The 60,948-nt window shown below is 40.4% G+C and overlaps 2 protein-coding genes across 2 annotated transcripts; both read right to left on the bottom strand.

The window, feature by feature from the left end:
• Positions 1-633: 633 nt before the first annotated feature.
• Positions 634-27,427, bottom strand: CIP2A (cellular inhibitor of PP2A). Its single transcript, XM_075104048.1, has 21 exons — positions 27,241-27,427; positions 25,578-25,725; positions 24,149-24,261; positions 22,490-22,584; positions 21,783-21,879; positions 20,692-20,814; positions 20,410-20,555; positions 19,648-19,723; positions 18,373-18,600; positions 17,730-17,889; positions 16,746-16,887; positions 15,886-15,985; positions 15,241-15,359; positions 11,068-11,260; positions 8,768-8,842; positions 8,574-8,684; positions 7,621-7,817; positions 5,850-5,963; positions 3,943-4,025; positions 3,286-3,425; positions 634-2,212 (listed from the first exon to the last, which is right to left on the bottom strand). The coding sequence occupies exons 1-21, from the start codon at positions 27,340-27,342 to the stop codon at positions 2,042-2,044; spliced, it is 2,733 nt and encodes a 910-aa protein (XP_074960149.1). The 5' UTR covers positions 27,343-27,427; the 3' UTR covers positions 634-2,041.
• Positions 27,428-28,866: 1,439 nt separating this feature from the next.
• On the bottom strand, positions 28,867-41,607 carry SH2D1B (SH2 domain containing 1B). Its single transcript, XM_075081961.1, has 4 exons — positions 41,263-41,607; positions 35,996-36,059; positions 32,577-32,745; positions 28,867-30,121 (listed from the first exon to the last, which is right to left on the bottom strand). Exons 1-4 carry the CDS (start codon positions 41,394-41,396, stop codon positions 30,084-30,086), a joined length of 405 nt encoding a protein of 134 aa, XP_074938062.1. The 5' UTR covers positions 41,397-41,607; the 3' UTR covers positions 28,867-30,083.
• Between the last annotated feature and the right edge of the window lie 19,341 nt (positions 41,608-60,948).

The following is a 60,948-nucleotide window of genomic DNA, read 5'->3' as shown; positions in this document are numbered from 1 at the left end:
TTGATGTGTCCATGCATTTATTTGCTATGCAACCTAGAGTTCAGCAACACTTGGCTTCGAACAGCATACTGAAGCAGCATATTCTTCCAGGGAAAGACGACAATCACTATTTATACACCACGCTTATTACTGTGGATTCTTATCATGTAAGCTCCAAATATTTGTTTACCATTTTCTGGGGACTCGAACCTTATTACTGTGCAATCGTACTCTGGTGAGCAGCTTGACATTTTTACCCTCCCATTCCACCATTTGAAAATGAAGTCAGACCAGCATTTATCAGCTTAATTAGGAACATGCTTGACATTTCCTACTTTAATTTCTTTACATGAGCAGTTTGTGGCAGAAAGGGAGGAAAAAAAACATTTACTTACCCTTTCCCCATGACTAAGAAACTTAAATAGAAATGAACCCATGTCTGCAAATTTACTTTGACACTCAAATTTCTTAACCCATTACAGTGAAGTAAAAATTTATGGTTAATGAACCTTTCTTTCCCAGATGAGTTTGCAAAACTCTAACAAAACCCCTCACCTCCGCAATTCTGATAACACTTTTGACCTTCCTAAGCAATAACTGCATTTTATGCAAAAAGACAACCAAACTGCATGTATTGTGCACAAAGTTGGCAGCCATCCCTATAATTTACCTCAAGGGAATATATAAACACAGAACATAGAGCATTTTTATTTTTTTTTTTTATTCCCCTGGTCTTCACAGAGAACAATGTCTATAACTCTTACCTGTAGTTAAGTTATAAATAAAAATGTATTTCAGGAACAGGTTAAAAAAGACACAACTCATCTGTTGTTGTATAATTGCAACAGAAAGTACAAGGCTGTACTTAGACATCAGTTGATGGGATTCAGTAAGACACATCTATTAAAACAACTGAAAAAACAAAGAATCTCAGTATTTTAAAAATCTAGCCATTACAAATTTGATACAAGTAAAGGCAGTATTGCTACATTAAAAGATATATATTAGATCACCCCAAACTCTAGTAGTTCTATGAAAATACAGATACTAATGAAATAATTCTGCCAACTGCTAAAAGAGAGAGAGTTTACATGTGACATGAGTAACAAGGACAATGTTCTGCCGCTCAAAAACGTGCATCAAATTCTAGTACTAATCTTTCACAGGAAAGTACATTTTTTTAAAAAAAAACAGAATTGCCTAAATAGTTATGCTATGAACAATATAAGAAATCGTGTTGGTGTACAGCAGAAAGTGACAATGCTGATGATAGCTAGCATGCACCAGATAAAACTGTCAGAAAAGTGCAGATCTTTTTTAAAGAATGAAAGTGTTGTAGGATTAGGAAAGTGTTATCTAGTATTGAAGAAATATTTGTACATTCCTGTGTTATCATTTTAGCATCAATTAGGGAAAGAATGCTATTTGCTGAAAAGTCAGGTGTGCTTGCTCAAATTCGTATCTCCTCATAATTAGAAACGCCTCCACATATTTACTACATGAAGCACTTGCACCAATATGCTGATAAATACAGCTTTCAATGTAACATGTTCTAATTGATATAATCCATTTTATTTTTATGTTTGTACCTTAGACATCGGGGAGCAACACTGCACAGATAATTTTGACCCTTCTGAATACTGTTAACAAGATTAAACTATAAAAGTGCTTAACCTATGAAGCACGCTGCTTGCCAGACAGGCAACAGCAGACTGTGCAGACAAAAAGGTTGACGGTGATGCCTGTTTTGCATTATGTTTCCCTATATGTATATATATATTTAGGAATGTTAGTCACATACAAAAGTTGCATTCAGCTCCCAATACAGATGATAATAGCTCTACCAATACCATCAGAAGACCTATTTGCTATACAGTAGCTCAGGTTTCTTTAGATCAAAGCTTCCACAATTACTACTTTTTCTTCTGAATTGATAGTTAAGCTACTTTATTTTTAGATTTTCTTCTTTTTAAGCCAGATAGTATGCTAGCTTCCGGTTTTAAAATCTTTACATATATTTTTATATATATGTATAAAATACTAAAACCTTAACAACAGAGCCCTATAAAGTGAGGTTCACTGTTTCGGCACTTAACTTGCCACCACTTAGACTGTGAATCATTGCAATCATATTGGAGTGTTTGTTCAATTCTTCCTTCTGTAGTTTTATAAGCGCTTCTTTTTCTTCCAAACGTCCTTCCAACTGGGATTTTTGAACTTCCAGAGAAGATGCCTGCAGAAACAAACAGAATTTCCTCCATTATCAACTGAAAAACATGCACAATACAATGAAAACTGAATGGCCTGGTGGTGAATTTAAGCAAGTAATTAAAGAGCACAGTTTTAGATATTTCTGAAACAAGCTTGTAATTTTTTTCTCAGCTATACATTTGGTGCACATGAATGATTACAGCTATTGCTGCACTTCAAAACGTTATATAGCACGGGAAAGCGCCAACACCCATGTTATTATTGTCCTGTTTAAGCAGAAGTGTTCACAGTTAAGCCATCCACACTTCATTTCAAACCCAACACAGTAAATATTTACCAAGAACAAGAGAAATATTTGCTATACACCGGATAATCTCTCCAGGCAATATTAGGTTCTGCTTCCAGGGAATGGAAATACAGCAAATGCTTTGCCAGACTGCACACTTCGTGACTGCTGATCAGTTTGCATGTAAAATGAGTCGCTGCTTTGTGAGTTTATAGGCAAGGAGATATAGGCTGCACTGAAGTTTTGGGATTTTGTTTTGTTTTTTAAACATTACCTGATTAACTTGGTATAGCCAAACTAGTCTCTGTTTTGAAAAAAGACACTATTTTTCTTAAAGATAAAAAGAGATATTTTACTAGAATTTCAAAGACCAGAAAGAAAATCAGATGCATTTTGATGCTTACATATGTAGCACATGTACCTTAACTCAGGACATGAGAAAGGGGAGAAAGTAAGGCAATCCACATTTTACAGTAGTCAAAATTACTGAAGAAGTGTGCTACATTCTCTTATTTAATATTGCACTACAGGTGCTTTTTCCCTTTTCAAATGTTATATACTCACACACCATGCCTCATGTAGCCTCGTTAGAACCTGACACTAAATTCTTTTCTCTTAAATTCAAGCTTAGCTACTCCAAACTCAAAAGGTATACAATTAAAGCTGAGATAATTTATTTTTGTCCACTACACAGACTGCTTTAGTTTCTTTAGCCACTTTACCACTGAAATATTGATTTACCAACTCTGTCAGTTATATAGGTACCTAAAATTCCGGTCTCTAGAATGCAGCTGCAAATAATTCCTTACCTTGATACTCAGTTCTTTCCTTGCTTGTTCCGTTTTACTTAATTCCTTTCTAAGAACATCTATAGTTTCTTCCATATCTGTTTTTTCTTTCTGCTGAGCTTTCAGTTTTTCTTCCAGAACTTTTATTTTCTGTTGCAAGGCTTAGGAAAAAAAACACATTAAAAGATGGGTTGCCAAACTTAAGAAGAGATACTGCATTGCCTGGGAAACAAGTTTGGGTTTTTTTTTTTTTTTTTTGGACTCAATATGGCTGCTAACAATTGAATTACTGAGTAGTGCCACCTACTGCTAAATTTTAGTGGTTGCTTCCAGTCATTTGCAGAAGACTTAAATTAAGCTCTTGCAATTTGCAGTTCCTACAGAAAATAGTTTTAACGGACATTCTGTAAAAAGATCCTGAAGGGACATATGACGCCTTGCAGAGATTCAATAAAGTCCATAAAGTCCATATAGTCTGGGAAATCATGTTTATGTATCCTTTTAAAAAAATAAAAATCTATATTTGTTTCATTCAACTGTTAAATTATGTATCCCTGGCTAACTAAGATTTACAAGTTACTTAGTAAGAAACAGCTGCTTATCTAGAGCACTTAGTAACAACATCTAGTTAGTCCACTTAGTTCTCTAGGTTCAGTGACATTTAGGTAAGTTACTTACTCGCTATTTTACCATCTCTCTCCTGTAACTGTTGCTGTAATTCTTTTCTGTGATCTTCAGCTTCTTCCAACTGTGCAGCTGTCCTAAAATGGCAGAGAAATAAATTTTAATGGTCAAACGAGATACACGAACAACTCTGTCTTAAGAAACCAGAATGACTTTTGTATCCAATTGTTATCAGGAGCTTCAAATCAACAAATCTATGAATTTGCAGCAGGGTGTGAGTACAGAGAGATTTTATTCCCCCCCCCCAAATGAAAGAGTAATTTCCCTTCTCTCATCACAGACATATGTTAGAAACTACTGAAAATGTTCATACCTGGAACTGAAACACCAGAAACTGTTGCCTTTGATTACAGCCACAAAGCATTCAAAATACTATGATAGAATTGAGATTGTATTCACTGCCATTAGTGATTGAGTATGCTGGGTTTTTAGCTCTTGGCATGCTCTTGAATCACCACCGCCATCAGTAAAACGTGTTTCAGATATTATTCATGCAAGCACATCTATGCATAAAGATTCTCCATTACCATTCTGAACATATTCCAAATTGCTGAGTGTTGTGTGACAAAATCAACCGTTTCATAAGATATTGCCTTAGCCCATATATAGATCTGCTGCAGTCCTCACTAGTTCGGGTAATGTTTAGTCTCCTCGATCGTTTAATATATAGGTACTGTCATTTACCAGCATTATAGCTGTAACCTGAGCACTTTATACTCTGGGAAGCTAATCTACTTTTTTCATTACTAGCTAGCCTAATTTCTAAGGCATACTCTAACTGCCCTGCCTAGACGGATCTGCTGTCACTCTTGTTTACTGGTTTATCCACTTCCTATCTACCAGTTTCTAAGCTGCAGCCTCTAGCAAGCGGGGCAGGGGGGAGTGTACTTCGATGGTCTCCATTTTATTTGTGGCAGTTCAAGAACGTCTACACCATAGCTGCTCCTTCAACCTGCCTTTAAAAAGGAGCAGCTTTCATCAGAGTATCTCCCCAGTTACACTGAGCTGCATATTGCACCAGTGAAAGTAAGTGTCCAAATTTATTCAGTAGCAAACTAATGTATCAGCATGAAAATTTATCCATTTGAATTGCAACTCAAGGCAGTGATTTGGACTGCTCCGACTACTGACAAGGCAAGAACCTGGAAGGACGAAGTGAACTTTGCAAGTAAAACCAAGAATAGCATTTTATTTCTAAACTGAATACAAAGCCTGCCTATGAACATATTTTAAAGATATATCTTCTGTAAAATTAAGTATTAAATAAAATTTCTCAAATAGGAACCCTATTCCCTTAGTTACATTGGTGAAAGGTACATCAGACCTCTATTTGAGCCATCAAAAAGGAAAAAATTATAATTAGTCCTCAAGAATATATAAGTAATGCTAGTTTTATGGTTGAGGGGTGATGTTTGTACCACAGACAGAATACTAACCATCACTATTTCTAATACATTTTTAAAATGTTTAGTACGGGTGGGGTTTTTTTTTTCTGATCTGATAACATTGCAGAGAAACCTTGCATGCTAAAAGGGCATATGTGAAAATCTTTGGGTTATAGCACTATTTAAGAATTCAACCACCACCAAAAAGACACCTCCCCACCCCACCCTCCAAATGCATCCAAGAATGGGTTGTCTTCATTGCTCTTTTTTATTCCTACTGTTGCTGAAGTCTGCAGGTATTCCTCCCCACCCCCAATCAATAGAGGAGCAAACAGAATAAACCAAAGTCAGATTTTCATCTAACATACACATAAAGCAACACTGAAGCACCTTTTGCTTCCTCCAACTCCATTTCTCTGATGTTACTTAAAGCACAATTGAATAATTGAGACTAAAGTGCTATTTAGTTTTACTGTTTATCTTTATTTTGCTTTAAAAAGACTGAATCGAACTTACCTGTCATTCTGCTGCTTCAGTGATTCACTTAGTTTCTTCATTGCTTCCACTTGTTTATTTAGTGAACTGCATGTAATCTGTAGATCTTTATACTGTCTTTCTGTTGTTTCATACCTATAATTAAATTAGGGTGTTAGGGTTGAAAAGTATAAGTTCTTTTGAAGAGCTTTTACTTTAGTAGTTTGTCAAAAATACTTTACCTCACCTGTGCAATCGTCCCACTCAAGCTAAAAGCAAGGTGTTTGGGGGCAGGAGGTGTGTCAGCTTAGGATTTTTTGGGTGGTAGTTTGTTTGTTGGGGTTTTTTTTTTTGTTTCATTTTTAAAATGAACATACTTGGAGGAAGGGGAAAAAACCCAACGAAGCCAAGCTTCTGTGGATCCTTTACATATCTTCAACTACTAACAATCAGGAAGCAACCTTCCTCCAGTAGAAAACTCTTAGGAACTGACAAAACACACAGATGCCTTTAGAAATTTGACATACACAAACTGTTGTAAGTTAGCTATTTGCAGTCGCCTTTTAAGAAACCCTTTGAGTCAGTCTATGACTTCCAGTTGTCTGGTGATACTAAAAACTGAACATAATGAAGACAAAGCAATGTGCATTTGACACAAGTTTATGAGGCAGATTTCATACTCTGAGCAAATGTTTTCCTACCTTCCTATGAGAAGGAAAATTCTCTCCCTGATGTCAGTTATCTGATTGTTTTTAAGGAACAGTATATTTCAAGTGTGCAGATTGATTAGAAAACAAGTTTTGCTTTATAAACACTTTGTAAGGATCAGAAAGCTCTTTTATTCCTACTTTAGATAATTTACAACTGTTCGATACTAGGTTGAAGCTGGTTTATTTCACATGAATTAGTCAAATATATGTTCAGAGTGTATGGCTGCATACAGTTCAAGCAGAAAAGGAGGCATTTCCACAGTGACCATATTAGATACTCATTCAAGAAACTCCATAATGTACAAGAGTTTTATACATTTTTCCTCCCTCAATGACTCCCTTATTGGCAGCAATGTGCCTTAAAAATTGTCTAATATAATGCGTGCTCCCATTATTAAGTCAGAAACTTGCTCTCAATTTTATCGGCTTCTTTGCCTTGCTGACACCTAGTGACAAGACCAGCTCATATGAGTTGAAAAGCCAAAGCTCTTTTAAGCCTTTATTCTTCCAAAGCACATTCTATTTTCATAAGTAGTTTCTATCTCTATGTACTTTTTGTCTCACATGTGCTTTTCTAGCTTAAGATCCTAAAAAAAAAAAAAGCAATGCTTATAAATAATTCAGGACACACATGGTGCCTCCTTCCTCCCTGCCTCACTTTTACCTAGTTTCAGCCAAATTCGCTACAGAAGTGATCAAAGATGCAAGCTCCTACCTTTTGCAGACATACTGTATTGGCTGCTTCTCCATACTATTGTCATCAAAACAGCATATATGATCAAAGAAAGAAGCTAAGAGTATAGTATTAAACTAATAGAATCTAAGCATTGTTAATTCTGTTTCTTAGAGAACAATGCTCCCTTTTATATAAAGTTCATTCAACATCTACAACTTCAGTTCTCACTCCACTTAACATGTTAACCTCTTGAATTACTTAAGTTAACCTAACTGACAACCATATAGAAGAAAGAAAAAATAGTGAGGTTTTTAACTTTAAAACATGAAAAGCGTGCAATGTTGCCCTTCTAATGTGCTTAGCCCAGTAAAGGGCTTCATCACTCTTTGAATACAAAATATTTGCTTAGAGATCTGATGTGCTTTACCTCTGAAGAAGATCGACAGAAGATTTTTTCAGTATTTCATGTTCTTCAGCCACAGTTTGTAATTTCTTGTTGTATTGAAAGAGCTGTTCAATATCAGCCTGTGCTCTTTCAGATTCTACCTGCTGAGCTTTCAGCAAGTCGTTAAGTTCTTCATTTTTTCGCTCTGCATCCTTCAACATTGCAGCAAGAGTTCTTGCCTTTGAGTGGAAAGACACCCCACACCAAAAAAAGCCCCACGATTACAAGCAATTCTGTTTCACAAGTCATTTTGTAATAGGCATATCTGAGGCCAGAGGTTAACACTAAAGTGACCTCAGCTATATTAAGAAAAGGATTTCTTTCATCTGATATTAACTCCAAATTAATTTGTTCCCTAAATTCCTTTAGCTCCCTTTATAGATAGAGTGTGAGGGGAGAGGGAAGAAGTAAAAGATTATACATTTTAGCTATGGATTTAGTAATCTGCAGCCCAATCTTTATTATAAACTTCAAAGAACAGAAGTGATTCTGAGTTTTCAGCACACAACTCAAATACCCCACGGAAGCAAGGTTTATTTCAAAGTCCATCTTTGACAAGCGATTAAAAGGCACAAACAGGAAACAGTTCTTCATACAGTGGCAAATGCTATATAGAATTCTAGTAAGTGGCTTTATTCATTTCCAAGATTACTACCATTAAATTAGCACTAATGGCTAACAAATTATAATCAGTACCGTAGGTAGTTTTGTGGACTTCCTATAAGGGAAAGGACATTAAAGAAAAAACTGTTCCAAAGAACAATCCAGAGGAAAACAGAATGTTTATGACAAAAATTAGGACTGCCCTAACTTGCAAGCATAGTTTACAGCTAAGCAGTATAGAGTTTCCACATATACAATCACAGTTAGAGCTACCCAGACAATTATTACTCACGGCCACCTCAGTGTCCCAGAAGAAAACTCCTGCTACTTACCTCGGACTCAGCCTGGGCCCTCTGACATCGGTACTGAGCCATCAGCCTATCAGCCTGACCCAGAGCTAGTGTCTTTGCTTCCAGAAGGTCTTGCAGCCTAGTCTCTTTAGACTGTAAGTGGGAAGAACAGTTTTCATTAACATTTTCTGAACATACAGGCAGCAGTGTACCCATACACATGAGGTTGTACTCACCGCTAATGCTGACAGCTTCTGCTCATAGACATCCATTATGTCAGATAACCTCATATCAGCGATTGGCTCCTTCATCTGTAGAGATGTTCTCCAATTACTGCTACTGTAAATTTGTATTTATTTAGATAGCTAATGTGTGCCTAAAGAGCTCAGTATTTTTGTGAATGCCACCTGTCCACTAGCTTTTTAAGTTGTTATTTTTAATCCTGAGACTGTCTGCTCAAATGCACCCGCCTGACTCTTGTTTCAAGATTGTGAATAATTGAACTGTTCAGGCTGAACAGGATTCATCTGCAGAATACTATCAGTCTAACACTCTGAAAAGGTAACATCACCTCTCTAAATGGCTCCCCTTGGTCTAATCTTTGCTGGAGAATTAGCAGTCCCCTCATAGGGCACATAAAGTAATTTGCCCTAATTTTAACAGCACAAAATGCACATGGCTAAAAAATCCTTGTTCATACTCCATGGCCTTCTTAACACACAGGTTAGCAGAAAAGGCCCAGGAAAGTTTTTCTGAAAAGATACTATCCAGAACAGAACTTACTATGTTAACCCAACCCATTGACTTACTAGAGGAAATTTATTTACTATATAAGGCACAAGAAGTCCAAAGTGTTTATTAAAATATATGTCCAAGTTAAGCGACAATGCTACTTGGTGATTTCAGGAAATTTTTTTCTTAGGCAGGCAGTGCTACTATAACATGAGTTTTGAGCAGCTATTCATATATGCTGATGCTTGACCAAGTACAAGGTATCCCAGGTTCATACAACGAACACTGACTGAAAAGCTACCATCTCTGCACCATTTTGAACCATTATGTAATAATTTCTTTGCATATTAAAAGTAGCCCCCACATAGCTCCAGTTCTCAGCTCATTTTCCTGTCCCTGAAGTAGGAAGTTTCTTTTGCTGCTTTGCAAACTTGTCATCTCAATGTCCTTTTAGATATTACTACTACAAGAGCTGCTTCTGTAAGTTCCCTTCACCGTCTCTGTCTAGTAATACTATTAAAAGTGTTTTACTGATTTTACTTTTACATACATTTGAGCTTCACACAACATATGGAACGGTCACAGAGATGAAGTACTGGATATTTTAAGTGAATGTGTATATTGATTTTTTAAAGGAAAGTTCAACTAATTAGGAGGGCTAAGAAAAGATTCACTCAACAATTCATCAACAGTTTTCTCTCCTTAAGGATCGAGGGAGATTTACAGTCTGGTCACATTACTGGAAGCTGCTGCAGTTGTGCTGTTGAGGCACCTGTGGCTGCTTTGACTTACATTAATATATATACAGCAGTGCAGCTACCGACTATCACATGCAGTCCTGAAAAGGATGATCAATAGGAGCATCCAGTAGCAGAGTACTAAGCAAGCCAACGAAGACTCACTTGACCTTTTTCACTATTATTCTAGCAGCTGACTGGAACTGGTAGCTTCTCGAGTTTCGTTATTATCAGCTACAACAAACAGAGGAGAGTTGCAAAGCTAAGGCTGGAGGCAATGCCACTAATACAGATATCATATCAAGCCGTTATCGGGCACTTCTTGCTAATTTTCCCAATTTTCATATTGTTCTTTTAAGCCAAAATAGAAGCAATAATCCATCACTCAGTCTAAAGCAGCTACAAAGCAACTAATGTGCTTTGAACAGACGAGAAAGAGGAAACATACCCAGTATCTGACAATAAGGCTCACAAAGAAGCGCACTGTATGTGCTGCCTGTTTGAGTGTCTTATTCACAATGTATGTTGCTACAAAGAGACGCAAAAACTTCCTTCTGAGGTAGTAATAATGCCTTTTTAGGAAGGCCACAAAAATTGAACTGCAAATGATAGAGTCAGCTACAGGCAAGAAAAGGAAAACGTCTGCATGCCTGTTTAGGCATACAGGAGATGCACCATACTCTTACAGAGTAGCATATCACCTCTATCTTGTCACAGGCTGTTTCTTAGGAAGGAGGAGGGGAGGAGGATCCTTTTATGTGTCTCAGCAAGTCTAGGCAGTTGCAACTATCTGATACCTGCCTCCACACCTGACAGCTGGAGGAGTGTGGCCAACCCCACTAAAGAAAGGGATATCAATAAGGTGCACGGCCAGCTTCTGATGTAGCACAAAGAATCATCACTGGATTCTGCTAAGGAGCTTAGTAAAAGGAGCACATCCTAAGTAGGTAGGGATTCAAACTGAACTCAGTTGATACATGCACTATAGCCTGACACTTGGATTTTAATTTCCATCCCCACCAGTAAAACTGTCAAATATTTAACAATGGTATGTAAGTTCTACTAACCTCTAGTCCAGAATGAAGTTTTTGTATTAATTCCTGAATATTTGAAGTTGTGGATTCATCACTTGAAGGACAGGATGAAGAACACCTCACCGAAGTAACACTGGTCACCAGTGACTGTATTTGGATTCTTTTTGATGCGTGCTCCATTTCTTGCTGTCTGTAAGCATTATTTGTCGCAATGCTTTCACCAAGCCTGCATAAACATAAAGGCTATCAATGAAACAACCTGCTACAAATACCGTTGCAAGGACTGTAGATGAGAACAATTTCATAATATAATTAACTTCTCTTTCATTGAAAACAGACTATAGGAAAAGTCACATTTACATTATCTCTCAACATTAAGATGTAGTACCAGAGACATGCCCAAACTGGCCAGAGATACAGAAAGTAGAAAAAAACCCAACCAAACAAACAGAAAGCCTGTGATGGCTAACCTTTAGAAACAAATGCAGTATCTCACCAGAAAGGGCATGGTGTTCAGCTCTTGCACAGAAGAGATCAGATCATCTGTTTCTTGCTAGCTTGAGAAACAGGTTATTTAACATGTCATTTAACTTAACTAGGCCACTGTTTCTAAGTAGGAAGATGGAAAATGTATTTAGTAAGGATTCTCATTAGGCATAAAAATAAGATTGAATCATGAAAAGGCAGAGTGCTACAGAGCTACTAATAAACCTTAGTTTTTCCTTGTCTGCAATGCTATTTTACAATGCTATATTGAGTACAGCACATTTCATGTTCTAAGTTTTAGCCAAAATTTAAGCATGCAGATAAAAGTGCAATCAGTTAAAATATGTACAAGGAAAAGAACCTAAATAAGTAATTACAGTACCTATATTCCAGTGTCTGTATGTAACTTGTGCTTGGCATTTTCAAGGCAGCTACTAATGACATGTTCCAAATCAGAGAGAATGAGAAATCAAAAGAGCTGATTCCTGAGGCACCAGTAAAAAAAAAAATTTTTTTTCTTTAACTTCCTTAACTACCAAGTTATCCCAACCACTTCACTGAAGTGCTGTCTCAGTTGCTTCTTGAGTGAACAGAGCCTATTTTTAACTTGCATTTATAGACATGCTATTTGGCTAGTCCATTGTACAATTCCAGGCACATTGGATTGTACAGACCCTTCATTCTTTCAGCCAGGGTACTTTTTACTGGCCATTACAAAAATGTTTCCTATATCCACAAAATCATATGATCCCAGAATAGTTGTGGTTGAAGGGGGCCTCTAAAGATCATCTAGTTCAACTCTCCTGCTGCAAGCAGGTTGCTCAGGACTATATGTCCAGTCATTTTGACTATCTCAAAGGATGAGGCCTCCACAACTTCTCTGGGCAGCCTTTTCCAGTGTTTTACTCACTTTACAGGAAAAGAGTTCTGTTTCTTATCTTTCAAGTTTTGCCAACTCCTTGTCCTGTCACTGGAAACCACTGAGAAGGCTCTTGCTCCATCTTCTTTGTTCCTTTCCATCAGACATTTATACACAGTGATAAGATCCTTGCCAAGACTTCTCAAAACTAAACAATCCCAGCTCTCAGTCTCACCTTGTATGACACATGCTTGTCTCTCAAACATCTTAATGGCCCTTCACTAGACTCACTCTAGCATGTCTATATCTCTCTGGATATACCACTCCAGGTGTGGTCTCACCAGAGATGAGCACAGGGGAACAATCACTTCCTTCAAACTGCTGGCAATAGTCTTCCTAATGCAGTCCAGGGTGCTATTGATCATGTAAATTCTGTCTTCAAGACTGGCAAACATTTGCTTTCTTCTAGTCCTCAGGAACCTCTCCCATTCACCGTGACTCTTCAAACATAATCTGGGGTGGCCTTGCAATAACATCAGCCAACTCCCTAAGCACTCATGCATCCTGTCATCAGGTCTCATGGACTTCTGTGTATGTCCAGTTGGTTTAAATGTTCCATAACCTGATCCTCTGCCACCCAGGGTAAGTCTTCCTTCCTCTAGACTTTTCCCATTGCTCTCGGGGACCTAGGATTCCCAAAGGCAAACCATCAGTGAAGACCAAGGTGAACAAGGCACTGAGTACATCAACATTTTCCATGTCCTTTGTCATCAGGTCCCCCACCCCATTCAGCAGAAAGGCACACATTTTTCATAGTCTGTCTTTTGCTGCTGATGTACTGGTAGAAGTCTTTCTTGTTGCTCTTCACATCTGCCATCAGGTTCAACTCCAGGTGAGCTCTGGCTTTTCTAACCCACTGTATTCCCGTATACTTGGACACTTTCCCCATATTCCTCCCCAGGTCATGTCTCTCTGCTTCTGTCTCTTGTGTGCTTCCTTTTTATATGTGAATTTTGTCACGAGCTCCTTGCAAGTCTCCTGCCACATACTGTCCTGGATGCAATCTCTTATTTATTTGCATATTGGGGTCACCCATCTTTAGCCCTATTGTGTTGCTTGTAAGGCTCCTCCTGTTTACATAAACCCAAACCCTTTGTTCTCCAACAGAGTCTACCAATTCCTCACTTGATAGTTGGTCATCTTTTCCCCTCCCTTGTTGCTTTTAGTTTAAAGGTCTCCTCATCAGGTTGGCCAGTCCTTGATCCTCAGTCTCAGGGTTACCAGTCCAAAACTGTTTTCAACACTGGTCGCACAACCCATTGTTGACCTACAGAACCTGACCACTCCTCAAGCCCTTCCCCTCTCCCTGGCAGAATTGAGGGGAACATCACCTGTGCCCCATTGGCTTCCAGCCATCGCCATCATAAGAGTCTCTGTTTCCCAAGCCAGTAGGCATAGACTCTGTCTGCCCCTCTTTTTGTACATCTGCAGTCTCAGGCACTTGAAACTGCAGGGTCTTGAAGAAGCATCTGGTCAATCTCTTCACCATCTCTGATACTGACAGGCCGCTGACCTCTTGCAGCTCCTTTACTTGGCACCACAGATCCTCAGCAACTGGACACCTCCTGCAGGCTAGAAGACCACCTCCTACTGCCCCAGCCTTAGTAAGAGGTCCCTGCAGCCCGAGACCTCCAGAGCTGCATACCTCTTCTGAAACTCTACTTGCGTTGGTGCTTCAGCTTTCAAAATTTATTCTGTACCCATTTTGATGGTTTTACAGCCATTCCTCTACTTAAACAACATCCTCCCCCACCACCCCAATATTTCTCTCCTGAAGTCTATAGCTAACTAGATATATTGATATTATTGATATCCAGTACTGCTTGGTAATCATAAAAGCAGCACTGATATTTTCAGGGTGAACACACTTTTAGACTCTTATTACTGTGTTCTTATCACTGGCCTATTTTTGGGTTATGATGGAAAACAGGGTGTTTGGGTTCTTTTTTTTTGGTTTGTTTGTTTTTTTTAAAGTTCCTGCACATGTCACTATCTTCAAAAACTTTCTCAAAAACAACCAAAAAACCACCATGATTTGGTCAGGTCCTCTTCCTTTACTTCCCCACCCCCCCATATAAATAGTAATTCAGTCACTGTTCCAAGACAAGCTAGTTATGTTACAAATCTTTCACTTGAGAAAAGTAGCTCAAATTCCCAAAAGGCATTCAGTCTGAAAGTCCTTTCAAAGAATTCCCATTTTTGTTTTTAAAAAAGCTCTGCTAACAAAAAGGGAAGAAGCTTCAGATTGGTTTTCTAGGTTGCAAAGACCGTGATACAATTTAACATCTAAATTGTAACACTTAAATTTTAACATTTTACCACATCTACAGAAATAAGGAGTTTATCAACATTTTTTTCCCCTGAACTTAAATACAACCTGAGCTGCCTTACCCTAGTCTTTGTTTTCTGGAATTTACTGCAAAAGGGTAAGCAAAGCTTTAGGAACTGAAGAGATGTATGTGTGACAAAGTTCAGCAGAGACAGAAATCTGAGAGTCAGAGTATCAGATGCACTCCAGGTAGTAAGTTTAAAGAACAGAGACTTCAGACAAATGAACCTTGAGGGACAGAAGCCAGTCACTATTATGCTCTGTAGTATCAGATATTAATTGAATACCATCAGCACTTGAACTACTTCCTCTGGCCTCCAAGACCACTACTGTCTCTTAGCTGCAGATAAAGAAGAAACAAAACAGTTCTAAAGTTTCTGTCTCTGATGAAAGTAATATGCCAAGAAACATCAATATCACTAAGCCCATAAAAATGTCAAATCCTACCAGACTACTACAAAAATAAACTTACACTATGGCAGGAAAATCTGGTAAGGGTGCAGCCTCAAACAGTATTCCAAGTCCCACTTGGACTTGCTCTCTATGGTCTGATGTTAAAGCAAGTGTCAGAGGCGTAATCAAACGTTGATCCTAAAAAAGAAACTACTTCAGTCAAAACAAGATATAACTAACCGTCAACAACAAAAAAACCACCAAGACACCACAACATCAAGGCCTATGGGCACAGAAATGTTAAGGTACCATCTGACCAATAGTTACCAGAAGCTGTTTTGACTATGCAAAGTCACAAATTAGATTATTCATTTAATAGTAACCAACCCCACAAATAATTATATGATTGTAACAACTTTTTTCTAGTTTGCTAACCTTTAAATTGCAGTCCTAATGCAGTCCTGAAAGGATCGTTTTTACCAGGCAGCTGAAGTATGATTTCACATGCATTACTGAAGTAAGTGACTGGAGTAAAGTAAACTGCTCTTATTTTACAAGAATTAACAATGAAACAACATTTAAGAATTGTGCCCAGGGGACTATATTTTCCTAGGAGTTTTACCACTTCAGAGATAAGCATGCAAAACATTCAGGACTAAAACTACTGTAATGCAATAACACTTTCCTTCACAGACACGCTTCATAAGACATTTTAAAATCATACCTGTAAAATTTTGTAGAAGCTGACCTCCATACCAGGTACATCCTGCTTCAGTCTGCTCATAAGATCAAGTGTTTTCAAAATAATAACAGCAGCAAGTTTGCTTTTAAACACACAAATAGAAAGGCAAAGTGGGAGGAAAAAAAAATATCAGTGCTGATGCTCTGCCTTAAGTCAGCCAATTTACAAAAAAATGAATAAATGCCTTCACAAAGAAATTAAATTTGTCTAGCAAGGCAACAATGCCTATGCCAAGAGAGATCACTGCGTTGCTTGGACACTGCTGCTGAGCTTCTCCAGCATGCCAAGGATGGCAACAGTGAAGACCAAAAAAACACTTTCAAGTTTAAAGCGAGGAGGATTTAACTGTAGGACCAATTATATTTCACTGGTTTTTGGCCATATAACTCTTAGTTACATTGACATTCAGGTTAATGACACTGAGCTGAGGAATGTATATTCCATTTTCAGTGCAATGATTTCCTCCCCCTCCCAATATGTGATATTTTTGAACTCTGGTTGCAGAAAATCAAAATGAAAAATTAGGTGCCATAAGCAGTTCTGGTAACCTTCAGTTTGAGTAAGCTTGAACTACTGCATGAGGTTTAAAGATCATTGTTCCACATAAGCAGATCTCCAGCTTATGCAAAAAACAATATCTGAATGATTAAGCCAGGTTTTACATATTGACCAGAAACATTACTTTCTATTGCCACAAAAATACAAAGTTTGATTTAAAAATACTATTGATTTACAGGCATTTACATGGCACTTTCAACTACAATATACTTTCCATTGGAACAACATCACAACTGTTGTACAACTGTTGCTAAATTAGCCTTTAGATAAATTTGTGTGCTCACCACATTTTAGAGTCCACTCCTTTTGTGCCAAAACCAGTATCAATCCCGCTATAGGTAAATTGGTGTTCTATTAGAGACATGCATTGGCTGGCAGTCAGTACCTTTGAGGCATGCATTTTCAGTACGCCATCTCTACAGAGCAGTAGACTGAGTTAAGAATAAACTTAATACACCTATGCTTAGATATTGGCACCAAAAGGCAACGTTTTCTAATAATAAGGAACACAAAAGTTAGTGTATCAAAGCACAGGGGCCTCCAAAAAATGCTTTTAAAAACCCAACTACATAAACCACTTAATTCACGCTTAACTTGCAAGCCAAGTAAGCTTCACTTTTCAACACACACACTTGGAAACAGACAGGGAAAGGAAACCACAATAAAATGAGCGGCATAAAGAAAGATGATGAACAAAAGGCAGTGAACAATCAGTCCCTAATACAAGAACTAGCTATCTAGGAGTGAATTAGCAAAGAGCCTTTTTCAGAGAACACAGCTTAGGTGTAGCACTACACCCTGCAGTCAGGTCCTCGTTACTACATGACGCTTTGGACAGCAAGGACTCCAGGAGTGTAAAACTCTAATTCCACATTATTTTAACTTGTTTTACCGATCTAAATTTATATTTGGCTGGGAGCTCCGCTTGACTTAGCTATGTGAAATACTATACTGATCAAGAGGATGGCCAACCGAACTCTGCTTGCAATTTCAACAGAAAACACTCATCATTTTTCAGTTGCAAAGTGCTTCTATACTGTTGATTAGCTACGACATTTTATCCTGCACCACTGTATTACACAATAATTTCAAAACAATTAGAAAGCTACTTAAGGTCTTTCAAGATGACAGTCTTAAGGAAAATTAGGACAGTTATTGTCACTAAAAGCTATTAAAGTGACCCAAGATGGATTTTCTTGTAACATCTTAGAGCAGATCACAGTGGAGGAATAATAAATTAACTGCCAACAGGCACATGAAAAGGATATTTGTCAGGACATTAATAGCCTTGACCATTCTTTCACACTTTTTCTTCACTAATAACTCATCCACAATCTGTTCTGACATCCGGAGATGATCAAGAAGAACAGGCAGCAAAAGATCCACAAAATGTTCAGCTGAGGTGCTGTTCCCAGTATTAATAACATCCTGTAATATAAACAGATTTTATGTCAATATTTAAAACTACAAAACAAGGAAGCCAAGCCTACTCTACCCCCTCCTCCACCAGCCTGCCTTCTAGCTTTCCCAGCCTCTTGCTGGTTTGGGTTTAAGATCCTTGATCAGTATCATACTGCAGGAGGAAGTTTAGCAAAGATCACAGAAACAGCAGAAACTTCCCCACTTCTACAAGTCCTAGAAAGCAATTTTTTGGTAGTTTTTTATCTACCTCATGACTTCGTGAACTGCTCCATCTTCCACTTAACTTTGAATGCAGACATATTTCTAAAATACGCATGCCTTTACAAGAAAAGTTGGTTTACAAAGTATGGAATTCTAGAACAGGAAGAATTTTATTTCAGGCATATTTTTACGGGCTATTTTTCAAGAAAAATGCTAATAGCTTTTTAAAAATCAATTAAAAATACAGCTGCTAAGAAGCTCTTTAAACTCAGTTATCAGTCTTGGTACCTCAAAAATCTCTTTGAATAGTTGTAATGCTAGAACCGAACAGTCTTCAGAGCCTTCCAATGGTTGGTTTGACAAGTGCACCAATGCAACAGATGGTTCAAAAGTCTTTGAGCGAGTCACAAATCTGGTATTTCCAGAGACTGGCAAGCCAGATGGTTCCAGTATTGCCTGCCGCAGGGTATGACGCAGTTCTACCACAGAACAGAAGGCAAGCAGCAGTTCTAAGATCTGTGTGAAGTGAATGAGAGTTCAAATGCTTTTAAATCAAGGATTTATACAGAAATTGCAACTCCCATAGCGCAAGTCTAAGAAGATACGCAAGTTCCATGCAACTCCTTTTAGAACTAAAGTTTTCTGAGGAACAGTTTTCTTTCCTTAAAGCCAAGTCAGCAGAAGAAATAGTTTTAGACTGATGAAGGCTTGTGACAGTATTCAGCATATTGCTTTCCCTTCTTTTTTAAAAAGCATGACTGCTTACTAGTGACCAATAGGAAGTAGAAATGCATACATACTCAAAATGAAGAAAGCTATGGAAAGGAAAATATTCTGAGACATGAATGGATGCACATGTGCATATTCAGAGACAAAGAGGAAAGCAATAAGCAACAAAAAAATCATATATACAGAAACATTAGCATTTATCATCTACTATGATGTGAAATGCATTCATAAAAAAAGCTTAAGATTCATTTCACAGATGTATTTAGCCCAAATATTTTCAAAATATTTCACGTTTTAGCCTTTAGCAACAGCTGGCTAATGTTTCATTTATGTAAGGTGGCAATGAGGCAAAGTTGAATGCCACAATTAACTGCTTAACCGAATGTGGCATCAATTTGTTCAACTAATATGAGAGAAGTTATTTGTAAGTCTTTGAAGTTAGCATCATGGTTCCCTGATCATCCATTCAAAGTGAGTAGTATTAGGTCAAGTTTTAGCCATTGAAGTGGGGTACAAGCTGCATTTCTGCTAGATCCCAAAATTTCTTATTAACCAAAGAACAAGAAGTGTTTATGTTAGCTTTTTCCTTTATGTCTGTTGCCTGAAAGACACACACAATCTGGCAAAAACCCCAACCATTATAAATCCAACCTGACAGCCTTTTGAACAACTAGAAAATATAAGCTTGGTGAATACTTTAGGTCACTTAAGAGTCCGGAAGTCAATGTATTTCATTATGAACCCTTGTACATAAGGAAACTACTTATGATTACAGAAAAGAAACTAGATTAGGAGTTGTACCTTCTTAGGCTTAAACTGAAAAAGTATACATACCTTAGATGATGAATCAGAATCCCTTCCATGAAGAAGATCTAATACTTGACCAAGGCATGAGGTAAAGTGTTCGTATCTACAGCATACATAAAGGAGGAAAAAAAATTTTTAAAATTGGAATTTCACTCAGACATTTATACCGAGTGATGAATGCAAGTGCCCTATTGTCCTCCTTATCCCCAAACACTTCAAGTGTTAGTTTTGATGTTATTTCGACATAACATAGACTAAGCTTTAAATGTATTCTAAGAATGAAAGCAAATTCCTTAAAATAAGCCAAGATATTTCAGCTATTTTTACTGCTAGATTTAGATTCACATTCAGCAACTAAATTCTGCTAGCTGAATTTGCAGAATGACTGGTCCAGCCCTCCACAAAACTACTCCGTAATAATTTTACTGTAGGGCATTAGAACTTCAACCATACTATTCCACTTTAGGATAATATAGGTCTGTAAAAGGCAAGATAGCTGTTCATCAAGTTGTCTGGCCACTGATACTGTCCAAAGAATTACCGAACACAACTATTAAATATTCCTTCAGTGACAATGAAAACACAGATTTTGATTCACACTTCTGTGTGAAACTAGTAACACACAAATCCTTTAGTTTCAGGTACAGCAGTTATAATCAACTGTTACCATTCAAAAAGCATCTAGGGAATTTTTTCCTATATCTGGTTCAGAATGCAAATAGCATACAGCAAAGGAACTGAACAAGAGCTTAGCAAAATATCCTGTACTTTCAGGAAGCAAAGCCATACCTGGTAAGATAATCTGCAACTTTGGGGTTCTTCAGAAGATCCATGAGTAGATCAACAGAGTATTTTCTTGTTAGAGTACCATCTCCATTTACAACAATATTGAATATTAACTGAAATGTCTGATGGATATTTCGAGCGTGAAAGAGCTGAAAGGAAGAAAAAAAGCTATGTATGGGTCTCTTGCTTATTAAAACTAGCTGGCATTAAAATTTTATTTTGCCAGTGTAACTATTAGCTTTACCTACAACTGAAGATTAGAACAGACTTCAAAGGATCACTTACTTTTTCTCCTACTTCTTCATTTAAAGTAAGGCTTGATAATACTGAAAGTGCAAACACAACCATAGTCAAACTACTATGGGCCAGGAAACTTATTAAGGTACGATAGAAACTCTTCACGTTATTCTAAAGCAAAAAGGAGAAACATAGGCATTATACATTTTGTTCTATAAAAAACACTGATTGTACATATTTATAAATAAGCCATACAAATCATGAACAATAATGCAAATACTATATTAGAATGATAACTGTTCTCTACGAAGTCTATTTTAGTGTTCTACTGCACAATACTGGTGTTGATGTCAATGACTAAATTCTCTGCTGAACTTGTATAAGCAAAAAAATGAAAAAGAGAAATCGCATCATTATTTTAAAGACAGACAAGACAGTCATTTTGCTAAAGTCTTTCGTAGAAAACAACCACTGAAAATTGACCCCCATTCCTTCTCTGCTCGGTGATCAGATCTGACAACAGTTCCTCCTTTCCACCCCCACCTTTCTTCCAAGGTAAACAGTACAACATTAATTGCCATGTAGATGCATTTGCATTTCTGAATTGAAAAATAAGTTATGTTTGCACTGGTTTATGAAGAGATGGGAACTTACTGGCTCAGATATGGATGTGTATTTGAGGATTCAAGGGCTCTGACCTTACACCAAGATCAGTGGTATTTTATTGATTTATCTCTTAAAAGAGAGAGCTCGCTCTTGGCCAAAGTTAATGCAGCTCGCCAAAAATCCAGCTACAGTATTTATATGTTAACAACATTCAGTTTTTCTAAGGAATAATGCTTAAATTTGGAATTAATCTTTCATTTGCAGAGAACATTTGCAGAAACTGAATGCATAACACAAGCTTGTGCAACAACACAGAAATCTAGATAAGAGAATACTCAACTTCCTGTTCTACTGGTTATTTTCTCAAATACAGGAGAAAAAACCACTAACTCTGGAGGGAAAAAAAAACAGGTCAGGGTCATTATTGCTGCAAACAAATGCATGAGAAATACTAAGGTAATACCCCAGAGTCAAGTAACTCTTTTGCCCTCAAGCCAGAGAATCATGCCACAAAAAAAAAAAAAAACTCTTACCAAAGATTTTATCTGAGTTTGAATAGTTAAGTTGTGACGACAGAGATTTGCCAGGAGTCCTAAACACGGTATCGTTAACTCATCTTCAGTGGACTGACTTAAAAGAAAAGGCCAGAAATTTAAACAAAGATGTTTTTATTAGAGCATCCAGATTTTAGTTGCGAGAATTTGTGGGTTGGGGCAGGGTGGTTGGGGAACTTTTTATTTTGTTTGAGTTTTTTTTTTTTAAAATTAGAAAACATTCTGCCAAACAAAGCAAAATTCAGATTGCAACCCCCATAGTGCGGACAGTTTTTAACCGAGCATATCTGTAAAAAAAAAAGTGTCAGAGATCAGTACTATCAGAGGTCCTTTATTGAAGGTGCTTTTAATAGTAATTAGCTCTCCTACAAGGACACACACACAAAAGTCTGTTCCTAACGACAAGCATGAATTTTCTCCTGGCTTTTTTCTTTGTTAGCTCCCTGCTCCTTGGGGTGTGGGGGTAGGCTAAGAGGCCAATTAATATTAAATCACCCAAAGCCCTATAATCACTGCATTTGACAATCTGTAACAACATGGTTTTCAAAGAAAAATCTCTACCTCAGAGCAAAAATGCCACAGCTCGCTCTGGAGACTAGGTTAGTGCAATATGCTAATGGCCTTCAGGAAGTTTAGAAACTTAGCTAGGTTTTCCCGTAAGGAAAAACAACTGAGTGCACACTTACACATGATGCATTAGAAATGAAATTAATTCATCGATGTTGGCACCAGCACAAAAGACTGGAACATTGTAGGTTAGCCTCTGCAGCAACTGAATACTCTGAGGAAATAAAAAAAAAAATATCTATTCACATGTCTTTCCTACAGCATCTCACTGAAGAATGTTACAAGTTACAGAAGTTGAAACTGAAAGGACAAATAACAAGACACCACAACTGAATTAATTTTCAAACTCTAACGTTAACATAACAATTAAATCAGCTGCTGCAAGCGCATTGAGCAATGTCCTACCACAGTGATGTATTTATTAAAAGCCCAAATAGATGAATAAGGTTTTATTCTGACAGAGGAGTTACCTTTTTAGCCGACCCAACTCTTCGCTTCACCTTGTCAGCAAGTTCTCCATCTGTCAGTGAGAAAGGGGCTTTGTGCTACTAAAGGTCTAGAAGTTTCACCAAAATCCCAAAAGCGCTCTGCAACCTCTTGTGGAAAGTATGGTTATAGGAAAACAGGTTTGCTGTAAAGACTGCCAACAGATCTAATGGTAGTATAGTCCTTCACACAGCATTCTTCTGGCACGTAACATAACTGAGTTAATATGAAATTAATATACTCATACATGACAAAAACCACAGCATAAATAGCAGCTGAAACGAAATCTGACCATATAACTACCTAAGAACTTAAAGGTCTTATAATTGGACCTACTTGGTGACTACAAAATCTCTCCCACTGACTGGGAAGCCACCTGGATCCCCTAGACCTTCTGGTACTCCTAGTCCTTTGAGACATAAACTGAAAGAAAAGTCTTCTTTACTGGATGCCTGACTCATTTTCCACAGATCATCAGGGCAACAGAACTGCTAGCAAATTCATTTTCTGTTTTCCATCTCCAGAAAAAGAGATGTGACCACAGGTATCCAGCAAGTACCTACTGAAAGCTCAGAGGCACATATGTGAAAACCTGTGCATATTTAAAAAAAAAATAAAAGAACATTTTGCCCAACTTTATCGTTCAGTGCACAGAAAGGACAGTTTAGAATTGTTGAAGTCAGAATGTGAGATATCACATACTCACAAAAAACCCCTGAAACAATAACGTCTGCACTTGGCTCCTAAAAGTAAGCTTCCATTAGCACAGTCCCCTTCCATGCACTGGCAGATAGCACTGACCAGAGAGAAGGAGGCATACATGCCCTGCAAACTTTCAGTAGGAACTGGCAGCCACAGCTTTCCTTTCATTCCTTCACAATTACCTGTCGAAGTATTGATTAGGCGAAACAATCTCCAGGCTTTTGTTATGAACATTAGGAGAAATAACTAAATGCTTCAACTGGAAAATAACATTCCAAGCTCTCAAGCTCAAGCAGTGATTTCTTGAAATAACTTCAAAACCCGTGTTGTTGTTTGGGTTTTTTGTTTGTTTGTTTTAAATTAGACCAGGTGAGAAGCACAAGCAAGATTAAAGAAAGAATACAAAGAACTCTATGCAGTGTTAAAATCCTGTCATACTAGCCTCATACAGCAAATAAAATATATAGCTAAGATCAACTTTCCCTCAACACATTATTTCAGACAGAACTTTTAAAGAGTTATTATATGTATACAGTATAATGATACTATGTAACAGCAGCCAAATATTATTAAGCATTAGTTCCTGTTACCTGTAATAAGACTGGGTCGCTAAGATTAGTAGAACTTCGATGAACCACTCCTGCCAGCACACTGGTCAGATTGTAGGTATCCTGAAGAGCTTCTCTAGTCTCATTGTCTAAAGCTAGAATTTAAGAATTATTAACAAAAAACCCTACCTAATAGTAAAGGCAACTGTTGCATTAGCTACCAATCTAAGCAGAAGCCAAAGTCTTTGACCAGTTTTTCATGTATATTTCACAAATAACTACAAATAAATCACAGTTCCTATGCATTTGCACCTCTACCTTACTTTTGAACTTACAGTTAAGGAAAAGTATTAGTGTTTCAATTAAGATTTACAAAGTTTTAGTTCTGTTCGAGACCTTGAAACCTGCACTTAAAAAGGCTTTAAAGCTTAAAATCAATGACCTCAGTTTCTTGTTTCATGCTATGGTAGACAAGTAGACTAAAACTGATACCTTGATTGGGTAATCTAGCAATATTTAAATTAAAAAATCAGTTCTGCTTAGGCATCCTGGAAAAGATGTTGCAAACAAGAATGACAGGTAAAGCAACCCATCATCAGTTTGAGGATCTGTTGCAGGAGGACTAATTCTTTATATTTTCCAGACCCAACAGGTTGGAAAAGATACTTAAGAACCACAGCAACAAATATAATTTTACAGTAACTGTTCCAAAAACTTAAAAAGAAGCTCAAATAGGCTAAAAAGTCCAAGAATCAGAGAAGATAAACAAGGGGTCATCATAACGGACTCAAATCTTGAGTAATTACTCATACACGATGAAAAGCTAAGCAGTGAAGGGATAATTTTTCCCTGTATATGTAAGCAGCATATGAAGGTTATGGTGAGCACAGAGCTCCCTAGACAATGAAGTCCTACTCCTGTAAAACAGGAAAAAGAAATTGCATCTCAAGTAACAAGTAAGAGGCAGTAGAACCTATTTTGTAATTGGGAAACTTGATACACACAGGCCCAGGCCATTGGAGGGCGCAAACTGCCACCCAGCAAATGCTCCAATAGGGGAGGTAAACTGAGGTGATGACAGTTGATGTAACATGGCTTCTTCCTACCTTTGCAACCCCTAGGCAGGTTTCTTTACTTCATTAAAAAAAGGTGGTCTTTTCAAGCTCCAAATATCAAAGACAAGAGAATAATTCCTCACCCTAGCCATGGAGGAAACAAATTCTGACAAGCACGATCAATGTCACTCCACAGTGATTACTTCAAATCTGTTTCTCATGGTGACTTAACATCTTACCTGGCCTTGTATGTACAGTCAGGTGGCTCAGCTAAGCACTCCACTACAATGAAAAACACTTCATCTTTCATACCTTACACTTTTTCCAGGAAGTACGCCACCCATGCCACAGAACCAGCACCCGTCTTGTCTTCCCTTTCCCAGACCAAAGATAAAGAGTTCAGATGGAAACCTTACCTATCTGCGATAGCAAATTAACCACAGACAAGGTTAGTGATGGATTTATATTAGCGTCCTCGAGGAGTTCTACTAGGCAACTGAGACATTCACTTGGTAGAATCTGGTTTGAAGCAAATAATCGTGTAAGCTTTAGTCCAGAGATAACCTGAAGATGAAGGGAGAAAAACAACCTTAATTACACAACTCCAACAAAGTATTTACCACAGAAGTCAAAGCACTGATTTGTATTAAACAGATTTTGCCCTATTTGACAAACCAGGAATGTAAGTCCACTCTAACAGGACACTGTAGTCAGATTTGTTACCGAAAAAATTTTTTTTTGAAAAAAATTTGATGTTATTCCTGTGGATGTGTTCCCTTTACTCTTGGAAAGTACCAGATTTACACTGTGATAATTTATAACATATCGGGGCTTCTTTTGTTTGCCTGCTGACAGCATTCATAGTAACAGCAGTCTTTTTAGTCTCACAGCTGTAGCAGAGCAACACTTTGTATTTCTTCACACATCAAGCAGAATTAATACCAGGTTACTCTTCCTACATATGTTTTAGCATAGACAAGAGATAGGGTTTATTTTGAAAGAACAATGAAACAGATCGCTCAACACAAACATTTAGTAATCAGCCTTCGCCTCAGCCCAACAGCCTGCATTCTAAAGATGTGGACAGGAACCCGAAGGTGCCACTCTGCAGGATGGATAAGCAGTAACAGCGCTGCATAGGGAACACTCTGTACTCGAGATGAAAAAAACGGAACCCCAGTTCAGGGAAGCCTACATAAGACGATGCTGAAAATTATACACCTGCACATCAACACAGGTAGACACAATGTATACTTGCATAATAGAGCAACACAATGTTGTTTTTGCATATCCCTGTATACCCTTTACAATGGATACAGGGAAGAAAGCCAAGTTGAATACTAACTCTTCTATTAATGTTTTTGCAACTAAGAAAATAAATCTGTATGTGAAAAAGGTACCTCGCAGATCAAACAATTCAGTCAATGTGTCAATCTCTTGCCATACCAAGCATGCCCACCACAAGGATTGTACACAAGGCCCTACCTGGAGGTCAGGAAAACGGACAGGCCTGCCCATTCACAACAAGCACCCTTGAGTACGTGTTGCGTGAAACTGCCAAACTCCAGATACGAGGCTGGTTCATCATTCAAACTCTGTTTTTAACTTGTGAAAATAAGTGATCCTTGTGGGTCAGCATTTAGGGGATATCAAGAAATAGTCCCCCACAAGGCACAGTACATGTTTCACCTATGTGCGTATAAACATACTGCACGCAAACACCATAAAACATTATAATAAAAAGGACAGAAAATAGTCCGGGGATATCGCTAAAATCTGAAACGCGTCTTCTGTCCGACGGCCTCCCCGGGCCGCCGGCTCCCCTGGCGAGTTTCCCCATCCCCGGCCGTGGGGGTGGCTGCGGTCCGGGCCGGGCCAGGCCAGGCCAGCGCCGAGGGACGCCGGCAGGCAGTGGCGGAGCGGGGCGGTCGGGCTCCAGAGGGGTGTCGGCGGAGAGGAACCAGCTGAGACCAGGCCCCGAGCCCGAGGAGGCACCGCTGCCACCCCCGCAGTCCCGGCCACGCCACCCTGCTCCGCTCGCAGCGCGGCCCAGGGGGCCGGGACCGGCGCCGCTCTCACCTCCAGGCTGCGCTGCAGGAGCGCCGCGTTGGGCGGTGTCTTAGCGGCCCGGTACTGCGTAGCTGCCAGGAGCAGGGACTTCATGCAACCCGAGACATCCATGACGCCTCAGCAACCCTCTCAGGCGCGCAAGCGACAAACCACAGTCATATTTCCCGCCGCCGCCATTTTGATGGCAGCATCCACTGAAGGGAGGCGGCAGCCTACACCGTGGGGCATGACGGGAGGCGCCGCCTCTGCCATTTTGCTGTAGGGCGGGGCGGAGGTAGGCTGGAGCGGGCAGCGGTAGCTGCTGTTTTACACTTGAGGGAGAAAGCGGCGAAGAACTAGAAAATGTAGCCGGTTAGGGTGGGTGCCTGCGGATTTAGCGCTTATGTGCGGCCGAGGCAATGCAAAAAGTTCGGGAGCGAGACTTTTCTTAAGAAGAGGTGTGTGTGCTTGTGGCGTGCTGAGTCTGCCAACGCCGCCGCGTCCGGAAGGCGGCCTCAGGACTGGAGTTGCTGCAGGTTTTCCACCTGCACCCACATCCCTGCTTTGCCTCGCTGCTGCCTTTCTTTTCCGCGCTAGCCTTTCCTACCCCTTTGATGTGGCGTTGAGCGCCGCCAGGTCCCCTCTTGCCTGTGGCTCCCTGCCCTCTCCTGGGGGAAGAGGAGGAAAGATGGCAAAAGCAAAGGGACACAAAGGATAGCATGACAAGAGTAATTATTTTTTTCATGGGTATGAGGTGGCCTGTTCCAGTTGGGATGTGACAAATGTGTTCTTATACTTCGTTCTTAGACCTTTTGAACATTCAGGTAGAACATGATTTGACCCCCTTGCTGCTCAACCCCCACACAGACACACACACGTACTGCTTTTTGGGGTGTCAGAAAGTAGATGCTAGTGTGTGAATCCTTTGACCTTGCTTTTTTGAAACTCATGCACAGATAGTTTTCTAATGTATACGGCCTGCAAAGAAGCATAGGAATGTGTATATTGACCTAATTTTCTTACACTATACAATAAATACAACAACAGTGTAGAACAAACATATTCCTGTAAAGCACAGCTGAATATTATAAATTAGTTTCTTTTCATTCTGGGTCCTTGCTTCCTCCTTTAAATCCTTGATCCTTCTCTGTGCTTCAGCTGACTGCCTCAGAGGCAGTGCCTAAGAAGTCATGGGACTGTGGGCTTGGATGCCGCCCTTGGGTCTGGATGAAGTGTCTGGAGCCGCAACCACTGCAGCATTGTAAATCCAAGTCCAAAGCACGGCTGCCTGCAGTGCAGCACGTTAACCAGAGCAACTGCCGGCTAAAAAGCACCACAGCCCAGCCCCTTGTCCCAGTCAGCTGTGAGTAATAGTCTGTTTAGTCATCAGGAATCACACGGTTGGGGTCATGAGGCGTGGCCTGGGGTCCCACGTCACTTGGCCTTTTCCTAGGGTTGAACATCAGTGTGACTGCCTTAGCACATGGGGGCTGCTGAGACTCATTTCAGAAAACCTGAAGTGTTCCATACTCTTAAAGACCAGGCTGCTGGGGTTGGGATGTCGCAGCGCAGCAGCTGCTCAGTCTGATAGACTTGATAACAAAGTCTCAGGCAGGCTGCTGAATTCTGCAAATAAAGAGACGCATCAGTGTATGTGCTTCTACAGAGCAAGGTTTGCTTTTTTTCTCTCCAGTAGTACAATTTTTCATGGACAACTACTTTCTTTTCAGTTCATGATTTTTGGACACATAATATTCTTATTTATCTCGTTCATGCTACAAGTACCATTTGAGCATGGCACGAAAACTGTTAGCACTGTTTAATTCATAATGAAGTCCAAAACACTGAAAAATCTAAAAGTCCTTTAACAAATACTGCTGTGAAAGAAATATAAAAAGAAAGAAATCTAACTAGTATTACCCATAAAAATATAGAAAAAGTTTGTGAAAGATCTTAAACAAACACACAACCAATATAAATGTCTTCCCTTTGGTCAGTTGGGGATCAACTGTCCTGGCTGTGTCCCCTCCCAACTCCTTGTGCACCCGGCAGAGCAAGAGAAGTTGAAAAAGTCCTTGACTAGTGTAAGCACCACTTAGCAAAAACTAAGACATCTCCACATTATTAACACTGTTTTCAGCACAAATCCAAAACACAGCTCCGTGTAGTAGCCCAAACAGTAGCTGCTGCTGCTGCTACTACTACTACTACTACTACTACTACAGGTTGCCCAGAGAGGTTGTGGAGGCCCAATCCCTAGAAACATTCAAGGTCAGGTTGGATGCGGCTCTGAGCAACCTGATCTAGTTAGAGATGTCCCTGCTCAGTGCAGGGCGGTTGGAGTAGATGACCTCTAAAGGTCCCTTCCCACCCAAACCATTCTAAGATTCTATACTATGAAGAAAATTAACTCTATCCCAGCTGAAACCAGGACAATCATGTATCATTTTTATCAACATATATCAGTTCAGCCATAAACTACTGCTTTATGCACATGCATTCATTGTATTTACGTTGCTGTTTTCTAACAGATTATTTATTTTAGCGGTAGACATCTTGGACAGTTTGCTGACTGAAAAACTAAAATACACATACATGCACACAGATACCCATCCCCCTCCTATATATATGTACATGTAGCCATGTATCTTATAAAATTAATTTTTTTTTCTGAACAAAAATATATAGCAACTTGTACTGGATCTACTGGGAGAAAACACAGCTGCTCTGACAGTCTGCTAAAGGAGGAGACTAATTCCAGAGGTACAGATCCACAGTGATGAATGCCCAGCTTGGCAGCTCTCCCCAGCTGATCCATTGTGCTGCGCATAACCTGAAACGGCAGCTTCCCAAATCGTCAGGTTGCAGATCATTCAGGGTAAGATAGCGACGTAATCACTGTCATCAATATCTGTAAAGAAATCAGTAAAAAGAAAGATGCTGTCATTACAAATGGCTCCCCTGGAAGTCCATGGTAAGCAGGATGGCCTGTGGGTGTGTTGCAAGGCAAGTATCAATAACTCAATTTGGTTTCTTGGTATTCTGCTGTTGCAGGGCCAATGTTTAGTCCCTGTGTCCTACGGTCTGGGTCCTCCAGGGGACTGTATGGGGGCAAGGCCTGCATTGTCTTTTCTGAGCCAGCAAGCTCTGTTATTAAACAGTCATATCCACATGAGACCCCTCCTTCCTGAGGAACGGCCAAATGGTGGAAATCATCCATTCTTAGTAAATCAGATCAATAGCTGAGATAGCCATGGCTATAGCATAACACACCCTTTCTTCTCTAAATAAATACCCAACAGAAAAGCTCTCCTCCCTACTAAGGGTGGAAAGCCTGAAAAAAAACTTTCTTAGACCTTGTCAGATTTATTATGTTTTTTGAGAAGATAGCAGAAAAGCAGAATTTGAATGCTTAGGACTCCAACTCCCCTATGGAAACCTACTGTCTCTTCAAGCAGCCACCCTCAGACAAGCTGTTACTGGGCTAGAAAACAAAGGTCAAAACTGTCCAACAAGTAGTATCATGACCCCAGTCCCATGAGTTATTCCACTGGTCGCACTTGAGCACTTGGTCCTGCACGTGCCACAAAGGCAGCTGCTGGTTCAACATGAGGGGCTGGGCCAGAAAAATATGGTGCTTGCTTTAGGAAGCACTGTGGTGTTTTACATGGTACCTGCATTTCAGAGAGATATCCATCATGACATCAACCTGAACTCCACATGTGAGCATGTAACAAAGCAGTCTGAGGGGGAAGTTTGGACTGCTGTATATGTGAAATTTAAATTAAAATTGAACAGCAACAATTCCAGACTGATGTGATTATTTCTAAAAGCTTCCATTTTTATGACAACCACAAACATTTTGAAAGTGAAAGGACAGGTTTTGTTTTCGTCCCTATGAGTCGAGACCAAGACTGTGCACCTTTTAGAAAAGTCGATCTTGCAGGACGAGACAATAAAATATATGTTACAACTGATTTTTCCTACAAATATATCCATGCTGCTGCAGTATTTTACATCTCCCTGGAGCAGCAATGGCAAGATACCATAAAAACCTTTTTTAGAGCAATTGTGACATATCTGCTTTAGTGATACAAGTAATAATGTAATGTTGGGGACACTGAAAATGTCTCTTTGCTACTGGTTCTCTCAACAAAGTTGTTGCTGCACTGGCCCCTAAAAATGAAACTTAGTGCATGAAGTGGTGGGGAGAGAGAGCTCACCCCTTCCTATCCTGTCTGCTTGACACAGGGAGCTGTTGCATTGTTGTTGTGTGCAAAAAAACAGCATCTGTCATACAGACAGGAGATAGGACTGCAGCACAGAGAGGGTGGCCCACGTGACTGCATTTTAGCTAGGGTTACTCATAAGATATAAATCACGCAGAAGATTGGATACTCCAAGAATTTTTCCCTTTACGATATCTGTTCTTAATGAAAAGATTTCCCTTGCTCTTTACACTTAGTCTTCTAGTCAGAGGACTGAGAAGAGTTTCATGGTTATTTTGCAGCCTGTGACCTCATGGATACTGCAGCTGAGCATCGTAACACAGTAATATGAAAAGAGGCTTTCAAAAGTGTGTGAGGGATGCTGGCGAGTTACCAACAGTATCTCTATTCAATATCCAACCAAGGACATAAAGATGACGAGACTATAAAACGTAGTTTACCACTTTGTGAAAACCTCCATCTTCATTGTATCCATTTGCATAATAGTTCTGTCAGGTGGAAGTGTATCCTTATACCTGGGACTTGAGAGCATAAGTTAGCAGAAGATCAACCAGAGACTGAACTCTGGTTCCAGAGCTGTGATCCTGAGCAGAAGGCTATATGCTTCTTATTTTCGCCATACTAACTTTAAAAATCCATTGTTTTAATCACGACAAACAATAAGCTGACTGGCTTTTTTTTTTCCCCTAGCATCTCAAAAATAACTGAGTTAGATTTTGATCTAAAAATAGCTTTCAACCCGGCCAACAAAGATAAAGGACAGCCTCAACTCCTAGTGAAGTGCAAGGGCCTGGCCGCTTGGCAGAACCACATTGAGTAAAACTGGTCCTCAGCCTTCCCTAGCCTAGAAGCACCAACACCCATGAAGGAGTGAGCTGTGGGCAACATCATGCTTCGCTTTCTGTATCTCTTGCAATTTGAACTTGTTAATTTGTAGTGGATGAGGGTATGTAACCTGTGAGCTGGGAATAACTGTTTTCTGGTCAACCTAAGAGAGAAGGAAGGATGCTGAACTTCTGCCCATGCAAGCTGGTCTCAGAAAACATATAGCAACTGTTCGCCACAGACCTGTCAATGCAGTCATCTTAAAAAAAAAAAACAACAAAAAAACCACAAAGATAGAGCTAAATTTCTCACCATTATAAATGTCATCCTTTCCTGACATGAACCTCTGGGTTCTTCGCGAATTCTCTTGTTTCTTCACTGGGTAGCGGAGGTTTGTTATTAGTCCTTGATTTGGCTTTTCATAAGTGTATATTAGGTCCTTTAATGTTCTGAAGGTCCTCTCTGGAACGCCTTCAGAAGTCTGCAAGGAAAGGAAAATAACCTGTTTGGCAACATGATTACAGCACTAAGCGTAACCCCTCTCACCATATTTTTTTTTTGAAAAAAGAACATCAGTTTAAAATATTGGCTCAGATGTGCACTGCAGCAATCCACTACAGCAGAGTGTCAAACAGTGACAGCATTACAGACTTCTCTCTGGTGTTAGAACACAAGTTTAGGGGCAACATATTTAGTTCTCACTTAAACTGTTGGATTTAAACAACTGTGTGGCAAGCAGAAGCCAAACATTTTACAACATATCAGCATCATCAAGCAAAGGACATCTGCAGAGGCAGTGGATGTGTCTGAGGATCCATATGAAAGTCCCTGGCACCAGCTTTCCCTTTTAGGCAGGATTTTATTATTTATCTTAGATTGCGACTTGCACTGGGGACTCCTGAGGGCAAGCATGGGGAATGGCACTCCTGAGTGGGGGAAGAGCTTTCTCACAAACTGCTTTTTAACATGCAGGTTCATACAGCTGGACTGAACTGCTTCCATGGCACACCCCCCAGTGATCAGTACAGAGTCTTTGCAATGACGGTGACTTCAGGACAGTGACAGACAGTAAGCACATTAATCAGCTCTAATCACAGCAAGGGTTCTACTACCACTCATTAAAAGTGAATTGGGCTTTGGTTTCGCTTCATTTGCTATCTAACAAAAATGCATATTTTTATTTTCTTTGTTTTTCTGCATCCTTTATCTTCCCTTCAGTCCTGTATAGACTGGGTGCCACTGCCTCTGTGTACTGGGTCTGGCTGGGATGGAGTTAACTTTCTTTGTAGCAGCCAGTGTAGTGCTGTATTTTGAATTTGTGACTAAAGCAGTGTTGATAACGGATCTGTGTTTTGGCTGTTGCTGAACAGTGCCTGCACAGCCTTGAGATTATCGCTTTTTCCTGCTCTGGTTCCCCGTGAGTAGGCTGGGTGTGCACAAGATGCTGGGAGGGAACATGGACAGGAAAGCAGACCTGAACTGACCAAAGGGATATCCCATGCCATAGGACATTGTGCTCAGGAATAGAAGCTGAGGAAAGTGGGGACACTCATGGTTGTGGCATTTGTATTCCCAAGTAACCATTACGTGTGCTGAGGCCCTGCTTTCAGGAGATGGCTAAACATCTGCCTCCTGATGGAAAGTAGTAGTGACTAAACTCCTCCTTTGCTTTGCATGCATGCACAACTTTGCTTCACCTATTAAACTGTCTTTTATCTTGATCCAGGGGTTTCCTCATTTTTGCTCTCATGTTCTCTTCTTCCCACCCTGTCCCACTAAGGCAGGGAGGGAGCAAGCAGCTGTGAGCTGTGTGGGTGCTTAGCTGCTGGCTGGGGTCAACCTACTGCAGTCTAGAAAGTTTGTGGATTAATCTGGCCCTTAAAAAAACCCAAACAATTTCCCCTCCACCATCAATATATTATTTCAGTATATTATTGTAGTAAGCCAAACAATCTGACTTAAAAATTTGAAGAACAGAAATCTTCTTTCACATTCTTGGCAAAACCTTGTGAGGAAAATTGGGTTTGAAGATAATAAAAGTGTTGAGTTATTATCTGCTGATAGGCATGGCAGGAAAACCCAGAATAGTAGCTATAGTCCAAAACAGATTGTTTTTTGTCAACAAACCATTCAGTTCTTCGTAGGAAATTGTGCCTTTTGTACTCAGTTTAAACCACTAATAAGCAAGAAATTACCAGCATATGAGAGCTTGGTGTGTCCTTTATGGAGTGAGTTCCTCATTCCATTTAATTGCTACTTAATTGCCAGCAGTCCTGTTGGCTGTCCTACTACAAGCAGAGGAGTCAGCCAGCTTTTTGAGTGTCCTCTCACCTTGCCTAGGTGTTTGATCAATACAGTCTGCTCTTAAGCTTAATTCAAGCAATGGGCAACATTATCTGGGGTCACCACTTCAGGTGCCCCAGAATCACACAAAATTATAGATAGGTCTCTTTAAATCATGAAATCGTAGAATCATTAAGGTTGGAAAAGACCTTAAGATCATCAAGTCCAACCATCAACCCACCACTACCATGTCTCCTAAACCATGCCCAGAAGTGCCACGTCTACACATCTTCTAAATACCTCCAGGGACGGTGACTCCACCACCTCTCTGGGCAGCCTGTTCCAGTGCCTGACCACTCTTTCAGTAGAGAAATTTTTCCTAATATCCAATCTAAACCTCCCCTGATGCAGCTTGAAGCCAATTCCTCTCATTCTATCGCTGGTGACCTGAGAGAAGAGACCAACCCCCACCTCGCTACAACCTCCTTTCAGGTAGTTGTAGAGAGCGATAAGGTCTCCCCTCAGCCTCCTTTTCTCCAGGCTAAACAACCCCAGTTCCCTCAACCTCTCCTCATAAGACCTGCTCTCCAGACCCTTCACCAGCTTCGTTGCCCTTCTTTGGACACGCTCCAGCACCTCAGTGTCCTCCTTGCACTGAGGGGCCCAAAACTGAACACAGTACTCAAGATGCGGCCTCACCAGTGCCGAGTACAGGGGCACAATCACTTCTCTGCTCCTGCTGGCCACACTATTCCTGATACAATCCAGGATGCTGTTGGCCTTCTTGGCCACCTGAACACACCGCTGGCTCGTGTCCAGGCAGCTGTCAGCCAGCACTCCCTGGTCCTTCTCTGCCAGGCAGCTCTCCAGCCACTCCTCCCCAAGCCTGTAGCGCTGCATGGGGTTGTTGTGACCCAAGTGCAGGACCCGGCACTTGGCCCTGTTAAACTTCATACAATTGGCCTCAGCCCATCAATCCAGCCTGTCCAGGTCCCTTTCCAGAGCCTTCCTACCCTCAAGCAGATTGACATTCCTGCCCAACTTGGTGTCATCTGCAAACTTAATAAAGGTCATTCCAGTGTTCAAAACCCCTACAAGATGCTGGTTGCAATGGCAGAACTTTAAAATTTAAAAAAAAAAGCTAATTAGGAACAGGAGTAAGTAATGAAAGTGACAGATTTTTCTTCAGTGCTACGAAAAAGAAATGGCCAAATCAGAAAGCAGCTTGTCAACAAATAACAGATCCACTTAAGTTATGAGGGATTTCTACAAAGATATCTACTTCTGAGCTCATATGTAATAATAAGTATAACATTAAAAAGTCAAGAATTGAGAGAAAAGCAAAATTGGAAATACTTTCTAGGTAATGTGCTCATCTATATATATTTTTTTTAATCAGGACAGTGGACTTTAGTGCAGTCTTTTCAGATGAAATGAGAGTTACTCACCTGTATTTTAAAATATCCTTGGCGTTCCCTGAAGATACGGTAAGTGTAGATGAGTTCGTCAAAGCTGTGAAAAACATTCTCATATAGGTTATGCTTTTCGTAAACTGTCAGACCACTGCAACTTGCTTAGACTGCTATAGCTGATCTTGACACCCAGGTTTTGGTTTTGTTTATTTGCTTGTATCTTAAAGTAAACTGCAATACAGTGAAATACTGCAAACAAAGAAACAAATCTAAAAGAACGCCTGATGCTAAATAATATCAATTATGTATAAATAAATATGCATTTCTATTTGATTCATATATTGGAGCCTTCAAAATACTTGAGTTTCTCTAAGTTATATGTTTAATCTTCTTTTAGTCAAAATGAGTCATCCATGTTGTTTTCTTAAGCCTCAGAAACCCAAATATTACTTTATCATACCTTGCTAATACAGGTCTAAAACCCTATGTAGATCAGTTTGATTTTGGACTAAATTTATGGTGCTCTTTTTCACTCTACAGAATTAGGCCAGGTACAGTAAATGTAGCTAAGAATGCTCTATTCAATCTGGAGTAAGCGCACCTTGCTTAGCATAGATCTTGACAAAGCATGTCCACCTAGCTTACCTCCACATCACCTAATTGCCTGAGCTTTCCACCAGCTTCTTAGGTGTATTTCCTATGCTGAGTTTTGTACTGCTACAGCTCCAATAAAATAGATCTGGTAAGTCAAAGCAATGAAAATTCTTTAAGTTTATACATCCAGAAAAGGCTGGATATCACTGAGAATTTGTATTACTTGTTGTGAGGCAGTAAAACACAAAATAGAACCTGTAACTCCACTGCAGGTGCCATGTAAGAGAAGAGCCCTTGCTTCCATAGGATGCCTGAGTCCTTGCTCCCCGCCAGCAAAATTGCTTCATGGCACTAGAAACCACTTAGCGCAAATGTCAATGTGTGAATAAGCTGCAGGCAAAGGGCTGGCATAGGCATCATTGAGAATTGCAGTATCTCCATCAGCAGTGAAGAGAAGAGGAGCCGCGGCCTGGTTGACTCAGACTTTCCACTGGGTTGGACTAATCATCAGACAACCTTTTCACAATGAAAAGACAGTGCTAACATGTACTCCTCCTTCAAAAATGGAGCTATAAGGAAGACCTAAATAGCTACAAAGACAAAAGTGGGGTGCCCATCTTTTCCTGAAGTCATACTCTAGAGGAAAATGGGCTGGCTTCCAACTAATTACTACACCCATAAGAGAAGCAGTCACCTTTCAAAAGGCTGACCTACAGGTGAGAACAAGGATGTGAGATTCACTTGGGATATGACACAAGACTGCAATGCTGTATTGAAGCAAGCACATTGGCATGCAGTGATGCTCTGAAAGATTGTCTTTGCGAATGTCTTCTGTCATATTGGTAGAAGTTGGGTACTAGGCTACTTCAGCATCGAATATGTTTGATTTGACTGGAGTATAGGCAGAGATGCATGTGATACTGGACATATAATCAAAAGCATGTCAGCCTTGAGAAAAGGAGGCTCAGAGGGGATCTCATCACCATGTACCAGTACTTAAAGGGTAGTTACAAAGAAGATGGAGACTCCCTTTTTACACGGAGTCACATGGAGAGGACAAGGGGGAATGGGCACATATTGCTCTTGGGGAGATTCCGATTGGACACCAGAGGGAAATTTTTCACAGTGAGGACCGTCAACCATTGGAATAATCTCCCCAGGGAAGTGGTTGGCTCAGCCACGTTGGACACCTTCAAAAGTCGTCTGGACAGGGTGCTGGGCCATCTTGTCTAGGCTGTGCTCTTCCTAGAAAGACTGGACTAGATGATCCCTGAGGTCCCTTCCAACCTGGGATTCTGTGATTCTGTAATTCTGTGATTCTGTGATTCTGTGATATTAGGGACTTAACAGTGGGCTGAGTCTCTGAGCCCCACTGCTGAAAGTGGACACTGTGGTGGAAGGAAGAGACATTTTTAGCAAACCACGAGCCTGAAAATATCTGTGAACAGGAGGTAGTATTAAAGACGGAAGAGGTTGTGCAGTAAAATTGAATGAGACAGTGATAGAAAAGCAAAACAGAAGGGAGCCTAGAGTTTCCAAAATGAGAGAACGTTTCATGTCTTGAAGTATAAGATTCCTCTAACGAGCGATTTCAAAGAACTTATGAACTAAACTTAACACAGGCCTTTTATATAAGAGTAATTTGATTCCACAGACATCCCATCCTCTCATTTATCTTCTTATCCTCCTCACATGTGATACTTCCCTAAACTTCATTTTGCAGTTGTATCACAAGAAGGCTGTTGAATTCTTGAAGAGATGTTAGTAGAAAATGGCCTCCCATCACCAGCTCCCAGAAAATGACCGCGCAAGTCCTACTTTTAAGAAGATTTGCATTTCCCAGGGTTTAAATTATTATTATTATTGTTAATAATATGCAGGTGTGTGAACACTCAGGCTACCGATGTCTTTGGATATATTTTGCAAATGGAAATAAAAGCTTTATGAAATACCACAATGGCAGCTATTCAGCTGATAAAGTGGAGATCATGACCACAATCAAAAAAGGCAGTAAAGTTGCAAAGACACATAATTGACAAATAACGGGGGGTGGGGGAGGGGAAGCAGTATTTGAAAACAAGGTCTTTTAACTGATACACATGTTCATCAGAAGGATTCCAGCTCTAGCTACCTGAATTGAGCTGTCATGAAAGGCAGAATCTTAGGGTGAAAACCTAGCTCAGGAGACTTGAGCATAAACGAATAGTTACTCTGGAAATAAAATACTTTGTTCTATAAAAAAAGTTACTAGGGACTGCAGTCAGGATAAGACTTCCAGTTAGAATAGATTTACTTTGATTCAAAGAGTTGCATCACAGGGATGCATCTTCTGTTTTTTACCTCCTTGAGATACCCATGGAAATTCACATGTCCCTGGCTTAAGAGTATTTTATAAATGTGGGTGTCCATTCTTTAAACGTAGACATAAAAGTGAGAAAAAAAACCACTGAAAATGATCATTTTTGAACTTGTTCTTTACCTATCATCCAAATTTTGAAAGGTTACTCCCTGGATATTATTTGGCTACTGTAATTTTTACTGAATAAACATGAAACTACCATTAAAATGGAAACTTCTCTTTCCACATTAACTACTAAATTCCACATTAACTACTACCAACAGCTGCATATGGTACAAATTAATAAAGTACCTGGTCTGGGCAAAGGGGAGATCGAGTGGCGGAAAAGCAGGGTGAGAGGAGCTTTTTTTGGTAGAGTGACATGTTAAGCCATAAGGAGAACAGTAGCAAGAGCAGTAGGCCTGGACTGAGGCACTGTCAGAGACCTGGGACAGCTTTGGATGAAAGCGGCAGTGTGCTGTGGAGGAAAATGTGTCAGCAGAGCTGTGCACTGTGCCCAGAGATGCTTTTGAACAATCCCATCATTCTGACTCCCAGATCCTCCATGGGAGCGCCCTCTCCCCACCCCTCAGTTAGTAGAGGACAAAAAAAGTTGTTTTCTGTAGCAGTATCTCTTGCCCATGGATCAGCTAATTTGAAAGGTGTACGTCAGTTCGTGCATCAACCATGTTAGGTGCTAAGCAACGCTTTAAGATGCAATTCTAATCCAAAAATTGTCTTGAAATGGAACTGAGAGTTTCAGTGTTGATTATCTCCAGTTTTAGGACAGCTTTCCTCTGCGTAGTCAACCACTGACAGATAGTCCAGTCTCTGAGGCAATTCTGCGCCAATACTCTATTACCATGCATGCCATTTGCTATCCGAAGACAAACCTTGCTTTCTCCTCTGCAAACCATCATCTATTACACCATTGCTGCAGCGTAACTATTAAATTTGTTAATGCACAAGTTACTAAACACTGAAGCTTTTAACAGTTTTTAAGATAAAACCCAAGTTATCACAAAATAGATCTGCTTTGCCCTTAATAAAAAAAAAGGGAAGCAACTGTGTTAGCGTGGCATCAAACTTAACCTTTACATCAGCTCACACATGCCCACATGTACTCTGTCGATGTGCCCTCTGTTATTTACACCAGTCATTCAAACTCACTGCACACGCCAAAGCAGCCCTTCACTTTTGCATCTACCTCTACTGCATGAGATCTCCACAACCATCTTCCTGTGTCAGGGACTAATACTGTAATTCTTCCTCTGTGCCAGAATCTCTATTTGTCCCGTCTGACAGGGTATGCAGGCCCTTTCCCTCCCACGCTATCTGCCCTCCCCATACCCCTTATGTTGTCTCCTTCCACACCACACTGAAGACAGGTTCCCACAGCTCCCTCCCTGAGGGCTCTGTTGTCCCCAACTTGCCATTTCTGTTCTCCTTACTCTGTCATTTCATAGACCCACTTTCTTCTGCCCACCAACCCCATAGTACTCTATTTCCCTCTCTCTTTTTCTCCTTCTCCTTTGATTCATTTAAAAAGAAATGCATTTTTGATTATTGATAAAAACATTTTCTGATTTTTTAAATTAATTAGATGTAGTATTAAAAAATTTTCACGTCACACTCAAACACATCCTCAAGGAGAGTGTAAAACCTCATAGGGTCAAACAAAGAAAGACTCAGACTTACTAATTTATAAATTTGAATGCATTAGGAACAGATCAGTTATCTTCTTAGAAGGGAAATGAAAGTGCTATTTCCTACAGGAAAATAAAATAATAAAATTTTAATTGTAGTAATTAAAGTTAAGGATTAGAAGTAGCAATTTTCTATGCCCATCTTGTTCAAGCGCCCCTACATGAATTCGGTCATTATAGCTTCCTGTCTGAGCTTATGTACTTAGATAAAATTCCTTTGAAGCACAAAGCTAGGCTTTCATCAGATAGAAAGCCTATAAAGAAGGAACTGTTTTGTAACCTACCATGTGACTTTTCAGTGTCTCAACAGTGCTAAAATGCTATTTACTCATCATTACAGAGGCAGTAACTTTGAGTAAGATTCCTACCATATTTTCGCAGGCTCAGCTATTTTCTCTGGGCTCCCCTTATTGTCTGCAGAGAGAGTCTGGCATCAGCAGACTACAGTTCATCTGTCCTCTCTTGTATAAAATGTCTTCTGCAAATGCCACCCTTTCACCACTCACTATGAAGATAGCCTAAGGCAAACAGCATTACTTGAATACCTATACACACCCCCTTGGAGTCTGTTAATATTAAGGAAGAAATACTAATGTTAGAGAAGATAAATGCTTGTCTTGTATCTATTTGGAAACTCATAAAAAATTTAGTATTAGAGCACTTACAAAACACAGAGACACAAGGCTCCTTCCACGCTTTCACTCTCTCGTATTAAATAGCTACCATTCCTTTTGTTCTTGCTCAGCAGTTCTTCACAGGTTCTTCTTGTTATCTTTCCATGAAAAAATGGGAACTCCATGGATGAAAGAAAACAAGGTCTCTCGCCTTTCAAGCCAATTCCAGAAAAGGTCAGAAGCCTGGCATTAAAGGAAGACTTATTCCAAATGTAGCTGCCTGCAGACAACTGAAATTGGAGGTGCTAAGTACATACACGAGTTCATCTGTGTTGTTATCACTGACCTGTCTGTGGTGAAGTTGGCTGTCAGCCTGTGCTTACAGCTCATGAATGCAGTGAAAGCAGGAAATGGGAAATGGTTTGTCTACACTGGTCACACTCTACAGAAGGGAAGAGTCTTTTGTCACATATTAGCAAACATTTGAGTTGTACATCACAATTCGAAGTTATGCAACAGTTGTTGACACCTAAGTATAGTTGTATTTTTAAGTTAACTTTTATGTTTAAAGTTGCTCAAAGCCAAGCAAATAGCGTTCTTGCTCATAGTTTTGAAAAATGCTGCTTGGTTTGATTCCTTTCCTTGCCAGACTTCCCTTCTAACACAGTTGTTTGGTGGTTGTTGTGTTTTGGTTGTTTTTTCTTTTTTTCTTTTTTTCTTTTCCTTTTCCTTTTCCTTTTCCTTTTCCTTTTCCTTTTCCTTTTCCTTTTCCTTTTCCTTTTCCTTTTCCTTTTTCTTTTTCTCTTTTTCTTTTTCTTTTTCTTTTTCTTTTTCTTTTTCTTTTTCTTTTTCTTTTTCTTTTTCTTTTTGATTTTTACTGGATTTTTCAAGTTTCAGTGAAAGTGGGTCAGCAATATTTGAGAATGAGATTTTTCAACACAGACCATTCTCCCCCCTGTCCCCTTCTTAATTTTAAAGTATAGCTATTCTATCAAGAAATTCTGCTGTCTCTGTGCCATGATTTAGGAAACAGGGCAGGAAGGAGAAGGGGGTTTGTCAGTCAGTGCCTTTTGCCACCTCTGGGAAGCTGCTGTCAATTCAACAAGGACAGGGTACACCCATATGCAGAACTGCTGCTCCCCGATGGATGAAATTCCACAGGAGATGCTCTACCAGCCATTTTGTGCTTTCCCTGCTTGAAGCCCAGAACCAGGGGAAGAGCACAGAGGCCTGGAGAAGCAGAACGTAAGAACCAGGCTGGGCAGTGTTTGTGAAGGAGAGCAAATTGAGGGAGGACCTAAAGATGCAGGGGAAGCAGTGATTCAGATGGTGAGAATGGCAGGAGAGACAGAGTCCTCAAGAGCGGGGAGAAGGAGGTGTGTCCCCTGCAATAAATAAAGTCCACTCAAGGTCAAAATGGAGTCCAGATACAAGAGTGTTGGCACTGGCAAGGGTCTTCCTGATTTCAAAACATGCTGTTTGCACGTTCACCTCCCAGCTCTGACATGAGGGCCAACCCTTTCTGAACTATGAAGTCCTCATGATGTGTCATGATTTCCCAGTTGCCAAGCCATGCCAGTGACCCTTCGCCCCAAGGCAGTGAGCCCCTGCAATTTCAGTTCAAGACAGTAACATCAGCACTACTATTGCCACTTACCCGTTAGTACTGGTGACATCGGACCTGTATGGTGCAATTCCAGGACCCACCTTGCTGATGATCCACGCAGAAGACAAGGGAATGCCAAAACATGACATTTGGATATTTCCCCCTTCTTTTTCACAAAACCTCCCCCATTTCACAAAACTCAAAAAAATTTGTTATGGCAAGTATTCCACAGTTAGGATATGCCAGAGTTACAGCGTGCTGCTGGCAAAATTTCAGTTCTTCTCCCTCTGTGCAAATGAAGTATGATAAAGGATGAGGTGTGATGGTGGGGATGGTCAATAATATGACTTTGCTGTTTTTCTGTGTGTTGTGTCCTCACTAAAGCCATAGACTGGGCTGTGTGACAGGAATAAGTCAAGACTGTATAGGGGAGGAGGAAATTATCTGTATCAACTCTTGTCTTTTTTGTTCAAAATCAATAGATGAATTTGAGGAAAGAGAATGAGTGTCTGTGATGTCCTGATAAGCCTCAATTATGAAGTAATGGAAAGCTCCAGAAAAGACTTGGCAATTCTCTGTTCATGCAGATTTACACAGAGTTCATTAACACAAGCTGTACAACTACACAAGGATTTTAATAGAGAAACAAAGTGTGAAATACAATCATCACTGGCATCTTGACCATAGAGTGGGGAAAAAAACCTGCGGAAAAAAAAGGGTAAAAACTGCCTGAACACTAGTAAGCAAGGACAGCTATGTTGCATAGCATCTGTTTCTTTCACGTTTCTTACTCTGACAACTTTATAAACACAAAAATCTTATATTAACATTAGTGTGCTTAACTGCACATTAATCATGCATGACACTAAGAGCATTTCAGGATAGCATCTTAGTTACTCCAGGGATAGACCAAAAAGGTACAGCTTTGTGTCAAAGAAATTTAGGGAGTTAGAAAAAAAGTTTTCCCTAAGAGAGAAACCTAGAGATGGCAAGTCCAAGGTGAAACTAAAGCTGAGGTCTGTACTGCAGTGACCACTGACTACCAATAAAACAAGTCCCCATTCCCAAGCAGATAGTGAGAGTGGGGGGGAAAAATACCCCCCGCCACACACCTTGCAAGTGTTTTCAAGAGCATGTCGCAAAAGTTCTTCTTGCTATCAAATACACCTGTATCTTCCTATGAATAAAAACTGTGGCTTTTGTCTACACATTTTATAAATATTTCCATGAGATATTGCTAGGCAAATGGCTCTTCCAGAAGCCCAGCTCTGAAAAGGGGGAGCAGCAGCTGCTCGGCACTGCTCTGCTTCAGGCAGCTTCTCTCTTCTCTGCATTGAAAGGAAAACAGATAGGAAACAACTCCCAATCCCTCTTTCAGGAAGGTAATGACTACATTCTTCACGATTTTCCCTAAAGACCTTATTAGCTAGGTGCAGAAACAGAAGCCAGTAATTTTAGTCGATCTGGCAGATCTGAATCTAGAAGTTACTTAACAGAAATGGCAGCCACACGTTACCCACTAACTGCTTAGCAGAGTGCTTCTCTGACAACAACAACAAAAAACCATAAGAAAGTGCTTTAGGAGAAAGGGGGGCTGGGGGCTCCTTTCAGCAGCAGACGCTGTCCACAGCCTGGACCACCTTCCTCCTCAGGCAACACCAGGAGCAGCAAGTCCATTCTTGCTCAGTCTTTTCCTTTTCCTGCCAGTGGCAGATGGGAAGTTGGCACACATCTGTTTCATCGACCCTCTTCAGAAGCCTTGAACTAGCTCTGGGAAAGCTATGGCGAGGTTTGAGATGACACTGAGGCCCAAGCAAATGGCATTGGGAAAGGGGAAGCAGAGAACAGAGTGGGTGGAGAAAACATGCCAGTAGCAGGAAGACAAAAGGTGGAGAGGGGATTCTGTGTGGAGCAGCAGCAGCAGCAACTGGGGGGACTGGGAGAAATGGAACAATGAGCAAGACAACAGGGTGACAGGAAAGAGACTGAAAAACCATTGACAGAGAAGAAGCAATGGATCTAAAAAAAGTGAAAAAAATGCTTAAGAGGATTTGAGACATAAAGGAGAGTTTAAATCAAGGGACTTGAATGATAGTCAATTTATCAGAGGCCTTGCAACACTTTCAAAAGGCATGGGCTGAGAAGTTTTGGAATAGCAATCAGGAGCTGCAGTTGAGGGAAGGGCTAATATTGTAGTGGCATAACAGCTAAGGATTGTCGGAAAATTAATGAAAAAATACCCACTTGTGTAATGTTTGTAGGACTAAAAAAAAGAAGGGGACAAGTGGACAGGATCCTGAGAATACTGAGAAAGAAGATTTGAGAAGGAAAAACTCAGGTTAAAGGGAGAAAGGAGTTAGCCTGTGATAAAATAATTCAGTACTCCAAATAGAAAAAGCTTTTAAAGAAAATGAAACAAGGACAGCAAAAGGGTTATGTCGTGGTTTAGCTCCAGCCAGCAAGTAAGCACCACACAGCCACTCGCTTACACCATGCCTGGTGGGATGCGGGAGAGAATCAGAAGAGTAAAAGTGAGGAAACTCGGGTTGAGACAAAGACAGTTTAATAGGGGCAGCAAAAGCTGCGCACACAAGCAAAGCAAACCAAGGAATTCATTCCCTACTTCCCACTAGCAGGCAGGTGTTCAGCCACCTCCAGGAAAGCAGGGCTCCATCACGTGTAGCGGTTACTTGGGAAGGCAGATGTCATCACTCTGAATGTCCCCCCCCTTCCTCCTTCCCCAGCTTTATATGCTGAGCATGGTGCCATATGGTATGGAATATCCCTTGGGTCAGTTGGGTTCAGCTGTCCTGGCTGTGCCCCCTCCCTTGTGCCCCTGGCAGAGCACAGGAAGCTGAAAAAGTCCTTGAATATTGTCAGCACTGCTTAGCAACAACTAAAACATCTCATTAACACTGTTTTAAGTACAAATCCAAAACACAGCCCCACACTAGTTACTATGAAGAATATTAACTCTATCCCAGCCGAAACCAGAACAGGCTAGAACTGGGAGAAGGCCTTAGCATAAGTGAAAGGGGCTGGAATAGACAACAAAGATTAGTAGAATTGGTAATAAATAACTGAATGTAGTGAAAGATAGTATCAATTGTGATCACTAATATATATAACCTTCCTTATTTCAAGGTCTGAGCAGTATGCAACTGCATAGCCAGCTTGGTTGCATAGTCAACTTGAGCAACAGCTCAAATTTTGCAGCCATCATGGTAAATTCCTGTTAGAAGGGAAGAAATTTCCTGTGTCACTGGTCATGTGGTGCATTGTGCAATGCATTCTGTTTGTTCACAGGCATGGTCCCATAGCCAATGTATTTCTGTTGGCTGGAGGCAGGGGCAATGACGTGTTTGATGTGGCAATATTAGAGCTTTGCTCTGGTTAATCGAAGATCGTTGTTTTGAAAATGTCTCCCCTTGGAAAGCATCATGAGATGAAGAGGGAGGAGTTGTGCAGAGCTGGATTTTTAGTTCCTTTTTAAGGTTTTCAGTTCTTTATTCAAAGAAATGGTATTCTCAGGCAGGAGTTTTAACTGTAAAACAGAAACTCCAGATACAGAAACCTTCCTGTGGTTCACTGTGTACTGGCCATGATGCAAGCACAGGTCTGGCAGTGTTGAAAATGTAAAGGATACGTCAAGGCAATATAGTTTCCGCAGCTCCCTGACAGTGTTCGATAGATGAGGACACCCAGGAATTAATATGATCCTTTTATCTTACCTTACCTATCTGTAGTATTCAAGTGGAGCAGAGAATAGGAGCTTGGTTTAAAAGCAGAAATGATAGAAATATACCAGATAAAGAGGTCTGGGAGAGAGAAGAAGAGAGAGGCTCTAAATATGGTCTGGTCTGTTACTAAACCACCATCATGATTCAGTGGCCAGACACAGGAACTCCACATTGTCTCTTGTATGCATACATATACAAATATATGTTTTGCTCTGGCACCAGTGGGCTAGCCCGGGGCAAAAATGCAAGGCTCTGGTAAAGACACAACAGGACTTGCAGATCACAGACTGGGATACCTGTTGATGGATGCTGTGTAAATACCTGGAAAGTGGTGGGAGATGTCCTTGTCAGCCACCACAGAGCTGCGCTGTGAGCCTCAACTTGTACCACACAGCATCGAATCTTTACCATGTATGTTGGGATCATGTAACACTATATTTCCATGGGCCAAATATAGCTGTAAATTCTGAGCAAGTATTTCCTAATGAGTATTTCTGGCTTAACAAATTTAGCAACTATTTTTCGCTTACACAAACCTGTATACCCAAGCTGCTGTCTCAGCTGAGTCTGAGAATTGGTCAGAAATACGAGCTGATGGTATTAATTGTGATGAAATCTGTGGATATTTCAGTTTATGGGCTAGGGGGATGCAGAGACATAGCAACACCTGGGTTTCTTCACCACTGTTCACAACACTCTTCCTTCATTGCTGGAAATTTCTAGACTGCTTGATGTCTGAGAGGCTCTAGTTTGAATAGAACAGAACTGGAAGGGGTGTTGTCCACATGGCAATTAGGAGCAGAGTCTTTCTCAGCGAATTCAGGATGCTGCATGGCATAGCAATTTTTGTGCATCCAGAGTGGAGCTGGGGCTTATGGTCAGTGCGGAGGAGTGCCTTCCTGCTCTAACCCTGCCTGGTGAAAACCACAGCAGGCAAGCTTTGTCTCATTTCTCACCTGCAGCTTGTTCTTGTGTGGCTGAGCTCGTAGTGATGACAGAGTTTGAAGCCGCTCTAATTCATGCTGTGGACAGTTTGTGACAATAGGGCCTTTTAATTTCAGAGGAAAAAAAGACCAAGAACTGCTCCAAGTTCTGCGTAGTTTGTGATGAGAGGCCTGGGAATGGTAAAATGGCAGTGATGCCCCAAAGTAGTGGGGCTTGAGTGGCTGAGGCAGTCATGCCAGGCTGGGCCTCTGGGCATTATCACTCAAATCTTAGCTACACCAAACCAAGCTGTGGCTGTTGTGAATCTGCTCTTAAAATCATTTTACTCTGCTCCAAAATGGGATTAGGTTGGTTTTTTTCTCCTCGTCCACTGAAGAAGATTTCACAGTTCCTAGGATAACCTCCCACAGTAACTAACTAGCCTTTCAGGTGTTAGAGAAGGGGGAAAAAAGTAAAGTTCTTTTTCCTGGGAGACTGCATCTTGGCCGGCTTTTGCCCCTATATGGAAAATAATAGCTAGGTTATCATTTCCTAAAAATCTTCTATACATGAGAACACATACATCCTTTTGTCAGTCTTGTGTTTTCTTATCTAAATGCAATCGTTTACTTCAGTTTTTCCCCACAAGCCACATTTTCTTGCAATTGTTCTCTTGGCTTTCCTCTGACACCACTTTGGCTAGTACTTCTATAAAACTTGATGCCTGTAAGTGAAGGAATCTTTTGATTAGAAGAGCAGGATAGTTAGACACTCTTCCTTACCCAGAACAGCTGTTACAGAAACAAGACCTGTTTTTTGCAGCAGTGCCAAGTCCTGGGTGAGCATAACTCTAATTTGTTTTCTGCCATATAGCTGCCTTTACCCATTTTCAGTTTTTCCTTCTGTTATTAGCATGAAGCTTAGTGGGGCCTTTTCATAATGACATCTCATGTTACCGAGCACATTTGGAGGTCTGGACTTACCACCTCTCCTGGCTGCAGCTCTAACACAGCAAAGCTCTTGATAGCGCCTCTCATAAGAGTAGGAAATCTGAGGAAGAGCTAGGTTGCTTGACAACATTAAGAGTTAAGTGTTTGGTGAATAATTGGGGAGGGTGTGGGAGATCTGGGTTAGACTGAAAGCTGTGGTCAAAAGCAGCTAAAAGCAGAGCCAGTGTGCTTGACAACTGGTGTGAATAAAGCAGGAAGCTGAAGAGTCATTTGATCAGATAGCAAAAAAACCCAAAGGATAAGAAAACAAAAAGGAAGCTGAATTCTAGCTAAGTCTCCTGAAAATTTGAGTTCTCGTTGAGCTGTGTCATTGGGTAGTCGCAATACTGTGGCTTACTGTATGAACTGAACCAATAAAGGTTTTTGCAAGAAGTACCATTATAGTGACAAATCACATTTAATCTTGCAAAATTCACAACTATAGCATAACATCTACACCAGTCTGTACTTTTGCAATGTGTTGTGCCTGAGTACAAAGTATTTTTGTGGTATTTGTGATGGCAAGATTTACTTTAGACTGAAAGAAAAATAGTTATGACGAAAATTCAAGAAGAAAATTTAACTAGTGTGTCTATTACTTACAGATTGCTGCTAGAGCTGTCTGTGCAGTGCCAGAAGAATTCCCCAAGGCTCCAGAACTCTGCCATTAGCTTTCTAATCAAATGTAAACCTAGAGGAAAACCCTGATTTATAACCATCAACATATTGTCTGTCTTTTTTGAAAATACAAGTACATTGAAAATGATCCTTCAAAATGCAAACTTCTCTGTGCTAAAAGTAGAATTAAAGAGTCATAGAACCAAACAGTTACAAAAGGTTATATATCTATAAAATACATTAGTGTGTGTAAATAGTGGGGTTTGGTCTTGAAATTATCCAGAATTTTGCTTAAAAAATTACTTGCAAGATAGAGTCACAAAATAATATTTTCCTTCTCACTGGCAACCCTGTTGTCAGGGTTCTCAGTGATCCATATTTAATTACTCCCTGAGCTTGTAATATTTCCAACTTTTGTATTTAAGTTAATATACTTCTTGAAAAATAAAAGAAAAATCAAAAGAATGGAGAGATTAAAATAAAAAGGTTTCCATTGACATAAAAGTTTTCAGTGTCTTTAAACTGAAGAAGCTGCTAGCATCAAGTGGCCCCTCAAAGAGAGCTTGGTGCCTCCTGAAAGACTTTGGCCAGTCAGGGGGGAACAGATGCTTGAGGGTTGTGGAATCCCACTGGCGCTGGTGTACTTCTGCTGCGACGTAAATGCAGAGGAACAATTCGGCCTGACTGGAAACACATTCCAGGTGCTAGATGCCACCAAAATTCCTCTGCAGAATTCACTGAAACACCAGTTTCACCAAGAAAATGATTTACTTGAATTTCATTCAATCCATCCTAAATGGCACAGATCTTTCTAAGATGTACACTTAGACTTTCCTGTAACAAATCTACACTACTACAACAACACAGTCTTCAAGACCCAGGAAGCACATTCTTCAGCTTCGTTTTCACAAAAGCAGCTCCCTCCCCCAGTCCTGTTAACTGTTAAGTGTCCAGTTAACTGTTATACACCCCAAAAATTCAGTTCCTAAGACATCATTGGTCTCAAATATGATAGAATCTTAGAATGTGCTGATTTGGAAGGGACCTGCAAGGATCATTGAGTCCAACTCCTCATATCACATAAAACAATTCATGAAATGCAGTAAGAAATCAGTCCCCAAAGTACTGCCTTCCTGTTAAGAAATGTGCAAATAAAGCTGTGGGAGATGACAAAATCCACATACACTTAATCACATTTCTGTACTTGTGCTGCATATTATGTCCGCTGTAATTTCACTAAAAAACTCTCTTTTGTAGCTTTTGTCTATTTGACAACAAGACTCTGACTAGGGTGTTCATCTGTCCTTCAGATCTGGAGTAATATCAACAGTGACATCTTTTTTACCATCTCTGTCTACTCTTACTAATAGATCTTTTTACCCTTACTAATAGTGTCTTAGTCACTGAGTTGCCACTGTCCTGTGCCGAGCGCTGCGTACCCAGCAACTACAGCTTGCCACTTTGGAAGAGTGGCTTGTCATAGTGCTGCTGGTTTCTCATCCTTGCATAATCTTGAAAGCAACACTTAACACTTTTTCCTGTAGTAATTAGACACTGCATATTGTAAAGAAAAACAAACAGGATGACAACATGCAAACTTCAGAGGGCTGTTGCATAATTTTCTGAACCACTTTGATGCCAGCTTTTAATCATTATCCTTCAACTACCAAACTTCCTTCACATACTCCTATTCCTTTAGTGATTGTCTGGGCAACACTACAGAGAGGTGATCAGAGAACTAGGCTCTCCAAGTACATGATGCAGTGCACAGGACAAAAGGATGGTCCAAACTCTCAAGCGTTTACAAGACAAATTCACATAGAGCCTGGGCTTGAATCTGTGTCTTCAAGCAAGGCAGACAGATGCGAATCGCTATACAGAGGCTTATACTTGAGAGTATCAACTAGGCTAAAGCTCAAATGGGAGTTTGTCATAGACATAGAAATAATGCGGTCAAAAGAATAGGTTAGGAGAACTGCTTAAAGCAGAATTTGTGGAGCATATCAAAAGCAAAGAAAGTATTAGAATGGCACGCCAGGTTTGGACCAAAAGCCATTTTTATATGCCTCCTCCAACAAGGGTTACCAGCAGATGGGTAGAAAAAGAAAGGGTAAGAAATACACTTTTTTTACAAAAGTGAATACAGTTTTTGTACAAGAGAGGATAAAAACTGTGGAAGGACATCTAGGATAAGAACCTTATCTGTGAAGATGAGTAGGAAGGGACATACCCTGCGGTTGGTAGACAGAATCTGCAAAGTTCAGATGAAGACTTAATATGGGAGCCTCGAGATGCCCTACTGAAGGTGACATTCAGCTTTGTCTCCATTTTATTGTGCTCCATGGTGGAGAAGATAAGGGGAGGAATGGTTGTAAGGAAGGCTGGCTTGGTAGCCAGAGATGCCAGAGAATACATCAGTTAACTGGCAGAAGGGTTTAACCTATGAGGCTCTGTCAGCAAATTGTTAACAAGTTGTGGATGCATTTGTGACTGCAGCAAACATAACAGGAGAAAGATCTCAGTAAGAACCTGCTGGGATTCCTCAAAGCAAAGCCAGAAAGAGGCAGAGGGAATCCCTTGAGGAGAGTGCAAGTCACAACAGAGCAAATCACAGGACAGAAGGGACAGAGATAGACAAAAGGGGCACAGAATGAGCAGGATACAATAGGAAGCATAGTGATATCCTGGGAGTAGCCCTTAAAGTGGGGGACACTAAAACTATGTGACAGACATCAGAGTGATAGATGCCTCAAAGACACTTAGAACCATACAACAGGTAAGGGGTGAAGTAAGCCACGGTGAAGGGAAAGGTGGAGGCAAGCCATCAGAGGAGGGAAAGGAAGGGAACTAGGAAAAAAATAAAAGGTGCGTGAGTGAGACAAAATCTGTTTTCCTTAAAAGCAGTCAAAGGCTGAAGAGAATAATATAAAGGGAAAAATATCTAAAGGTCATTTAAAGTTATTTTGTTTAAAGATGTATGAGCAAGTATTGATCATACAACAAGTGATTCATTAGAGCAGTATGAACTGTTAGAACTATGACTTTCATGTAAACATAACCCATGAACTGCACTGCAATATAGTTTTCCTGCACTGTTTCAGCTTCTCTGATCAAATTCACATGGCTAGTTTTGATCTTCTCCAGCATAGCTGCATTTGAGCAGGGGAACGTTTCTCCTTTTCAAGGACAGTTTCTAAAAGTGATCTGATTGGAGGCCATGTGAAGATTTCCCACCTGTTCTGTGGATTTCAGAGTTTAGGAGCATCATGTTGGCAGCTTACTCTTTACCTGCGAAGGTACCTCCCTGTCTCAGTGAGAGACATTCTCCCTCACCCCTAAATGGTCTTCTACTAGTTTTCATTATTTTGCAAAGAATTAGATTAAGAGTTAGGAAACTAGATTATAGTTTAGCTTTTCAGGCAAAATTAGCTCTTTTAGATCCCCAGGCTAGTTAGCAAGCCTCTCTCCTTTTTGACACAAATTAGTGGAGCCCAACATTTATCAAGGGCTTTACGTTTTTTACAGCATGCTTGGATTTGAACTGCTGAGTCAGGCATGAACACTTTTTCTGTCACTTGATTAAGTGGGGAGAAAGAAAGGACTTGAACTACAGCAGCACAGCTATAACTCACTAACTCTTGCTGATGGAGCTCTCTGTTCTGTTTCATTTTGACTCCGTTTGGCACATATAGTTTCCCGCTCTTACTGTTGCTACTGCCAAGTTCATATTCAAACCCAAATGCTCCATCTCACAGCATGAAAGTTGTGTGAAATGATTCTCTGACTTGGTGTCTCTGAAGATAATTCCACTGCACTGGTTAAATTAATCATGAAGAAGGAAGCAGGAATGAAAATTAGTGGCACGAATACATCAGTTTTTCATTGGAAATCTGGGAGTTTATCCACAAAGCTCACTTAACTCCTGTAGGGGAGAGAACGATAAGAATATGTGATCACATAAAGACTGTGACAGTCTGTGTATACAGATGTGTTCCATTAAAAAGCAGCAAGATAAGCCTTGCTATGCAGTTTGCCCAGCTTCTGAGCTCTTAGCTCTGCAGCCTGGCATGCTGGTACTAAACACATGGCAAGCACTCACTGTTTTGTTGAGTCCATCCTACTTGCAGCTCACTGCCTCACTTCTGTGATGCAGAGAAGGTACATGTTTGGATATGAATTCACAAGGACCTTATTTCTCACCTGTGAAGAAAACACTTGCTGTAGGATACCACTTAAAAACCCAAACGCTCTGTTGCTGTAATTAGGACAAAGAAAGAAAATGCAATGCAGAAGCTCTTGAGTTACAAACTGCAAGCGCCCCGAGCACAGCCCCCCATGGGGGTGGCTGGCATGGCTGCAGGGGGTCCTGGGCACCCCTGGGGGAGTATGACCTCGACACAGGAGCTGATTTCAGTTGAGGCCCAGCAGGAAACCCTGGTCCCAGCAGGACCTGCCCAGTCCCAGCTGTGGGTCCCAGCTCATCTCTGTGCCCCCAGAGAGAGCCTTGAACATGACTGCAAAACTGTACAAGAGGAACATCTGGATTTACAGCAAAATCAGATTTTACCCACAGGCTTCCTTGCAAATTTGAAGATTATTAAGCTCAAGATAAAAAGCAATTTTTAACAGAGCTGTCAGCAAACTATCAAGTAGATCCGGTTTCTTGTGCACCCTCTGAGAGAGCCCAGTTAGACCCCTCTGCTGTGCAGCCCTCACTCTTTACTACACACTGGGCATTTTGATTGAGCCTGGAGTTATTTTTTTGACTGCTGAAAAACACGAAAGGTCTGTCATGCTGATTTGTCACATTGAAGTGATTCAACAAATTGCCCTGTCAAACTGAAAGGAGCTCTGTAGGTTTCCTCAACAAACAACATCTCACTTGGCTTGTTACAGACAAATATGCAATGGTTACATTTAATATTGGGCAAACAGGAGGTAGACTTAGCTGTAGACTTTGGCTTTATAAAGGCACTCAACTGTTAAACTTTAGACCCCCAAAACATGCGAGAAATTCCTTTTATAGTGGGAAAGAAAACAGATTTCTGGGTAGTGTTACAGAAATTGTCCAGTTCTTTGTTTTAAACTATGACTAAATTATGTATAGAAACTAAGAAGGAACCAACAAGACAACTGGTATAAAACAACAAAACAAAGAGATCTCCTGTCTGTATTGCTCTATTATAATTAAGCAATACACATCTATTTATATACCTATCTAAAGAAAGCCAGAGAGGGGTTTTCTTCCATTTTAAGACTAGTCCTATGAAGGGGTATGAGGGAACGGGATCTGTAATCTAGACTGAACTCAAGAGACTTCCTCAGGGCTCCCTTGCCTAAATATCTTTGATTGGGACATGCTGTCATTTTCTTTCCCCTTTTTACATTTCACTCAGCTGAGTTAAAAAAACACAAAGGAAGGCTATTTTTCCTTATCATGGCTGAGGGGTGCACGGCACCACGTGTCCGCTGGTGACTGAAAACCCCAAAACCACTGCCTTTTGCTTTGACTTTACTCCCTGGATTGAGTACTGCAGCAGGATGCTGAGGCCAGCCCCCAAATTTTAATATGCCCCATTTTCATGGACCCATTCCCCTCCTCTGTAAGGAGAAAAAAAAATCATATGTGGTAAAGAACAGGAACAGAAGGCAGCAAGGCAGAATTTTGCATACCCACCTCAGCATGGGGCTACCCTGGTTTCTTCAGAGGCATCACTGTGATGGTGCAGGAGGAGCAGGGCTGTCCCACAGGCTGCACAGCGACTGCATGAGCAAAAAGCAGTGGTCTGCCCTTTCTCAAGGACTTCCTTTGGCTCCAAAATCCTAGATGCCCCTAACACAGACATTATCACTGTTGCAAGAAGGGGTGAGACTTACTCTGGGTAGTGATCACCTGGCAGGCCCAATGTTGCCTGCAACTGATTTTTCTGCAACCCACGCAGTATTTTATGGTTATCATTCAGTTATCCAATCTCCCTTCATGCTCTGCTTGAAAAAGGAAAAGTTTAAACTTGCATGGTATGCGAAGAAGACGTGTATTCAAGCATCTAATGTAAAGTAACAAACTGGGAGGGGTGGGAGGGCTATTTCAGCTTTGAAATAGCTTTACAGACACTGAGAAGGGCTGAGTGTGGGATTGCCAGTACAGTGGTGTTGCTGGGCTTCCCTAAATAACCTATAAAGCCCCCTACGGCCTCCAAACCTGCTTCTCCCTTCTCCTTCAAAGCATCAAGGATATGAAGTGTAAGCACAAATGACTGCACCTCTGTGGGTCCTGACTGCCTTTTTGGGGTTTACATGAAATGTTTGTATCTTCTCCACAGAGGCAAGAGATGTAACCCAACTGTCTTGGATGCCTAACTGAATTACACAAACTATGGCCATGGAAGATTTACAGAGCTGTGTTGCCCAGCTCCTGACACTGGCTCTTCACCCTGGGGCCACCTGAATCCCAAAGTTTCCATCACAGCTGCAGGTGATTACATTCAGGGGCAGATCTCAACTTACACTTCAGGTCTCAGGAAAATTCAGACTGGCTCCTTGTCATTACAGGACATTAATTAAATCTCTTGGGTTTAATTAAAAAAATTAAAATGTGTTACTTCTCTCTGTTGCTCATCCCGGGTTGTTTACTTTGGTCCTCCTGGTAAGTGGCTTTTGCCAAGCATTTGTTCCCCACGGATTATGGAGCGTGGCAGAAGTAACGCTCCCCAGACACTCACTCCGCTGTGCCTGCAGCATTCCCTTCCTTGTAACAGCTGTGAAGCCACGTGCTTGAAAAGAGCATGTTAGCCAGCACCGAGCAGACAGGCTTCGCAACACAACCCTTACCAGGAAGGCTGGAAATGCAAAGTACTTCCTATCCAAGCCTTAACCCCCACCCTGATAAATACAGCAAGGGAAAGCATAGGACACCTGCATTAGCTTGGATGTTCACAAGAATTATTTTGCGAGTGCATAGTGCCTTCTGGTGTGTCTTTACACAGCTGCAGATCAGGTTGCAAATACTTCAGGAGTTGGGTTTGATTGTTAGTTTAGTTTTGTTTAAGCCTGCTTCCACCAGTCACCAGTCTTCTTTGCATTTTCATATTTAAGACCAGGTTTCAAAAAAACCCACAAAGGCAAGAGATAGGCCCGTGTTCAAAACTGAATAATAATAACCACAAAGCAAGCCATTATTTGAGTGAAAAGCGCTGTTCTCAAAGAGTAATGTATTAAATGTAAGTAGGCTAACAAAGACTTCTCTGTTCCTCTAAAGTCAGCTCTGACAGCTGCTCAAAATCTGTATGCGGTCTCTAGATGGCACTGTGACTCTATATAACGATTAATCTAAAATGAACAACCCTATTAAAAAGTGTTTGCATTGCCAATTGGGTAAGAATTCACAGCTGCCAGGTGACAAGCTTCTAGTTCTTTATATATCAGATGTGTAATAATAGCTGTATTTATAGTTCTTAATTACTTCTTGGGTCACAACACAAGCTTGTGCTTCACAAGATACCTTCTTCAGTTTGTTCACAGTTAATACTGCAAAAGCAGCCAGCTGGGTACTGTTATATGTTCTTTCTTAAGCAAAGTGAGTTAGCTAATTAGGGACTCACCTGACTACCATTCAGTCCCTGTACTCACAGGATGTAATATCTACAGCCAGCTCGTTATGTCCGATTAGAAACCCTTAACTGAAGGGTTAATTGGCTGTTCACAATTGCTGGGTATCTGCGTGATCAGTGTTAGTGAATTCACGGCTAGCCATCATCTCGCTAAAGGTATGAAAAGATACATTATCCAATGTCTTAAATCAGTAGAGATAATATTTTTCTGCTTCCAGAGTGGAAGTGAACATCTTTTAAAAGTGTTAAAATATAAATCAACTTTCCAATCTGCATTACTATTCAGAATTGCTACTTGCAGAAACACTAGTGTAGGTGGTGGGTGATGCACAAACCAAAAGCAGGTTCAAGATCACAGGGATCTTCCATATTATCAGAGAGACTGGTATTTACTCACCTCCTGCTTTATATTGATAAAAGCCTCTAACATTATTTCCTTAATGGAAAGCAGCGTGGTAGCTGTCACAATGAAAGATCAGGCTTATCATTTTTGGATAATTATTCTGTGTGTTTGGGCTGCAGTTGGATATCAGGTCTAAGAATGTTACTGAATTAGGATGAGAGAAGAACACAGTTTTCTACAAAGAAGCTTAATCTGTTCCAACCCACTGGGAAGGCCAGTGTGTTATATAATCCTCTCTCATTTGTAATAAATACTTTGAAATAGTGGTATGTGTTATCATTATTTGAGCCCGCTATGTTTCAACAGGAGATACAGACAAATGTTATAATGAAGACACAACAGTAGGAATAAAGGCATGAAGTAAAAATGACAGAATTATTTGTGGTCAAATGCCAGAGTGTCCTAAGATGTTGTGCCACTCGCCGCTGGGCTGCAAAGCTGTGCGTCTTTCCTAACTTCAAGTCAAATGTTTCCGATTTGCACAAAGATGATTTCAGTGCTGTGAAACCAAGGAGAAGCCAAAGTCAAGCCCGCGGTGCTCTAGCCGAGGCAGTCAGCTGATTTGGTTTCTGTCATCCAAAGAATGGATGCGGATTGTGTTCAGACTTGGTGATTGTGATTTCTTAGTATGCTCATCAGCCAAGATGATAAGAGGCCTGGGAGAAATAATGACTGCAACTGAATTCCATTGAAGTCCTAGAGAAATATCTCCATGTAGCTAATTTCTTTACAATATCCAAGAGGGACCAGAGACCCTTACGTTGTGAGGATAGTCCATACAAATACTTTAAATACTCCCAACTCATAATTTTGTGTTTCAGATTTCAGTGGGAAAATGAGACACACCAACTCTAAGATATAGTTAGTAAATTCTTGAATAAATTAAGAGAGAAAGTTTTAAAACCTTTAAACCACGTAAGGAGAAACAACATTTTTAAAAAGTAAGCCCCTTGACCTTAGCTGACTGTCAGATGACACTGTGATATCTGCATATGTGCACGCACACACACCCACACCCCCTCAACAGTGATGGAACAGCCCAGCAAAGTTGGTAATTCTTCTGATATACCTTGAAAATCTTCCTCCAAGATTAATCTCCTGATTTGGACTGCTATAATGACAATTATCATAGCAACAAGGAGCTTTAGCAGATGTCCCCACACTGACAAAACCCAACCAGTGCCCTGTCCTCACAAGTGGGCTTGAACGTTCTCTGATGCAAACTTGTGTTAGAGATACCTGGTGCCAGTGCAAGGCAGGAGAGGAGCGATGGCCATTTACTGTCCCATGCTGCTGGAAGAAAAGGATCAGGCTCCAGTTGATGCTGGTGCAGTGTGCACTTCTGGCTGGCTTGAGCTCTGGCTTGAGCTCTGGCCCCAGACAGCCTAGGGAGGAATATTTTATATCAACAAGAGTTTTTTTTGTTGTTGTGTAAATCTGCTGCAATACAAGCTGTATCATGGTGGAATTACTGATTACAACTGATTGAGTCTTGAAGATCAAAAATCCTCTCCAACAACTAGGCATCATGTGCAATTTAGCTGCCATATGACTTATGGAAACAGATGGACCAAGGTATGCATAGAGTTACAGCAATAAATCAGTTTATACCTGGCACATGCCTCAGAGTTGATGAAACTGTGTTTCGACCTACACCTAGCTAGAAATTTGAATTAAATGAGGAGCTAATTTGAAGTAATTTAGCTAATATTTTCTAAAAGTAATACCACCTTTTTACTGTCCGTGCCCAGAGGAAAACAAAAGTGAAAGAACTTTTTGTTTATGGAACAGCAGGTGCAGGTTTTTGGTCTCAGTTCCCCTTCCCCACCTCTTCATTCAAAGAAGAATAAAGAAACTGACGGTGCACATGTAAACTGAAAAATGGCACTTCAGTAATTCTGTCCCTCATTTATCAGTTTACACAGTGTTCCTCAGAAATCTGAAGATTCATTGGTTGTAGTAAGCGGTATACCAAAAGGTGTGACAAATGACTTGCCAGTAAGGTCTACCCGCTTCTTTTTCTTAAATTCCATTTACTTACAGATTTAATTTCAGTGTTATGGCTGAAATTTAACACTTCTGATTCCAGAACACAAATTCACATTTGGCTTGTTGCTATGTTAGAGAAAATAAAACCCAAGCTTGTTCTCTGCCAAGATAGGAAGTATATTTCATCTAGGAAGAGAAGCAACATTTAAAGACAGTTCACAAACCAGGCTTCTAACTCAGTGGAAAATGTAAAAGGTAATTATGAAGGATAAGATTGTTGTATTGAGAAAGATTTGGGGGGAAAAAAGCCTTATTTCTAATATATCTGCGCCATTAAGTTCAGATTTTGATCCAAACCCACTCATTTAAAAGGCTCCAGATATTTTCTCACTTCAGTGATTCCGACTGGAAAAAGAAATCAACATAAACCACTTCGTTCCAGTTCAAAGATATCAAAAGATTATTTTGTTTCAAGATTTACAATCTGAATATTTCAGAACTTTGCTCTGAGGTGCAGTAATGTTTTAACCATTACCCTGCTTCACAGGAAAATATAACAACTTGTAGCCTTTTCCTGCTGGAAAATCCATTTTGCAAACGTCCAGATTTGTGCTGGGGTTTTCTTCCATTTGGTTAAACAAACTTTGCTTGAACTTGTTAAGCAATTACTGAAGAACGTTCTCCAGTTAAGTGAAGGGAAACAGATGTGAGTATTCTTCAGTTAACTAGATGATAGAACAAAAACTCCAGCATAATCAGACACATTAGTTACAGTTATGCTGTAACTTTCCTGGGGAAATAAAAGCAGGAATAATTAGAAAAGATGGGGAGGAGTCTAACGGGCACTTGCATCACAGAAAAGTTATGCCATGTTTTTGAGCTTGCACTGGCTACAGTCACCTTTTTTCTCAAGATCCCCAGGATTAATTCTGGATCAGCTGGTTTAACTGTGGTCGTTCTTGCGGGCTGACAATCTTTGGTAAGTGTGCTGCTAAGCAGAACTTTGTCTGGTTATACCAGCTGTACCCACTGGTATGCTGCCATCTTCAATGAAGCATAACAAACAGCGTTCCTTGCCTGTACGCTGAGGACCAGTGTGCAAGAGCCCACAGAAGTGGTGAGCAGCTGCGTTGCTCTTACATTGTTGATGTATGGTTTTTGGCAGACATCACAGGGTTGAGGTATCTTGGCACTCTGCTGCTAGAGTACCTGCCCCATCACACACCCCAGGCACGGAGACAAGGAAATGTTTGAATACTTTCTTTGGGAAGCTTCTCTGTTATCTATCTGATATTATAGATCACGCCTATTTGTACTTCGACTGTCCCAGAAAAACTATGTTGGCTTTCTACATGCAAAATGAGGCTGTGGGAGAGAGCAGAGCTGTCCCTGTGTACCAGCTGTGATCATTTAGATAGCAGCGCAGCAATTGCTTCTAGCTGGCAGTGGAGAATTGGTAATATTTGTCCCAGCCATCTAATTAAGCACTTCCATGCTTCTGAACATGGGCCCTGAATATTTTCCTCACCAGATTCAAGTTATTGGGATTTGTTACAACTGAACATTTGCTATAAATTAATTCAATCTACTGATTTTTTTTTCCTAAGGGAAAAACCTGAATTTTATTCTGTTTTGTTAGGACATTCTTCGCAAGCCCAGTCTTTGCTGGAGCTGTGTAAAACTTCTAAAATCAAAGGACTCATTACAAGCTTTCAGCACTTTAACTTGGAACTCTCCCTGGGGCTTTCCCTGGCTTTTACTTGAATTTCATTTTTCATTTCTTTGCTTATGATGTGTTGGGGTTAGTTGAGGCAAGTAGCTACTGAAAGGCAACAGTTTCTTGGAGTCCAGCCTATTT

This window comes from Phalacrocorax aristotelis, chromosome 1 (genome assembly GCF_949628215.1).
Source record: "Phalacrocorax aristotelis chromosome 1, bGulAri2.1, whole genome shotgun sequence".
NCBI classification, from domain to species: domain Eukaryota; kingdom Metazoa; phylum Chordata; class Aves; order Suliformes; family Phalacrocoracidae; genus Phalacrocorax; species Phalacrocorax aristotelis.
Note: the sequence above shows the minus strand (reverse complement) of the source record. Positions and strands in the feature narration are given on the sequence as shown.

Coding starts and splice junctions, on each gene's coding strand:
- CIP2A (XM_075104048.1), bottom strand. CDS start 27,342: ATGGATGTCTCGGGTTGCATGAAGTCCCTGCTCCTGGCAGCTACGCAG. Junction 22,585..24,148: donor GCGACCCAGTCTTATTACAG/GTAACAGGAACT, acceptor TTATTTCCTCAG/AGTATTCAGTTGCTGCAGAG. Junction 2,213..3,285: donor GGAAAGAACTGAGTATCAAG/GTAAGGAATTAT, acceptor TTGTTTCTGCAG/GCATCTTCTCTGGAAGTTCA.
- SH2D1B (XM_075081961.1), bottom strand. CDS start 41,396: ATGGAGTTCCCATTTTTTCATGGAAAGATAACAAGAAGAACCTGTGAA. Junction 36,060..41,262: donor GCCTTGTGTCTCTGTGTTTT/GTAAGTGCTCTA, acceptor TGTTTTTCACAG/CTTTGACGAACTCATCTACA. Junction 30,122..32,576: donor AAAGGATGACATTTATAATG/GTGAGAAATTTA, acceptor ATTTCTTTACAG/ATATTGATGACAGTGATTAC.